This window comes from Mchenga conophoros, linkage group LG16 (assembly GCF_057382185.1).
Source record: "Mchenga conophoros isolate Kocher_MC1m ecotype Shallow Benthic linkage group LG16, M_conophoros_male_GT1.1, whole genome shotgun sequence".
NCBI lineage: Eukaryota > Metazoa > Chordata > Actinopteri > Cichliformes > Cichlidae > Mchenga > Mchenga conophoros.
The window spans coordinates 29,354,132-29,415,079 of record NC_140541.1 but is presented as its reverse complement, the minus strand read 5'-3'; the positions used below and the strand labels follow the sequence as shown (position 1 = coordinate 29,415,079).

At 40.0% G+C, this 60,948-nt stretch overlaps 4 protein-coding genes across 8 annotated transcripts; 3 read left to right on the top strand and 1 right to left on the bottom strand.

Annotated features, from left to right (window-relative positions):
- Positions 1-3,813: 3,813 nt before the first annotated feature.
- Positions 3,814-16,580, bottom strand: LOC146557045 (uncharacterized). The gene is made up of 2 exons (XM_085249878.1): positions 15,452-16,580; positions 3,814-4,070 (listed from the first exon to the last, which is right to left on the bottom strand). Exon 1 carries the CDS (start codon positions 16,171-16,173, stop codon positions 15,478-15,480), a length of 696 nt encoding a protein of 231 aa, XP_085106004.1. The 5' UTR covers positions 16,174-16,580; the 3' UTR covers positions 3,814-4,070; positions 15,452-15,477.
- Positions 16,369-29,916, top strand: LOC146557043 (serine/threonine-protein kinase pim-1-like). The gene is made up of 9 exons (XM_085249884.1): positions 16,369-16,498; positions 26,653-26,895; positions 27,030-27,182; positions 27,304-27,398; positions 27,524-27,571; positions 27,675-27,893; positions 28,947-29,127; positions 29,214-29,384; positions 29,474-29,916. Exons 1-9 carry the CDS (start codon positions 16,369-16,371, stop codon positions 29,563-29,565), a joined length of 1,332 nt encoding a protein of 443 aa, XP_085106010.1. The 3' UTR covers positions 29,566-29,916.
- On the top strand, positions 17,362-24,764 carry LOC146557044 (uncharacterized). Of its 5 annotated transcripts, XM_085249880.1 has the most exons (6): positions 17,380-17,474; positions 20,198-20,317; positions 20,421-20,807; positions 21,477-21,894; positions 22,313-22,472; positions 24,563-24,764. In XM_085249880.1, exons 3-6 carry the CDS (start codon positions 20,767-20,769, stop codon positions 24,577-24,579), a joined length of 636 nt encoding a protein of 211 aa, XP_085106006.1. In that variant the 5' UTR covers positions 17,380-17,474; positions 20,198-20,317; positions 20,421-20,766; the 3' UTR covers positions 24,580-24,764. The 5 variants fall into 5 exon arrangements, with proteins under 5 accessions (XP_085106009.1, XP_085106006.1, XP_085106008.1 ...); XM_085249882.1 differs by having other exon boundaries at positions 17,456-17,474; positions 20,252-20,807; XM_085249883.1 differs by lacking the exons at positions 20,198-20,317; positions 20,421-20,807 and having other exon boundaries at positions 17,362-17,474.
- A 146-nt stretch (positions 29,917-30,062) lies between the features above and the next one.
- On the top strand, positions 30,063-37,795 carry LOC146557042 (serine/threonine-protein kinase pim-1-like). Its single transcript, XM_085249885.1, has 12 exons — positions 30,063-31,020; positions 32,193-32,270; positions 32,474-32,547; positions 34,053-34,129; positions 34,532-34,774; positions 34,909-35,061; positions 35,183-35,277; positions 35,403-35,450; positions 35,554-35,772; positions 36,826-37,006; positions 37,093-37,263; positions 37,353-37,795. Exons 3-12 carry the CDS (start codon positions 32,540-32,542, stop codon positions 37,442-37,444), a joined length of 1,287 nt encoding a protein of 428 aa, XP_085106011.1. The 5' UTR covers positions 30,063-31,020; positions 32,193-32,270; positions 32,474-32,539; the 3' UTR covers positions 37,445-37,795.
- Positions 37,796-60,948: the final 23,153 nt, after the last annotated feature.

Below are 60,948 nucleotides of genomic sequence, written 5' to 3'. Positions count from 1 at the left end.
GGCATTTCAGACTTCTGCTACAATAGCATGATGAGTCACACAAAACTCAATTTACACTCTATTTAAGTTCACCTAAACTATTCAGCTGCATTGTAGCTGGTATTACATCTTTGAAACAGCTTCAGCGGAATAGAGGATACTGGGAAAAAAAAACTTGCACTTTAACAAGAACAGAGATTCACTTAGTACTTTGTTAAACACTGCAAGTCCTTGAAACATCGATTTTTGTGTGCTTGTGTGTGTGTGTGTTGAATTTGTTTGCAGCCCTATTATGAAGGCACTTTCTTATAAGCAGAGGAGGTGAAAGTATGGCACTCCAGAATCCTCTGGGAGCCATTACTGGCATCGCTGATGCAGGAAATAGATTCACTGTAGAAAATAATACCCTTGAATAATTAATTAGACGAGTTTTAAATCAACAGCAAACGCACTGACTGCACAAATAAGAGCAGGTAAAATTCCAAGAATGCTGTTAGTTGCTTTCGAAACTTAAAGATGATCAATAATAAGATGAGAGTGTGCAGTTAAACTTAATAATATGCTTTTTAAGTCCATAATTCATGTTTGTTTCACAGTAAAGGCCTTAGTCATATCAAAGAAGTGGAAATGTACTTAGATATTGGTCAGAACTCTGAGCTATAAAATTTTATTCAGTTAAAACTTTCTAAATAAGAAACAAAATCAATTGCGCATTTAAGTTTTTGACAACAGAAACAATTATGTCTTCCAGTGGATTGGATTCGGGTCATTGCTAAGGTTATTTTCTAGAGAACTGTGATCGTCTGTTGATGGACGTCGTTTAAGGATAGAATAGAAACGATTTTTTTTCTTTAAAGAATATTGGTGCATAATTATAGCTTCTGTTTAATTCCTTTTGATGAGGAATAGTCACCTTTAGTTTGACTGTTTTTGAGAAGTAAAGACATAAATACAGTTTAAATGAAGTGAATTGAATGACGGCATGATTACTGTATCATTAAAAAAGGAACATCTGATAAAGCAAGCTCAGGCAAATACATCAGTTCTGTGAAGAATCATGAAAAACACTCAGCACTGAGTAAACTAAATACATCGCTATATAGCTATACACAGCCATACATTTTGCAATGCCGAGAAACCGCTGCTGGCTTTCAAGGTCAATGAAGAAAATCACCACAGCCTTCTCTTACCACCACAGTTCTGATATTTGCATGATGTCTTTGTTGAATATTGAATAGTGAGTCAGTACTGGCACGTATATTAATGACTTTTGAGAACAGTCAGTTTGACGGTGTCCTGAGGGGCAAACGCATCTACTCAAAAGCTGACAATTAGCACTAAACAATGCTGGGGAAATTGAATACATCTGTCAGTCAGTACAAGTAAAATCTATCCACACAAGTTTGTTTCCAAATGAAAAAAAAATGTTCCCGCACAACAAAACCACGTTTTTTAATCATGTTTGAATGGAAATGTATTTCCTCTCGGGTTACGATCCTTTGTGACATTTCAGTTACATTTGTAATGAACATCTCTTTGCCATTTGTATTCCTGCCTCCTCCTTTTATGTTTTGCTCACTCTTATTCAGGTAAACAATCACAGCTCATTCAGGACCACTTTATTCAAAGAAATGATTATTTCCAGTTGCAAAAGCTTAATTATATTTGACAGCATGAGTCTGTTTTGAGAACTCCCAATCCTTCCACACGCGTGTGTGGAAAGCCTAAAGCAGAGAGATAAGTAGCATGAACCCATCACTAGGGATGGGTATCGTTTAGGTTTTATCCGATACCAGTACCAAACTGGTACTTTTGAAACGGTGCTTAAAGAATGGAGAACACAACCCACCCGCAGTAGATGTGCCCGGTGTGAGGTCTCGCAGCAAGCTATCAAATACGGCGCATTTCTCGACTTTTAACAAAATGCTGTACGTCGCCAGGTGTTTCATCAGATTCGAGGAGTTACCTCCTTTGCACAGTATCACCTTAAAGCACTTGTTGCAGGCTGCTGAGTTTGCATCTTTTGCTGTGAAGTACAGCCAGACTTTGACCGCTTTGCCTTGGGCATTTTCAATCTGTAGCTCTGCTCTAAAAGAACGTACGTACCTGGGCCCGCCTACTATCCTTGCAAAGGTAAAATGATTGGCTAGAATCCAAAGTGTATGACATTTCAGGAAAAAAAAAAGCACAGAAATGAGCGCTGCTTTTCGGTCTGGTTACTACTGTTTATGTCAGATACTGGTACCCATCCCTACCCATCACTAGGGAACAGAACAAACCAGACATCAATTACAACAAAAATGACACTGACCCAGCCAGCATAAGATAAGATAAGATAACCTTTATTAGTCCCACACGTGGGAAATTTGTTTTGTCACAGCAGGAAGTGGACAGTGCAAAAGTTATGACGCAAAAATTAGAATACAATAAGAATAAATACAGTACACAGCTGTACAGAATAGAATAAAATAATATACTATATACAGTAGAATAAAATAGAATAAAAATATACAATAAGATAAAAATAGAATACGAATGCTATATACAACTGAGTAAAAATACAACGATGCCAGAAAGGATTATTGCACTTAGTGTTATTGCACATGTGTGGATGTGTGTGTTTGTTCAGTTAAAGTCTTTGTTGTGGAGTCTGACAGCAGTGGGGAGGAAAGACCTGCGAAATCTCTCCGTCCCACACCGTGGGTGCCGCAGTCTCCCACTGAAGGAGCTGCTCAGTGCTGTCACAGTCTGCTGCATGGGGTGGGAGACGTTGTCCAACAGGGATGACAGCTTAGCCGCCATTCTCCTGTCACTCACCACCTCCACTGGGTCCAGAGGGCATCCTAGAACAGAGCTGGCCCTTCGGATCACCCTGTTCAGTCTCTTCCTGTCCCCAGCAGAGATGCTGCCGCCCCAGCAGACCACACCATAAAAGATAGCAGAAGCCACCACAGAGTCATAGAAGGTCTTCAGGAGTGGGCCCTCCACCCCAAACGACCTGAGTCTCCGCAGCAGGTACAGCCTGCTCTGCCCTTTCCTGTAGAGGGCGTCTGAGTTATGAGTCCAGTCCAGTCTGTTGTTCAGATGAACACCAAGGTACCTGTAGCTGTCCACAGCCTCAATGTCCATACCTTGGATGTTCAGTGGTTGCAGTGGCGAATGCTTGTGCCTGCGGAAGTCTACCACCAGCTCCTTGGTTTTACTGGCGTTGATCTGGAGGTAGTTCAGCTGGCACCAGTCCACAAAGTCTTGAGTCAGTCCTCTGTACTCCTTGTCGTCCCCATCAGTGATGAGGCCGACTATTGCAGAGTCATCAGAGAACTTCTGCAGGAAGCACTGGGTGGAATTGTGGGAGAAGTCTGCAGTGTAGATGGTGAAGAGGAACGGAGCCAGAACCGTTCCCTGTGGGGCCCCCGTACTGCAGACGACCCTGTCCGACACACAGCCCTGAGTCCTCACATACTGTGGTCGGTCGGTGAGGTAGTCCAAAATCCAGGTAGTGAGGTGATGGTCCACTCCAGAGTTCTCCAGCTTGTCCTTCAGAACCGAGGGAAGAATAGTGTTGAAGGCACTGGAGAAATCAAAGAACATGATTCTCACAGTGCTTCCAGCGGTCTCCAGGTGAGCGAGGGAACGATGTAGGAGGTGAATGACGGCATCATCCGCTCCAATGCCAGGCTGGTAGGCAAACTGAAGTGGGTCCAGTGATGAGCTTGTTAGGCGCCGAAGCTGAGCCAGGACCAACCGCTCCAGGGTCTTCATCAGGTGGGATGTCAGAGCCACCGGCCTGTAGCTGTTGAGGTCCTTGGGGCGTGAAGTCTTTGGCACTGGTACAACACAGGAGGTTTTCCAGAGCTGTGGGACTCTTCCCAACCTCAGGCTCAGGTTGAAGAGGTGCTCCATCACCCCACACAGTTGGTCCGCGCAGGACCTGACGACCCTCGAGCTGATGCCATCTGGGCCCGCTGCCTTCTTGCCATTAATCCTCCTCAGTTCCCTCCTAACCTGGGTGGTTGAGAGACAGGCTGGAGCCTTGCGTTGAGTGTGTATTGGATGCCGTTGTTGGGGGTGGGGAGGAGTGTCTTGTCTGCCTTAAGAAATGTTTAGGAATATTACAAATTGGGTGATATGCCTAATAGCTTCTCATGTGTTCAGCATTGTCAAAGGTTACATTTTAATTAAAACCACAATCTAGTAATGTTCTGTCTTTAACCTTCCTAATTTGTTTTTTGTCCTAACCTAACACTAAATTGCCAGTGAAAACAAAAATTACATAAATAAAGAAAAGTAAAGAAAATTACGGTCTCACGCAGGAGTCAAACCCTAGTTTCTAAATGATGTCAGTAATAGGAAATTCACCACTTTGTCAGCCTCGCTGGCGTCAAGAATCATTAGTATTACTCCTATGCTAAAGCTTTAGTAGAAGTTGCACATCAGTTGGTGTCCCCGCCCCTTATCCCCCTTAAAATCCTAACTTGAAGATGCAGAATTTGCTTCCTATTAATATGGATGTCATTCATGAAGGTAATACCCAAGCAAATAGCAATTTTATTATGATCTGTGCTGCAGTTGTAAGACCTGGCACTCGAATCCTTCCTAAAACCCTCTCCCCAGTCCCTACTGACATTGTCGTGATGTTACTGCTTTCTCACTGCAGTCATGCAATTTATTCTGTAAAAAGCTCTTAATGTTTTGCTTTTATTCCCCTTGTTTTTTAGTGTATTGCATTTATAAAATGAGGTTGCTGTTGTAAAATGTGTGACTTTGGGATATCCTTTAAGTGTGTGAGCTCTCATAAAAAGAAAAAAGAGATTTGTGGGATTAAAATATAATTGCATTTTATCATAAGAATCAAGAATCGCACTAACTGTACCATAACATAAAACATGTGGCATTTTACCCAGCTAACTATTTTAATTGGAATTATGTTTTGTAAAATATATTTTTTGTTTTTATTTTTTGTTTTTGAAGGCTCTGATAGGATGAATTTCTTAGACAACCAAGAAATTGAGGCACTAGTAGCTAACACTGTATTTTAAGCGAAAGCATAATTCTGGCAACCACTACCAATCAGCAATCAGAAAACAAAAATAAAAATAATGATGAGGAAAATGCAAATAGTTCATCCAATCTGGGAATCACATCAGCTTTAAGTAAATCATGCTAGCTCACTGCATGTGACAATCCCACCACCTCCTAACAACAGTATGTTGCTGTCATTAGAAGGACTACATTGTGTGATTATTTCAACAAGTGTCTGAATAAAATTTGACCAACTAATTTAGTTTGTGTGGCTATTTCTGTGTGTATAGATTAATAAAATGATTAGGTTCCATTCAGTAATCCAAATCAAGTGAGTAAACTTTGGAAATAAATCAAGAGAGGATACATACACATAATTCGGTAGTAGAACGACTTTTAGCAGCTATATCTTGAAGTAATCATTTTCTGTATGGCTTTATCATCTCACATAACTGTGGAGGACATTAGGCCCCTCTTTTAACAAAAGAAACTGTTTATTGGGCTTGATTGCTATTTAAAAGTCGGTGCTATTGTTCAGATATTTTTTCTTTTTTTTTTTTTACAGCCCATTTTTTGTGCTTGTTGCATTACAGTTTTACTAAAGTAAATGACTCATTGTCTTGATACATGCTCAATCATCCAGGTAAGTACATCTTTTTTCTGTTAATATTTTTTATATGGACCAGCCTGTATCCTTATGATGTTAAGACTGCTAGATGAGCTGTTAGTGACACTGAGTTAGTCATGACTATGCTTTCTGTGTTTTTTCTCTCCCCTTTTGGTATCCTGTTCCTGCTGGATGAACCACTTCATGATAATCCTCATCTGATGACTCCGCTGTGCTATCCTGCCTGGTAGATTCTCCTTGCTGCGGGTGTATGCTTCTGCCAGCTGGATGCTGTTACTGGATAGTACACCGTTCCAATGGCGCGGTAGGAACAAATTGAAACACACTAAAAGAAAAGGGTTATTGTTTAAAATTGTGTTTTAATAAATGTGTTAATGTTAATTAAGTGTTCATTGTGTGCTGGAGGTCCTACTGGTCCTATGGTGGAGCAGCTATTACCTCTCCTTTAAGAAACTTGCCTCTGATGGGATACAGATATTTGGGACACATTTCAATTCTTGTAAGGGTTTAAAAAATACACAAACTTGGAAGAGTTGGCTGGATTTGTACAAAATGAGATGGCTGGCAATGGAAAGATGCAATTCGATTGTTACATGTTTAACCCTTTAAAGCCGGTCGGAGCAGGCACGCTCTGTTTTGCGTAACTATTTTTAAATCCCTGTAGAACCGGGAACTGCGTAAGCTAGCGCAATAATTTTTTTTGCATATGAAACCAGAGTTGTATGTACATCTTATGCCATCAGCTTGTCCTAAGTCACGGTTTCCTTCCACATAAAGCTTTGCAAAAATTGCATGAAAAGAGCTTGCGGGAACAAAAACATAATATTCTAGAAACAGGCTTTGCCGATCTGATCAGCTGTTCGTAACACTTCCCACATTGAAACAGACGTCAGTGCGAACGATTGCATGTCCACCATTTCCTGCCCGAAACCGGAAGTGACGTCATTTTCGCGGAAAATGTAGTTTTTTACTTGTAGGCCTTAAGAGCCTATACTGGTGTTTTTATAAGTCATGTTTGACTTTATGCTTTTCTGAATAGTTGCTGGGATGCTTAGAACTCGAATTGCACTGCTTAAAATAGTTTATTTTGATGCACATGCTGTTTTCTTTGCAAATTTGCATCATAGGATTGTTTGTCATTTTTCCTACAGTATATAAAAATTGGTGTATCTCAAAAATAAAACTATGAAGACACTCAAAATAAATTTCCTGTTGTTGTAAACTATTTTTTGCAACTTTTTTGTATTTAAAGTTTTGAGGGATAAGCCTCTTAAATTTCTCCAAGTAGAAATATATTTAAAAAAAACCAAAAACGATTTTCAATTTTTTTTGTAGTTTGTTGCACTTTTTTGCAATTAATGTAGTTACTATGGACTTAATGCATACATATTATTAAAATATGGGCGTCCTGTTGTCGTGCTCGACACTCCTGGACACTCCTGGACTCTTTGACTCGACTTTTGCTGGATACTGATCTGAAACGCTTTTTTTGCTGCGTCACGACTGACTTTTTAGCTAACGTAGGCTAAAGTGGCAGTTTCTATTTTTGTTTTTGACGCTGTCGCCGGTACGAGATTCCGGAATGGCACCACTTACCTCAACATCCAGCTGTGAAAGCTGCATCAACCTGAGCCAAAAAGTGATCGAGCTGGAACAAAGGATATCCACGCTATACCAAATCCAGGGGGCTGAATGCGAACTTGACACGATCCTCCTTGGCAAAGCTCAAACCACCGCTACTAGCGCTGAGCTAGCCGACACAGTGCACCATCCAGCTGCTGTGTCCCAAGATCCCGCCAACAGTCAACACAGGCTCTCAACTTGCGTCGCTGGTGCTTCTGCCAAGGACGAGAACTCCTGGTTTCAGCTAGGGGCCAGACACAAGGCTCTGGTCAGCTCCACTCCACTCCAACCAGCGCCATGGACCGTGGCTGAGACGCGTGGTGGCTGCAGAGGGGGCAGGAGGATCCGTCTCTCGCACCCTCACCCCTCCGGCGCGGTAGTACTGGAGAATAAATTCAATGTCCTGGATCCTGTGGACTTTCCTCCTCTGACCGCTAGCCCTCGCCATCCCGCTGTGTCGCTGAGGTCTGCGCCATCTCCACCACTACGCCCCCGGAGTCGCGGCGGGCAACCCGACGCTGTGGTGCAAACTCACCGCGGAGAGCTGTGCTTTACCCCGGCTCCTCGGAGAAGAGGACCCACGGCGCGGCTACCTGGGAGTCACTCACGCAGTCCGGCTGGCGCATTTCCATCTGAACACCCCCGGTGTCGAGGCGCAGGCGTCTCAGATGGCCAACAGCCCCTGGTGGCACCTCCTCTCTCCACGCTGGTCCTCGGGGATTCCATCGTCAGGAACGTGCGGATGAGGGGGGCGCTCACGCTGTCGTTCCCGGGAGCCACTGTTGTTGACATAGTGGACAGAATTCCCAACATTCTGGCATCCCACCCACAGGTTAACCGGCTCATCATCCACATCGGCACCAATGACATCCCCAAACAGCAATCTGAGCTGCTGAAGTTGGACTTCCTCCAACTCTTCAGCCTCCTTGGTCAGTTGCAGGTGAGTGCTTTTATCTCCGGGCCCACCCCCACCTGTGGCAGAGGGATAGGCCGTTTCAGCCGGCTGCTTAGCCTTAACACCTGGCTTTCCTCCGCCTGTGTCTCCCACGGCGTGGGTTTTATTAACAACTTTGATGCCTTCTGGGAGAGGAGGCATCTTTTTGGGGCAGACGGGCTCCACCTCAACGCCTGGGGACGCCGTTTGCTGTCCGCCAATTTGGCATTTGGCGTACAGCACTCCCGCACATCGCCCTGTCACTACACGCTGATCCATCTGCCACTGACTGATGTCCCCTTGGTCCCAGCTCCTATATTTGTTCCACTTTTAACAGTAATACACAAAACTCTGGACTAGGACCTCTCTCTCCCACAGTCAACACAATACCCGTCATAATCACAAACAGAGAGCAACAGAATTATCATAAATCCAGTAACTCCAAAAACATTAATAACCTCCGGCCTCTTCAAAAATATCAACATCCATCCAACTCTATTGTCAAAAAATCCACCAGTCTCAATCAGCATGGCACTTTTAAATGTACGCTCTCTGTCGAACAAGTCTTTTATTATTAATGATTTAATTTTAGATAATAAACTTGACTGTTTATTTTTAACTGAAACATGGCTGGGCTCGGATGCACCAGTTGTTCTCACTGAGGCCTCCCCACCAAATTTTAATTTCTCTTTTTCTATTAGAAGTGGTAAGAGAGGTGGTGAGACTGCATCTTTAACCAACAACACACTCACCTCCAAACAAATTTTATTTGATCATTTTACCACTTTTGAATTCCATGCTATTGTTTTCAGCAGCCCTCCAGTTTTATCTGTCACAATTTATAGACCACCTAAAGACAGCGCTGCTTTTATCAAGGAATTCTCAGAATTTTTAACAAACATACATTCAAACTATAATATGATAATTTTAACCGGTGATTTTAACCTGCACATAGATAATCCTTCTGACCCTGCAGCAAAAGAATTCTTAAACATTCTTCACTGTTTGGATTTTACCCAGCACGTCACGCAGCCGACTCACAACAGAGGACACACTCTGGACCTGGTCATCACCCATGGGCTGTCCACCAGTGTGTCCTCTGTTGTTGACTTGGCTGTCTCTGACCACTACTGTGTGTTTTTTAACATCACCGGTTTTATTCAGCGGGAGACCTCGGTGCGAACTGTGAGGAGGCGCTATCTAACCTCTGAAGTGGCTGCAAATTTTACCAGGGTTTAGACGAATGCCCCCCTGTGATTTTACCTGCACCCTGCGATCTGATTTTTAATCATTTCAACAGCAAACTGAAGAAAAGCCTTGACTCCGTTGCTCCACTCACCACCAAAAAGATTAACGTAAAACACGTATCACCCTGGAGAAACGAAGAAGTCAAAAAACTCAAAAGAAATTGCAGGGCAGCAGAAAGGAGGTGGAGGAAAAATAAAAATACTATCAACCATCAAATATTTTGCGAGCAACTTAAAATGTACAATAATACACTAAGGAACTCAAGAAATTCATACTTTGCCAAAATAATCAGTAATAACAAAAATAATCCCAAGGTCCTCTTTTCCACCATAGATCATTTATTTAACCCTGATTTTAACAGCTCCTAAAGAACCCCCACAGACTCACTCTGCGAGCAGTTTGCAGACCACTTCAGGGGAAAAATCAGCGCCATCAGATCTGATATTTTATCTAATCGCGATATGTTTGTAAACACATCTGATGGCTCGATTGTACCTGAGGAGACACTGGACAGCTTTGTCCTGGTTAATGCTGAGAACCTTCAGAAAGTTTTCTCCACAGTGAGACCCACCACATGTCTTTTAAAGAGTGAAGAAGGGATTGGATCTAAAACACTTTATGGATTTTTTGAGGCTGAGCTTTTATACATGATGAATTGCTCTCTTCAGTTGGGTGTCTTCCCTGCTGCCTTTAAAACGGCGGTGGTGAGGCCCCTTCTGAAGAAGAGCAATTTGGATTGTAATGATTTTAATAACTACAGACCTGTATCCAACTTACCATTTTTAAGTAAAATCTTAGAAAAACTTTACTCAGATTACTGATTTTCTCAATGATAGACAGATCCTGGAGATATTCCAGTCTGGATTTAGGGTGAACCACAGCACAGAGACGGCTCTCCTAAAGGTTTTAAATGATCTTAGATGTAACTGGGACTCCCAAAAGCTCTCAGTCCTGGTGCTACTGGATCTAAGCGCAGCCTTTGATACAGTAGACCACGCTATTCTTTTAAACAGACTGAAACACATGGTGGGCCTCTCTGGTGCTGTACATAACTGGTTCACTTCCTATCTCTCTAACAGAACTTTTATGGTGAGTATGGATACATGCTCCTCTAAGATCCATAGAATGACATGTGGTGTGCCTCAAGGGTCGGTTTTAGGCCCTGTACTTTTTAATTTGTATATGCTCCCTCTCGGCAGTGTCATCAGGAGGCATGGAGTGAACTTCCACAGTTACGCTGATGACACGCAGCTGTACATCTCCGTGTCTCCTGATGACACCAGACCAATGGATGCCCTTTTTAAACTGTATCTTAGATATACGATCTTGGATGGCAGAAAACTTAACAGCTTAACCAGGACAAAACTGAAGTTTTAATCGTCGGTCCCGAGGCTCAGAGAGAGAAACTCTTGTCTAAATTACAGGCATTTTCACTATGTCCTTCGCTACAAGTGAAAAACCTGGGTGTTATTTTTGACTGAGCTTGGTTTTATCCCACATGTTAAACATGTAACCAAAATTGGATTTTATCATCTAAAAAAATATAGCCAGAGTCCGCCCTATTCTCTCTCGGGCCAACACTGAGATGCTGATGCATGCTTTTATTACCAGTCGCATTGATTACTGTAATGCCCTGCTCTCTGGTCTTCCTAAGAAGAATATTTCAACTTTACAACTTTTGCAAAACTCGGCAGCTCGTGTGCTGACGAAGACCAGAGGGCGGGCCCACATTACACCGGTTTTAGAATCGCTGCATTGGCTCCCCGTGTGTTTCAGGATCGATTTTAAAGTTCTTTTATTGGTTTTTAAATGTCTTAATGGTCTTGGGCCTTCTTATCTCTCAGATCTGCTTTTACCATACGAACCCTCGCGGACCCTGAGGTCCTCTGGTGCTGGCCTTTTGATTGTCCCTAAAGTCAGGACACATACTCACGGAGAGGCAGCTTTTCAGTGGTATGGTCCTCGTCTGTGGAACAGCCTGCCGGAGGAGCTCAGGGCCGCAGAGAACGTACATGTTTTTAAGAACAGGCTCAAGACCCACCTTTTTAATTTAGCTTTTACTTAGCGTTTATTTATTTTATGCTTATTTATTCTATCCTGTTATTCTATTATTAATTTAGACTTTACCTAATATTTATTGATTTTATTCTTATTCATTTTTTAACCTTCTTACTCTATTTATATTTATATTGTATCCTGTTCTTATTTTATCATTTTACCCTGTATATATCCTATTGTGTCATATCTCCAGTGTTTCCTCAGAGGGCGCTCTCTGCACCGGGGCTGTGATCGACTGTGGCTGCTGGGTCTCTGGGGGTCCTCTCAGCCTGGCTGGGGGGCTCCTTGGCCTCCCTCCTGCTGTGTGCCCAGCCTGGAGGTGTCACAGTCCGCTGTGACGGACCGAGTGGAGAATGCGTGTAATGGACCCAGGTGCGTACACAAGTGAACAGACGGGAGTGAGCTTTAACAGAAGGCGAGCCTTTAATATGGCTGAAAACAAGGTGTGCAAATACAGCAGGGATGGCGTGGCTAAACAAAAACCTAAACTGGGAACAAACTATGGTGAGGCTATTGATTGATTGATAGGTAATTTATTTCAACATGTGAACAATATACAAGTACATTTAGAAAAGAAATGAGAGAAAAAAAAATATACTATACAAATTACATACAAAAAAACATTCTGATTAATTTACATGTTGAAAGGGAGTGGGAAGAAGTATACACTTATTTAATCCCACCCCTGTCCCATAAATTATCAGTGAATATTTAGTCAGCTTCCTTACTGATATAATTTGTAATAAAAATAGTGAACAGATTTCTGATATACTATAATATCACATCATGAATTTTTTGTTTGTTTGTTTTTAAATAGAGACATTCACTTAATTTAAATATTTTCCTTTTCTTTATAGATCGAGAAGATCATATTTTTATAACTCTTTTTGAACAGTTTTATGTTTGGACATTGCTTTAATTCCATATTCAGTTTGTTCCATAGTTTCACTCCTTGAACAGAAACACAAAAGCCTTTTCTTGTAGTACGTACCTTCATTGTTTTGAAGTTACAAAAACCCCTTAAATTATAACTTCCTTCTTTCAAAAAAAAAAAAAAAAAAAAAAAAAAAAAAAAAAAAAAAAACACCCACCATACTCTGGATATTACCTGGCAGTTCTTTATTTTTTGCTTTGAATAGAATTTGTGCTGTTTGGAATTTCACTATATCGTCAATTTTCAATATTTCAGACTGCAAAAATAGTGAGTTTGTATGTTCCCTATAACCTGCATTGTGGATGATTTGAATTGCTTTCTTTTGAAGAGTAAAAAGTGAATGTAATGTGGTTTTATAGTTATTGCCCCAGACCTCTGCACAATAGCTTAAGTATGGTGAAACCAGTGAACAGTAGAGAATATGAAGTGATGTTCTGTCGAATACCTGTTTTGCCTTGTTTAGTACTGCAATGCTTCGTGATACTTTGGAATGAATATATCTTACGTGAGCTCTCCAGTTAAGTTTTTCATCTATTATTACCCCCAGAAATTAATTTTCACTGACTCTTTCAATATCAACACCATTTATTTGAATCTTTGCATTTGTATTTAAACTACTATTTCCAAATAACATAAGTTTAGATTTATTCAAATTTAATGATAATTTGTTTTTATCAAGCCAGAACTTCACTTTACTTATTTCATTAGTCATATCCTCCAATAAATTCTGCAGATCATCACCAGAGCAAAAAATGTTTGTATCGTCAGCAAAGAGAACCATTTTTAAATACTTTGGACACTTTACAGATGTCGTTAATGCACAAGTTGAAGAATTTTGGACCCAAAACTGACCCTTGGGGTACACCACAAGCAATGTCCATACATAAGGAGCAACCATTTATTTTCACAAACTGCTTTCTGTCACTTAAATAACTCCGGACCCAATCTAAAACTACCCCTCTGACACCATAACGTTCCAGTTTTCTTAGTAATATATCATGATCTATAGTGTCAAATGCCTTTGTCAAGTCTATGAATAACCCAGCCACATATTGCTTTTTGTCTATGGAATTTGTGATGTATTCTATTGAATCTAATAGTGCCGATGATGTTGATCTGCTTGATCTGAATCCGTACTGACTCTCAGTGAGTAGTTTATGTTTATCTATAAATTTTTCCAGTCTGTTTTTAAACAGTTTTTCAAGAACTTTTGAGAATTGAGGTAGTAAAGAGACAGGCCTGTAGTTTGTGAAATGGTGTTTGTTTCCAGATTTGTATAGAGGTATAACTTTTGCTATTTTCATTCTGTCTGGAAATCGACCAGTTTGAAATGATAAATTACAGATGTATGTAAATGGTTTTATAATAGCCTCAATGACTCTTTTAACCACTATCATATCAATATCATTACAATCCAAAGATTTCTGATTTTTACATTTTTTGACAATTTCAAAAACTTCATTTTCATCAACGGCTGTGAGAAACATAGAATATGGATTTCTGTCAATCAGTGTATCGGGTTTTTCCTGTGCTTTCCCAGGATGAGTGATTGTTCTTGCTAAATTTGGTCCAGCAGTTACAAAGAATTCATTGAGACTATTTGCCACAACATCCATATTGTATTCTTCATGGTCATTACAAATGAAATACTTGGGATAGTTCTTTTGTCCAGTCCCACATTTTATAACACTGTTCAGGATTTCCCATAATCTTTTATTATTATTTCTATTTATATCTAATTGCTTCTTATAGTATTCCTTTTTACTAAATCTAAGTATATTAGTTAACCTATTTTTATATCTTTTGTATCTGATTTCAGCATCTTTAGTTCTCGTTCTTAAGAACTCTCTGTATAGAGCATTTTTCTTTATACATGCATTTTGCAGACCTTTTGTTATCCATGACAGTCCATATATTTCTGTTTCCTACTATATTGCTTTATTGGACAGTTGGTATTGTACAGCAATGTAAATATTCTAAGGAATTTATTATAAGCACTATTAACGTCCTGTTCCTGATATACTTCACCCCAGTTTTCCTTCAATAAATCTTTTTTAAATGCATTCATTCTTTCTTCTGTTCTTACTCGTCTGTACTCTTTTTTACTGTCCATTTTATTGATCTTGTAATTCCTATCATAGATTGTAAAAATTGGAAGATGGTCACTTATGTCGTTAATCAGGAGTCGACTTAGTCTTATTTTCAATGTCATTTGCAAAAATGTTGTCTATGAGAGTTGCACAATGTGATGTAATCCTGGTAGGTCTAGTAATTTTAGGGAATAGATTCATACAGTGCATTGTGTTTATAAATTCCTCAGTGGTTTTATGTTTATTTGGGTTTAGCAAATCAATATTGAAGTCTCCACAAATGAAAACTTTTTTGCGAGCTATTTCAATAAATGTTTCTTCTATCCAGTCTTTGAATGTCTCAATACTACTACCTGGAGCTCTGTATATACAGCTAATGATTACATTTTTACTTTTTTCTTTACAAATTTCAACTGTAATACATTATCAACCACCATCGTCATCTTTTCCACCACATTAAATTTCAAGGATTTGTCCACATACAAGGCCACTCCTCCTCCTTTGTTTCGCCTAGTTATAAATGTGAATTCATAACCCTCCAGTTCAAAGTCTGTTCCTTTTTCCATATTGATCCAAGTTTCTGATAAGGCAATGACACTAAATGGATGTGAAAACTGGTTAAGATATTCTTTGATATGACTAAAATTAGCATAGAGACTTCTACAGTTAAAGTGGATAATTGATAATTTATTCTCAGTTTTAATCCTCTGATTGTAGTCTTTATTTGTATAGTAGCAGCAATTGTTAGATGAGAAAAAGTTGTTGTCTGGATCTATTTCATATTCCAAGTCGTGTGTATTGTGATCCATATAGTTAAATGTTTTCAGTTCCAATTGATCATATTCTGCAACTGTCTGACTGATGCAGCTGATTCTTCCAGATGTATCTGAGTTCTTCCTTCCAGTGTGTGTCATGAGTGTGTGGTTGTCTGTTACCTTGTTTGCCGTCCAGATCGTGTTGCTCACTGATATTTTTCGAGATCCGCCATATTTTTAATGGTCAGAACTTTGGCTTCCTCTGGTGATCCGTTTAGTTTAATGAATATTTTGCAGTTCGTCGTCCAAGTGCCTTGGATTTTTCCCAGCTTCTTAAGGTGTCGCGCTTTTTTGGCTATTTCAGCGTTGTGTTTGGTTAGATGTTCATTGATAAAGACATTAGATCCTTTTAATTTTCTTCCTTGTTTCAGCAGCGTAATCTTGTGCTTTCGATTTACAAACCTTAATATAATAGCCGGTATGTTGCCGTTCCTCCTGGGAAGAGGGTGGCATGCTTCGACAGAGTTACAGTCCAGGACAATCCCTTTGGACCGCAGGAAAGCAGCCACCTGTTGTTCCGTGGAGCTAATGTCAAGCTCTCCAGGTTCCTCGTTGCTGTCAGCGGTCACCGCCTGAGCGTATGACCGGGGTTTAATATGGAGCCCAGTGATGATGACGTCGTTTATCCTGGAGTATTGTTCCAGGTCAGCGACCTTACTTTCCAGGTATGCAATCTTTTTATCTTTTTCGGCATTTTGGATGCGGAGGAGCTTTACCTCCTCCACAATTTCAATGATATTTTTCTGCTGCAACCTGATAGTAGAAATTTCCTCCATTATGAAGTCAAGGGACTTTTTAATGTCCTCGACTTCCTCAGCTGTCGGTGTCCTCTTCGGCCCCATTTTATCTGGTTACCCTGGTAGCAGGTTCAGTCAGCTGATTCCTCAGTCAGCTGTTAGCCTGGTAACGCGTTGGCTAGCCTGCAATTACCTCGTTAACTCCGTTAGTCCAGTCCAATATCCTGTATCAAAGTCGTAATCCAGACAGGGTTGTACCAAAAGTTCCAACAATGTGAGTAGTCTTTGCTCCAGAAATTGATGGCCAAATTTCAAAAATCCACAGGACACGATCAAAACACAACTTCCAAACAAATGGCAATGGCTTGGAAGACAACAGACCAGGCATGGAAACACGGAGGGTGGGAACACAGACGACGCGACACAGACTGTAAGAAACACAGAGACTAAATACACATGAGGGATGATCAGGGGAAGTGGCCACACATGGGAACGCAGCTGACATACATGAACTTAACGACAGGACAGGAGGAGTGAGCTGAATACACAGACAGTGAATGCAGGCCTTCAAAGTAAAACAGGAAACATGAGACATGAACCGGGGAGACGTAGTACAGGGGGAGGTGACATAACTGACAGCATGAACTTGACAGTACAAGACACACAGACATAACCACACGAAGGGCAAGGGAGACGTAATGCAAGGGTAACATAATTACAAAAAGGACTGGACTACCTTAAAGAACCTAAGCAAACAATAAACATCAAAATAGGTTAAGCATAACACACTCCCAGTAAACACCAGTATGTGGGCCCCACATGGGCTATGGGGGTTCCAAGTGGGGATGGGCTTACAATGGGCATCCAATCTGGGACCCACCTGGGTTAGCCAAGTAGGACCCACTTGAGCCAGCCCAGATGGGCTATGTTCTATGGGCACCATATGGGTAACATATGGGAAGTTGCATGAACAGGCAACTGAGTTTAACGATCTTAGTTAAGTATAATTATTAGTCATGTGTAAGTATAAACATGAATTAAGATGAAATAACTGATAATAAATTATGCCAGAGGCAGCATATGTATATTTAATTAATAACAAAATATACATATAAAATATATTAATATAAGTGAAACACAAAGAACAGATGTGACTTAAAATTGTAAGACGCTTAATAAAATAAAACAAATGGTTTTACATTTGAGTGGGAAAAAAATTTCACTCCATGTAGGAGTGCTTTTCGAAATCTCGCGTTATTTCATGAAATATCACGAGGTTTTCTCAAACTCGTCCCCCCATTCTGGAACATTCTTCATTTCGCGCCCTTGGACAAAGCTGACAGTTAAGCTGGCAATTTTTGGATTAAGTTCATCTTTGAGCTACGGACTTATTTTCTGCACTAACGGTAAGAACTTTTTGACTTAATTTGAATCCCTAAGTATAAATGAAATGTTTACAAAGTTATGATGCTGCAAAGTAATGTATGGCACAAGTGCTGGCGAACTTTTTCCTAGCACTCAGGCAAGGCTAAGCTAGTTTAAATTTTTAGGTAATGTTGGATTTAGCCAATTTTCAGTTTGAAAGCATTTTCTGGTGTCCTGTATACTGCTTAACTAGCACCAAAATTAATTACTGCGTGTACTTAACATCAAGTTGTACTTAAACATTATCTTGGTTTTTCTCTATGATTAGTATTAATAAAGGACTGTATTAGACCAATTTAACAAAGTTCTAGTTTTTTAGGAGGAATATGGGAGGGTATTTTCACTATCAGAGCAACCAAAATTGCTTTGGTGTTGTCTTTATTAGCTTCATTCCTCACGGCTAAGTGAGGAGGGTAGGCCATGGTCATGAGCAACTAGTCCCCAGCTTTTGCCCCTGTGTCAGGAGCATGCACAGCAGTCAGAGAGGCAGATCAGTGAGCACTCTATTTCTGTAGAAGACATAATCATCATTTTTCTTGCCATTGTTCTCATTTTTCCAGAAAAAGCAAAAAAGAAAATATAGGTGTTCTTGATTTGTTTGGGGTTTTTTTTATACACACTTTAGTATGCAACTTTATATGTGTAGTTGTTTTAGTGAGAACTTCATCAGAAATACTGTACTGACTCAAGAATCTGCCTCTTACTGTTGTGCAAGCTCTGTACATGAGGGAAACTGATTATTTAAGCAGAACTGGTCGGTCTTGTTAGGGCCACAGTGCCAACTCCTTTTACTATGATTGCTGTGGCCCTCCTTTTTTCCTTTTTGTAATGTATATTTGGCTAGAATCTACACATTTATTTATTTATAAAAAAAAAAAAGCAATTGCTCTTTGGATGTGGTCCTAAAGATCTGTGATCTTTAAGTGTTTGTCTGATGCCTTATTTGTGCATGCGCGCTGTTATTTTAATTTGTTTCATTATGGCTTAAATTTGTTTGAATTTTGTGCATGCTCCTTTATCAGCCTTCCTGCATGGACAGCTTGTGTGGTTATTGGCCAGGAGGGTTAGCAATTATCTCAAAACTTGAGATGTTTGTTGTTTTGATTATGACTATGGCTACTTATAAATTGCATAGTCACACTATTACAATAATATGTTATTAATATCTGTATATTGGTTTGATTTTGCTGTTGGACAGTGGAGTGAATAGTAGCAAGGGTTATGTGTGATTTCTTTCTTTCTTTCTTTTTACAGACTTTGACATAAGAAGCAGTGTATATTTCAAAATTCATTTCTATTTAAAATTTGATGCATGCCAGAAATATACTAGTAGGAATCTTTTTTTGAGTTTGTAACAATTAGAATTGTTACTTTATAAAGTGATGTCAGGGTCTTTTATTGTAATACAACAGCTTTTAAGGCTGGTGTAAGCATCACAGCAGATGTCTTTATGCCAAAGTAACTGAGGATAAAACACAGAAAAAAGGAGATTTTCCTAGAGTGGCTTTTTAAATCAGATAGCCTTAGAAATATTCTGCAGTTGAACAAAAACTGAAGAAAACCATGAATCAATATATGAACATTACCTGATGCTGCTGAAGTAAAGCAGAGCAAAGTTACAGAAAATTTTTTTAGAGGTTTTATTAGTGAACAAGGTGAGTTTTTTGCAATTTGGCACAAAAAACAACTGACAACAGCGCTAAGCACAACTGTACACTGATGTATAATAAGCAAGGGAATAATGTGGAAAACATATTTCAGATGGGGAAACTTTTCTTGAAGTATACTACGAGAGAGATGTGCAAGAAGTATGATGTTTTTTGTTTTTTTTTTTGTTTGTTTTTTTCAATCGTGGTGGAAACAAGACAGGAAGAGGGAATTAATGACAGTATTTATCAAATGTGAAGCGTAGTTTGGATCTTCTTTTGCTGCTGGTTCAGTTAATTTTGAATTTTGATTGGAGAGTGATGAAACCTGGAGCTTCAGAATCTGTGAGCTGTCTTTCAGAAAGCAATGGAGCAATCTCAGAGGACAAAGAGCTCAGAAAGTTGTTGAACATTTTAGTTTCGTTTCACAGTAAAATGAGTCAGAGCATCATCAGGACTTAATATTGTACTCTGATTCTTTTGAGAATAAAACACTTGAGGAAGAGCACTACGATTGCGATGAACATGCTAAAGATTATGTTATCATGAAATTTCTGTTGACTAAAGGACTGATGAAACTTTGTGCTATGGCCAACAAAGAGCACCAGGTTGGGGTGTCACTTTGAACGAGCTGGGTGTGGGATATGGGGGTAATGCGCAAGCTTATTTATCTTTGGTTAAAAAGTCCCCGAAAATGCAGACAGTCTACGCAAATTCTAACTGATTTCAGCATTCATGGTTTCTGTCAGGCAATATCTTCCTTAAAGTTTTGCAAGGAAACCAAGGTCTCTCATTGAAATTAGCACGTAGAAAGCAACTGAATTGAGACAAGTTTTGCTTTACACAAGCCCAGTTCTACTGAATAATATACCAAGCCAAATGTATAGATACTTTATACTGTTATCTGTATCTACAAGAATTCATCTAAGTCCTGATTTGTATATTGATAACTGACTGTGATTATGCAGAGGATGTTTTGAAGCAGTTTGTGAAAGATTTTGCTTTGATTTATGGTCTTGACTTTGTTGGTTATAATATACATTCTTTAATACACCTAGCTCAAGATGTACGGAAGTTTGGCCCTTTAGACAGCATTTCCTGCTTCCCATTAGAAACCTTCCTTGGTGGAATTTATTTGGATTCTGGAAGCAGATTGGGAAAGGGAAGCGGAAAAGGAGGTAATTGTGTTGAAAACACCTTAAAAGCAAAAAATTATTGAGATTATAAGAAAAAAAAAACCTGACAGTTTCTTTAGCAGACACTTGCCTTGCTGCTCATCAGGTTCAGATATGATTTCAAAATCGCTCGGGCCCCTTTGGAGGTGGGGTGCCCCCGGCCTCTCGGCCTGGGGCTCGGTCACTCAGGCACAGCTGGGGGCCGGCGGAGCTCACGGGCGCGTCACTGCAACTCCCCCTGACTTCTGCTCCGCGGCTGCTGGGCGAGCCCTCATCTGGGACTCTCCTCAGCTCTTACTGGAACAGTGGCGCGGCTGCCCCTCTGTTGGTCTTCCATGGTCTCTTGTGTTCTGGGGGCCTCTGGATGTCTGGAGTTTTGATCTCCTCCATACCCGCTTCACACCCTGGAGGACGGGGCTGTGGCCCCCCCACACTCCCTAGCAGATCATTACATGGAGAAACCTTTGGAATGCAAGCATGCTGATCCACACAGGTATGCACACATGGGTATTCACAGACGCGGACTAAAGCTTTCTTGGCTGCTGCCTCAAAGCACACTGTGCGCTGTCTATCTTGCGTGCTGCACAATATCGTTTATTATTTAGTAAATATTGATATCTATGACTAGCTAGTTTATTGTGATGGTGCTTTGTTTTCTCTATTATTATGTTGCTCTTTGTTGTTTGCTGTCTCCTCTGTTTGTTTTTTTTGTTTGTTTGTTTTTTTTCTCCATACAGGTGACCCAGGAGTTCTTTTTTTTTTTTCTCTCTCTTCCCCCCCCCTTCTCACCGTCTCTTCTCCCCTTTGGTTTTCTTTCTTTCTCTCCCCCTCTTTCTCTCATTCATTCCCCCTGTCCTATTTATTTAAAAAAAAAAAAAAAAAAAAGACAAAGGATGAACTGAAGCTCTGCCATCACGTAATGTCGCATACTGCTGTTTCTGATGTCATTTAGAAAAAAAAGAAAAAAAAAAGATACGATTTCAAAATAGCGCTTTATAATTTGTTGACTTTTAAAAATCTGTTTTAGACTTTTTTTTGATGCCATTATATACATTAATGTTTTTAGTTTGTAGGACTAACCAGTACCCTAAATTATGTGTTTGGATTATTATTTATTTGTGTGTGTATGTTTGTTGTATTTTGTTTGTTTGTTTGTTTTAAGGCCAGTGATCCCGTCGACCTCTGATGAGGATTGGGACAACACTGCGGAACAGCCAGAGACCTCACCACCATCAGCAATGGAGAATAGACATTCAAGTGAAACTCACTTCCTGAACATCACTCATCCATTTGTTCAGCCGCTACAACCCTCAACTCCTTCACCTGTGGTTTCACAACCAGTTCCAAGACAACTTCTACAAGCCACCAATACGAGCATGTTTGTACGTGTTCTAACCCTCCTGGAAGACATTAAGGACACTCAGAGGGTCCACAGTCGAATGCTACAGTCTCTCCTTACACAACGTGATGGACCAGTTGCTGCAGTATTACCCGAGGGTGCTGTATTTCCCATCCGGACAGTAGCAGATGTGGCAGCACTGGAGCAAAAACTGGCAGACCCTGTCTTCCTAAAAGAAGTGGTAAATAATAATGATGTAATAACAATATTCAATGATTAATGCCTCAATCAGTCTGTGTTTCATGCTAGCAGTTATGATCAAGGAAAGTTGCTGTTTGTTCGAACATGGTCAGTGCAATGAAGGAGTGGGAGGAGAGCTGAACAAAAGTTGCTATTTTTGTTAATAAAATAACTTCTCCAAACATTACCTAGTTATAAGTTGTGCCATGCCAAACCCAAAACTTAAGAAATTACTTTTGGTGAATCATTTAGCTCTTTGCATTCACATCAGACAGTGTTTGACTTTGACACCTAACTCTTTCTCAGTCAATTAGCATCAATATTATAGAGCCTAATTACTGTGTAGCTGTGCTTGCTTTCTTTTAGGTGTGACTGATGGTACTACTGTCAGTAAAATTATTGTCCTTGCGTGTCCTAAGGTTGCTGTTGTGGCAGAGATCAGAGGGAGCACTGTTGATGAAGCCACAAGAAGAATGATGGCCTTCATTATGGACAATGCTCTTTCCAGGCAATATAACTTCGTTGGGTGCCATGGAAAGCGGGAATTTCGAGGGCTTAAAGTTTTTGAAGTGCTATATGGTAAGTTCATTAGTTGTAAGATATTTTGTTGATGTTTGAATAACGGATGCTCACTACAGCTGCAGTCATTCAGAAACAACTTTTCTCTCCACCATTGTGAGCGGCTAGCTTCGCAATAACAGAAGTTTGACTTGATTGACGCGGGAATGTTCCCAGTTAGCCTAGCGGTCAGCAAGGAGGCTTCAGCGGTGCATTATGGGATCTGTAGTTTGTATATTATTAGCGCCTCATATCGCCGGGCCATGCATAACAATAATAGTACATCTATATAAAATGATCTTGCGGGCCGGATATAAATGTATGCCGGGCCGGATGTGGCCCGCAGGCCTTGACTTTGACACGTGGTTTAGATAGACTGTACAAATTGTGGAGATGAAACCATCAGCTCATGTTGTTCTGGAGGTTGGTGGCTGCTGGCAGGAATGACCACGTTTCTTTCTGGCTTGTAGCATACTTGAAGAAGTCTCTCACTAAACAGTTTTTTGGTTGCTCACAGAATGTGAATAAGCTCCAGGAACTCCAGAGCCAGCCTCTATTTTTTCCAGTGTAATTAGTAACACACTGATTTATCTGATGGCCCTATTTTTGATTTACATGAAAATAGGGCTGCCACAAACGATTATTTTGATAGTCGACTAGTCACCGATTATTTTTGCGATTAGTCGACTAATCAGATCATCATCCATTGGACGTAAAACTACAGCTTATTGCACCAGCAGCATCTGCTCTTATATAACTATCATTAGCTTACAGCTTTAAGTGTTTATGGTCTGTGCTAACTAAAAATAAAGACAAGATGATAGTTTATTCAATTTTAATTAAATTTGCAGATTGTTTCGGTGAAGTTTAATAAACTCCTTGCTATCTAAAATATAACAGGACACCGGAGTATATTCTGGAGCATCTCACACTTCTGATAATCAGTTGTCTGCTTGACGTTTATTCAGCTGTGTAAAAGCTATAACTTTAATCTCAGACAAACTGATTTACTCAGGAACAAATAAAATACTAAAAAAAAAAAAGCCAAACAATAACATTTTAAGTTATCTAAGTGACTCATATATATTTAACCTGAGTAGCGAAAGACGGCGGTGGGTTTGAAAACGATTTGCGGGGAGTCCGGTGTTCTCACGGCGCTAGTGAGCCTAGCCCCCGGCTCGCTAACGAGCTAGTGGGTAACAGATGTCTCCGAAAACGTCGGAGCGCTTTCGAAAATATGTGGTGTCCTGATAAACTGAGCAGATATTTGAGGTTTACACAGCTACATTCTCGCCTGAAAATATGTTAAACGTTTATTTTGTGACCCAGAAAGAATAATAAGAGTAACATTAAAACTAACTAGCTGCCGCCATTGTTGGAAACTGCGCTGGGCCGCGCTATGAATTCTGGGACACAGCTGCTTCTTCTTCTTCGGGGTTTAACGGTAGCTGGCATCCTTGTACATGCAATGCTGCCATCTTCTGTTTCAGTCCGTTATTACACTCTTAAATCCTGCCACTTATTCCTGCGTCTTTTGTGATCTTACAAAGCTTCAAACGACGCGTCGACTATTAAATCAGTCGTCGACGATTTTGATAGTCGACGTAATCGTGACTAGTCGACAAATCGTGGCAGCCCTACATGAAAATTATTGGCGCCTGCCTGGCACACACCTCAAGAAGTGGAATCTGTTTTCTCCTTGGTAGATGTAGCCCTTGTTACATTTTACTATTTTGTTTTGTGTTCATTATGAGGTGCTGTACCATGCAAAAAACTGGTTAACCACTTGCCTGTTCTAAGCTCTGTGCCAATCACTGAGACAGCCCACAACACCAGTTATCATTGTAACTATGTAGACATCTTTTAAACATTTGTCTTAAATGTTTTAAGGTAAAATGTTTCACATTAATTTAATTTTTGAGTGCCTACTTGGTAAATCATTTTGTAAATAGCTTTTCTGTTTCCATGAATACTCATGGTCTTCAAAGAGTTCAATGTAGGAGGTCAAACAACTTGAACAGCACAACCTCCAAAACAACTTCAGTACTATCGCAAATCTGATTTTGTTTGTGAAAATGCACTAATTTTTTATTTTATTTTATTTCTTTCAGGACCAATGGATTGGTGAATGAGTGAGAAGCTGTGGTTTGCTGCATTTGTTTTTCCTTTAAACGGTATAACATTTATTTGTTATTGTTTTGTGTATACTGTGGACATTTTTGTCAACATGTTCTCCAAACAAAAAATGTATTATATAAAAAAGCATACTGTTTTAAAATTTCATAGTAATCAGTATTAATAAAAAAGATAAACTGGCTTTGTTGTACAGGTGATTTAAATTATAGCTTACTTACATTATCCAAAATTCCATCTGGGCAAACACACTTGGGGCCACCATGGAAACTGAGGACAAAAATAGCTGGGTCTCAGGTTGGTAACCCAAGTGGGCCCCAAGTATCAGACCTGCTTCTATCCATCTGGGCCCCATACTCATTTATTGTCTGGGGCTGATTTGGGACCCATCATTAACCCATCTGGGAAAACACATTTGGGGCCATCATGGAAACTGAGGACAAAAGTAGCTGGGTGCCAGGTGGGTAACCCAAGTGGGCCCCAACCATCAGACCTGCTTCTACCCATCTGGGCCCCATACTCATTTGTTGGCTGGGCCTGATTTGGGGCCCATCCGGGTCCCATCAATAATCCATCTGGGCAAACACATTTGGGGCCACCATGGAAACTGAGGACAAAATTAGCTGGGTCCTAGGTGGGTAACCCAAGTGGGCCCCAAATATCAGATCTGCTTCTACCCATCTGGGCCCCACATATTTTTTTTGACTGGGCCTGATTTGGGGCTTATCTGGGACCCAGCATAAACCCATCTAGGAAAACATATTTGGGGCCACCATGGAAACTGAGGACAAAATTAGCTGGACCCCAGTTGGGTTTCCCAAGTGGGCCCCAAATATTAGCCCTGCTGCTCCCTATTTGGGCCCCACATATGTGTGTTGACTGGGCTGGGTCACACGACCCAGGACCATGACAGGAGGCTGCGGTCTGACGGCTCCCTGTTATAATGTTTCCTCACTTGGCTCATGCGAGCCCAGCCCAATTGTGCGCGTGTGTGTGTGTGTGTGTGTGGGGGGGGGGAGATATGTGTGTATTCACATCATATATGTTAATGAGAGTGCGGGGAGTGAGTTAGAGGGTGGGGTGGGCTGCTTTTAACTATGTAAAGCACTTTGTGCTACATTTTTTTTTTGTATGAAAAGTGCTTTATAAATAAAGATTGATTGATTGATTGATTGATAACAGTTGTATTGATGTATAGCAACTTGAAATGCTCCCAAAAATGGCACTACAGCATGTAAAAATATAAAGTAAGCTCTGGCGAACTTGGTTCTATGGTAGGTCTTAAAGGGTTAAACAAATAATGAAAGGATAATGAAAGAAAGTTTAATGTGAAATTACTGAATTATATGAAATATTATGGCTTTGTCTGCCAGAGTGTTTTTCTTTAAACTACTTGGGACACTGCCTTTTAGTGATGTCACTAAAAGGCAAGGTTCTAATGTTGTGTTGCCATAGTCTCCGGAGTTTACTTTTAAAGCTCACTTACAGAACTGACTTATACAGCTTAGTTAGAAAAGTCAAGCATCCAGACATTTGAAGGACTATTCACTCATTAAGGTGACATTTTCTATTTTAAAAGTTCTCAAAAAATTCAGATGAAAAAGGAAACAAGAAAAGTTACGACTGAGGCAGATAAGAAAGATCCAGGAGATCAAAGTAAGTAAAAAAAAAAAAAATCCCCCAAATAACAGAATCGACATTTCTAACAATGTTGAGGCTCTGTGTATAAAACGATTCATTTTTAGAGGATTTAAATCCTGGTTTTGATTGAAACTAACCTAAGTGCAACATGTCTAATCAAAGAAAGGTTACTGGGGCACTTTGTCTTTTGGTAAAATAATGTGACAAGTTTATTCTTGGACTGAGCAGTGAAAACAGAGCAACAAGTGTCATCAGTATCTAGACTTAGTAGACCTAGTATTGACTCGTGTTGGTGTGTTTTTTTATCAAAAGGATAAACTTGTTATTATATTGTAAGCAATACTAATTAAAAATTCAGTGACATCAAAATCCTTCTAGTCCTGATGTCGAGCGCTCTTTTTCACTAATGTGTTGTTGTTGTTTATAGATTGTAAGAGCAGGATGGCTAAAAGAAAGGCCAGTCCTGAAAAAACGACCCCCATAAAAAGAAGGAGGGTCACTGAGCAGGCTGGTCCTTCCACCAGCTCAGATGCTCATGTGGTCAGGGGAGTCAAGCGAAAGGTCCAACAAGATGAAGCGGGGACAGCCAACACAGCAAAGAAGCGTAAACTTCTTGACCATGTGAGCGGTGACAAGGGGCAGGCATCTTCCTGGTTGGACACTGGTAAAGGTAGGCTAATTAGTTGAGTGAGGGGTAGATTAAGTGTACATCTGGTTGCTAGTTTGAAGATATTAGTGTTTGGGAGATATTTGTGTCTATTATCTAATAAGCTGACGTGCTTTTGGTGTTTTCCACATCTGCAGACTGCAGCATAGAGATTTCAGAGAGCTGCAGTAAAAACAAAAAGGCTGGCAAAAGGAAAGCTGCGGGAGACACCAGGGACCCACCTAAGAAAAAGAAAGTGGACCAGGACAAAACCAAAACTGTTGCCAAAAAGTCAGTGGCTGAACAGAAACGTAAGTAGCAAGCAGCTTGGCTTTTATATTCAGGTGAAGAGCAAAATGAACATTTAGGGTACAGCAGAGAGTAATTTGTGTGACAGCTGTAGTAAAACCCAATTTGTGTTTGTCTGTTTAGGTGACTTCCAAGCGAGATACGTGGAGGAGCACCGGCTTGGAGAAGGAGGGTGTGGAGCAGTGTTTGCTGGCTACCGCATAAAGGATCATTTACCAGTAAGTGTTCAGATGGTGGTAGTAAGACAGGCAGTAACGCAGATAAGGGATAATATCGTAAGCTGTTTTACACCTTTAATTATGTCATACTGAGGAAATGCTCATCAATGCCCTGTGTCTTTTAGGTGGCCATCAAACACATCCCAAAGGGGAACGTGTACTGCAAAGTGAAGGTAAATATGCAAGACTTGAATTGCTTTTACATTAGTGGATTGCATGCAGCGTTCACCTGTGGAACGTCTGTGCCTCATCATCCACTTTGTTGAAATATTTCAGGATGATAACGGGAAGAATGTGTCAGTGGAAGTTGCCATCATGCTGAAGCTTGCAGCTGAAGCAGATGGATCAGTGGAAACATCAGCCCCAGTGTCTCTGTTGGAGTGGTTTGACTTTGGCAGAGAGCTGATCCTGGTGATGGAGAGACCTGTCCCCGCTGTGGACCTGGATAAATATATAGAAGAAAATGGAGGATTTTTGCCAGAGGACAAGGCCAAGGCAAGTTGACTTGCTTTAGAAGAGTCTTAGACTGTACATCATTCAATCAAAGCACAGAGTGTTAGAGAAACATTAACCCATTGATTGATTATTGTCTTTTTCATCGTTTCCAGGTAGGGCTGGGCTATATCATACCATTCACGGTAATACCGGGGTAATTTTGGGCAACGATAGGAAAATGAAATATCGCGATAGAATATGGGTAAAACGCGCATGCGCAGTGCCTTTGTTTACATACGCACATGGCGGTGACGCCGCATGAATTCTGGTTGTGTTTACTGACCTCAAAACGATGACGCACAATGAGAAGAGCGAAAGTGGATCGTTGAATGAAACGGATGAACCAGAACTGGTTTGTAAAAATGCTGCAACTTTAGTGGTGTGGAACTGGTTTAGCTTTCGTCCGTCAGATACACAACAAAGCACAATTTTTGGGAGCGAATGCTAGCGGGGCGTCGTTATTACCGTGTTGTTTGGAAAATACGGCACACTTAAAATCAATCCTTTGATTTTTCTGAAACTCGACAGTGCCCCTTATAATCCCGTGTGACTTATGTATGAATTCTGGTTGTGTTTACTGACCTCAAAACGATTTTATGTACACGGCGACTTTGCTAAGCTACAAAGCAGCACCGCTCGATGGATTGTCGGAGCATTACGGCTATCGTAGGCAGGCGCCTCGCGGAGTGATACGTACTGCACCTCAACATTATATTACCGTATTGTGTGTGTATAACCTCTTTTTAAGTTTTGTGGATATTATACATGGTTATGCTGAGGATATGTCGGCCAATTTCCACTGGAAATGCCTTTTGGTTAAACTGTCAGCAAGGAATTTGCACTGTTACATTTTTATATAACTTTAATGGACATAAAAAAACAGCTGCTTGTTTAAGTGAAAATACATTGATGGGGTTTTTTGCACTAATAGTTGTGGAGTTGTAAAGTATTTTGTCTAGTGTCAATTATATCGTCAGTTATATCGTTATCGCAACTTTTCAAATGTATATCTTGATAAATATTTTTGGTCATATCGCCCTGCTCTATTTCCAGGTCATTCTGAAGCAGCTGGTTGATGCTGCGAAGCACCTGGAGGATAAACACATCTTTCACCGGGACATCAAGAGTGAGAACATTCTAATTGAGACCGGCTCAGATGTACCGCGTGTTCGTATCATCGACTTTGGACTGAGCTGCTTTGTTAAGGAGCAGTCGCAGTACCGCGTCTTCTATGGTAACATATTCTGCTCTTGCTCTTCACAGATGTCACAATTTTCGCCTTTTGTTTTAGAAGAAATTGCAATTGTGTCTGTTTATTAGGTACAGAAATTTACTCCCCTCCCGAGTGGTACGGGCGCAGTTGCTACAGGTGTGGACCCACCACGGTATGGCAAATGGGAGTGGTTCTGTACGAAGCGCTTCATGCGGGAGACTTTAACACCACGAGCTTCCTCAAAAAGCGCCTGAAATTCAAAAGACATCTGTCCAAAAGTAAGAAAACGTCACACTTCAAGACTGACTGATGGCTTGGACCACTGGAACTATCATCTTCATGTTTTTTCTCTTTCCTTTCTTTCCAGACTGCCGGGATTTCTTGGACGCGTGTTTAACCAAAGTCCCGGAGACGCGGCCGACGCTGGAGGAGCTACAGCATCACACGTGGCTGAGATAAGCATATCACACACACACACAAACACACACAATTCAGACGTTATCATTTATGTGTGATGTATGAATTACCTTGCTTTTTTTCAGGAAATAATTTTTTTAATTGGCCCACTTTAAATTTCAGTGTTTTGGAATTCCTGTAACCCCCCCAGCCATCCCAGGAAAGGGGATCTCTCTTTGAATGGGCTTTCCCGAGGTTTCTTCCCGTCAATCTGGCCCCCCCAGGGGAGTTTTTCCTCGTCTTCATAGAGAGCTTGGGCTGGGTCAGGAGCTCCATCAAAACTGTCTTTATTTAATTACTCTAATGTAATCATATACTTTAAAGTAATCAAATAAAAGACAGTAAAAATCTGAAGACTTGAAGTAAACTTCCATTAAAATAAAACTTGTTTAATTCATCTTTGCTGAGGATACTGTGTTATTACTATTTCAAGGGTCAGAACCGGTGCGATACTGGTACCCATCCCTACCCATCACTAGGGAACAGAACAAACCAGACATCAATTACAACAAAAATGACACTAAACAGTTGTGTTTTGTTTTAACTTTAACATATCATAATTTGATTGGTAGCAACTTTTACAACTACAGTGAGCCAATCACTCATAATTCCTAAACATGTCAATCAGGTAGGAATGAAGTAAGACATTAATAGAAATAAAGAGTTGTATGCTGACATGTAGCCCTTTCCTTGCTTAAATCATTAATATTTTTGAAAAATGAATCTGTGAGAAGACATAGCTTATCAAGATAGAACCATCTAACTAAAGATGAACCAAACTGTTCACAGTTTTATCTAACTCTGTTTTTATAAAGGCTGGTGACCCCTGTTATAGAGTCTGACAGCTGCAGGGATTATATACAAATACTCAACTATACCAGAATTAAACCAGGTCTAAATAAAAAGGAGTGAGTATCACTACAAAGATTAACCTACATTGGTCCTAATACCAGTTTGATATCAGCAAACACCGAGAGCATACATATGGCACCACAGCCATGCTATCGTTGCAAACACTGATAACAGCATAAATTGAATTAAATCAGGACTTGATGAGACATTTCGAGTATCACTAGAAATATTATAAACAGTCGTCTCCGTACCACAGTTTGCTATCAGTAAACACCAACGGCATTCATTGATGGCATAGCACATCCATGTTAGCAGTCTATAAACGATAGTTTAGCATATTAGCACAGGTATCAATAAAGGACTACCGTATTAAACACTTTTACTAACCTCAGGCAGACGGACAGGCGCTCTGCAGGTGGGATTGAGCGCCTGTAGTCGGTGTCTAGGCGGGCGATTCTTGGACCAACGCGGGACAGCAGGTCCTCAAACTGGGCGAGGGGAAGACGGCGATATCGCTGAAATCGGCCGTCATCCAGGCGCAGCTCCTGGAGCAAGTGTTGAAACTCACCAAACTGCTCACGCGTCTGGAGGACCTGATGGACCCAGGTACGGCGAGGACGTCCTTAACGCCGCTGCTCTGCTCTGCACAGTAAATAGAGAAGGGAGACTCTCTCTTCAAACGCTAGCTCGACAGCTGACAAAGATACCGGTCTGGCACAACTTCCTCCCACATTTCCGGTTCACGCACGTCAAAATATGCAATTTTGAGGCGCGATGGATTTTTCTTGGTCACGCGTTGAGGTGCGAATGTGCACGCGTCAAATTAGGGGCGTTTGGGGCGTTTTCGTTCGCGTCTATCGCGTTCAGTGTGAACACACCGTTAATGTTTTGCTTTTATTCCCCTTGTTTTTTAGTGTATTGCATTTATAAAATGAGGTTGCTGTTGTAAAATGTGTGACTTTGGCATATCCTTTAAGTGTGTGAGCTCTCATAAAAAGAAAAAAGAGATTTGTGGGATTAAAATATAATTACATTTTATCATAAGAATCAAGAATCGCACTAACTGTACCATGACATAAAACATGTGGCATTTTACCCAGCTAACTATTTTAATTGGAATTATGTTTTGTAAAGTATATTTTTTGTTTTTATTTTTTGTTTTTGAAGGCTCTGATAGGATGAATTTCTTAGACAACCAAGAAATTGAGGCACTAGTAGCTAACACTGTATTTTAAGCGAAAGCATAATTCTGGCAACCACTACCAATCAGCAATCAGAAAACAAAAATAAAAATAATGATGAGGAAAATGCAAATAGTTCATCCAATCTGGGAATCACATCAGCTTTAAGTAAATCATGCTAGCTCACTGCATGTGACAATCCCACCACCTCCTAACAACAGTATGTTGCTGTCATTAGAAGGACTACATTGTGTGATTATTTCAACAAGTGTCTGAATAAAATTTGACCAACTAATTTAGTTTGTGTGGCTATTTCTGTGTGTATAGATTAATAAAATGATTAGGTTCCATTCAGTAATCCAAATCAAGTGAGTAAACTTTGGAAATAAATCAAGAGAGGATACATACACATAATTCGGTAGTAGAACGACTTTTAGCAGCTATATCTTGAAGTAATCATTTTCTGTATGGCTTTATCATCTCACATAACTGTGGAGGACATTAGGCCCCTCTTTTAACAAAAGAAACTGTTTATTGGGCTTGATTGCTATTTAAAAGTCGGTGCTATTGTTCAGATATTTTTTCTTTTTTTTACAGCCCATTTTTTGTGCTTGTTGCATTACAGTTTTACTAAAGTAAATGACTCATTGTCTTGATACATGCTCAATCATCCAGGTAAGTACATCTTTTTTCTGTTAATATTTTTTATATGGACCAGCCTGTATCCTTATGATGTTAAGACTGCTAGATGAGCTGTTAGTGACACTGAGTTAGTCATGACTATGCTTTCTGTGTTTTTTCTCTCCCCTTTTGGTATCCTGTTCCTGCTGGATGAACCACTTCATCTGATGACTCCGCTGCGCTATCCTGCCTGGTAGATTCTCCTTGCTGCAGGTGTATGCTTCTGCCAGCTGGATGCTGTTACTGGATAGTACACCGTTCCAATGGCGCGGTAGGAACAAATTGAAACACACTAAAAGAAAAGGGTTATTGCTTAAAATTGTGTTTTAATAAATGTGTTAATGTTAATTAAGTGTTCATTGTGTGCTGGAGGTCCTACTGGTCCTATGGTGGAGCAGCTACTACCTCTCCTTTAGGAAACTTGCCTCTGATGGGATACAGATATTTGGGACACATTTCAATTCTTGTAAGGGTTTAAAAAATACACAAACTTGGAAGAGTTGGCTGGATTTGTACAAAATGAGATGGCTGGCAATGGAAAGATGCAATTCGATTGTTACATGTTTAACCCTTTAAAGCCGGTCGGAGCAGGCACGCTCTGTTTTGCGTAACTATTTTTAAATCCCTGTAGAACCGGGAACCGCGTAAGCTAGCGCAATAATTTTTTTTGCATATGAAACCAGAGTTGTACTTAAATCTTATGCCATCGGCTTGTCCTAGGTCATGGTTTCCTTACACATATAGCTTTGCAAAAATTGCATAAAAGCGCTTGCGGGAACAAAAACATAATATTCCAGAAACACGCTTTGCCGATCCGATCAGCTGTTCGTAACACTTCCCACATTGAAACAGACGTCAGCGCGAACGATCGCATGTCCACCATTTCCTGCCCGAAACCGGAAGTGACGTCATTTTCGCGGAAAATGTAGTTTTTTACTTGTAGGCCTTAAGAGCCTATACTGGTGTTTTTATAAGTCATGTTTGACTTTATGCTTTTCTGAATAGTTGCTGGGATGCTTAGAACTCGAATTGCACTGCTTAAAATAGTTTATTTTGATGCACATGCTGTTTTCTTTGCAAATTTGCATCATAGGATTGTTTTTCGTTATTCCTGCAGTATGTAAAAATTGGTGTATCTCAAAAATAAAACTATGAAGACACTCAAAATAAATTTCCTGTTGTTGTAAACTATTTTTTGCAACTTTTTTGTATTTAAAGTTTTGAGGGATAAGCCTCTTAAATTTCTCCAAGTAGAAATATATTTAAAAAAAACCAAAAACGATTTTCAATTTTTTTTGTAGTTTGTTGCACTTTTTTGCAATTAATGTAGTTACTATGGACTTAATGCATACATATTATTAAAATATGGGCTATAACAGTTGTATTGATGTATAGCAACTTGAAATGCTCCCAAAAATGGCACTACAGCATGTAAAAATATAAAGTAAGCTCTGGCGAACTTGGTTCTATGGTAGGTCTTAAAGGGTTAAACAAATAATGAAAGGATAATGAAAGAAAGTTTAATGTGAAATTACTGAATTATATGAAATATTATGGCTTTGTCTGCCAGAGTGTTTTTCTTTAAACTACTTGGGACACTGCCTTTTAGTGATGTCACTAAAAGGCAAGGTTCTAATGTTGTGTTGCCATAGTCTCCGGAGTTTACTTTTAAAGCTCACTTACAGAACTGACTTATACAGCTTAGTTAGAAAAGTCAAGCATCCAGACATTTGAAGGACTATTCACTCATTAAGGTGACATTTTCTATTTTAAAAGTTCTCAAAAAATTCAGATGAAAAAGGAAACAAGAAAAGTTACGACTGAGGCAGATAAGAAAGATCCAGGAGATCAAAGTAAGTAAAAAAAAAAAATCCCCCAAATAACAGAATCGACATTTCTAACAATGTTGAGGCTCTGTGTATAAAACGATTCATTTTTAGAGGATTTAAATCCTGGTTTTGATTGAAACTAACCTAAGTGCAACATGTCTAATCAAAGAAAGGTTACTGGGGCACTTTGTCTTTTGGTAAAATAATGTGACAAGTTTATTCTTGGACTGAGCAGTGAAAACAGAGCAACAAGTGTCATCAGTATCTAGACTTAGTAGATGGACTCGTGTTGGTGTGTTTTTTATCAAAAGGATAAACTTGTTATTATATTGTAAGCAATACTAATTAAAAATTCAGTGACATCAAAATCCTTCTAGTCCTGATGTCGAGCGCTCTTTTTCACTAATGTGTTGTTGTTGTTTATAGATTGTAAGAGCAGGATGGCTAAAAGAAAGGCCAGTCCTGAAAAAACGACCCCCATAAAAAGAAGGAGGGTCACTGAGCAGGCTGGTCCTTCCACCAGCTCAGATGCTCATGTGGTCAGGGGAGTCAAGCGAAAGGTCCAACAAGATGAAGCGGGGACAGCCAACACAGCAAAGAAGCGTAAACTTCTTGACCATGTGAGCGGTGACAAGGGGCAGGCATCTTCCTGGTTGGACACTGGTAAAGGTAGGCTAATTAGTTGAGTGAGGGGTAGATTAAGTGTACATCTGGTTGCTAGTTTGAAGATATTAGTGTTTGGGAGATATTTGTGTCTATTATCTAATAAGCTGACGTGCTTTTGGTGTTTTCCACATCTGCAGACTGCAGCATAGAGATTTCAGAGAGCTGCAGTAAAAACAAAAAGGCTGGCAAAAGGAAAGCTGCGGGAGACACCAGGGACCCACCTAAGAAAAAGAAAGTGGACCAGGACAAAACCAAAACTGTTGCCAAAAAGTCAGTGGCTGAACAGAAACGTAAGTAGCAAGCAGCTTGGCTTTTATATTCAGGTGAAGAGCAAAATGAACATTTAGGGTACAGCAGAGAGTAATTTGTGTGACAGCTGTAGTAAAACCCAATTTGTGTTTGTCTGTTTAGGTGACTTCCAAGCGAGATACGTGGAGGAGCACCGGCTTGGAGAAGGAGGGTGTGGAGCAGTGTTTGCTGGCTACCGCATAAAGGATCATTTACCAGTAAGTGTTCAGATGGTGGTAGTAAGACAGGCAGTAACGCAGATAAGGGATAATATCGTAAGCTGTTTTACACCTTTAATTATGTCATACTGAGGAAATGCTCATCAATGCCCTGTGTCTTTTAGGTGGCCATCAAACACATCCCAAAGGGGAACGTGTACTGCAAAGTGAAGGTAAATATGCAAGACTTGAATTGCTTTTACATTAGTGGATTGCATGCAGCGTTCACCTGTGGAACGTCTGTGCCTCATCATCCACTTTGTTGAAATATTTCAGGATGATAACGGGAAGAATGTGTCAGTGGAAGTTGCCATCATGCTGAAGCTTGCAGCTGAAGCAGATGGATCAGTGGAAACATCAGCCCCAGTGTCTCTGTTGGAGTGGTTTGACTTTGGCAGAGAGCTGATCCTGGTGATGGAGAGACCTGTCCCCGCTGTGGACCTGGATAAATATATAGAAGAAAATGGAGGATTTTTGCCAGAGGACAAGGCCAAGGCAAGTTGACTTGCTTTAGAAGAGTCTTAGACTGTACATCATTCAATCAAAGCACAGAGTGTTAGAGAAACATTAACCCATTGATTGATTATTGTCTTTTTCATCGTTTCCAGGTAGGGCTGGGCTATATCATACCATTCACGGTAATACCGGGGTAATTTTGGGCAACGATAGGAAAATGAAATATCGCGATAGAATATGGGTAAAACGCGCATGCGCAGTGCCTTTGTTTACATACGCACATGGCGGTGACGCCGCATGAATTCTGGTTGTGTTTACTGACCTCAAAACGATGACGCACAATGAGAAGAGCGAAAGTGGATCGTTGAATGAAACGGATGAACCAGAACTGGTTTGTAAAAATGCTGCAACTTTAGTGGTGTGGAACTGGTTTAGCTTTCGTCCGTCAGATACACAACAAAGCACAATTTTTGGGAGCGAATGCTAGCGGGGCGTCGTTATTACCGTGTTGTTTGGAAAATACGGCACACTTAAAATCAATCCTTTGATTTTTCTGAAACTCGACAGTGCCCCTTATAATCCCGTGTGACTTATGTATGAATTCTGGTTGTGTTTACTGACCTCAAAACGATTTTATGTACACGGCGACTTTGCTAAGCTACAAAGCAGCACCGCTCGATGGATTGTCGGAGCATTACGGCTATCGTAGGCAGGCGCCTCGCGGAGTGATACGTACTGCACCTCAACATTATATTACCGTATTGTGTGTGTATAACCTCTTTTTAAGTTTTGTGGATATTATACATGGTTATGCTGAGGATATGTCGGCCAATTTCCACTGGAAATGCCTTTTGGTTAAACTGTCAGCAAGGAATTTGCACTGTTACATTTTTATATAACTTTAATGGACATAAAAAAACAGCTGCTTGTTTAAGTGAAAATACATTGATGGGGTTTTTTGCACTAATAGTTGTGGAGTTGTAAAGTATTTTGTCTAGTGTCAATTATATCGTCAGTTATATCGTTATCGCAACTTTTCAAATGTATATCTTGATAAATATTTTTGGTCATATCGCCCTGCTCTATTTCCAGGTCATTCTGAAGCAGCTGGTTGATGCTGCGAAGCACCTGGAGGATAAACACATCTTTCACCGGGACATCAAGAGTGAGAACATTCTAATTGAGACCGGCTCAGATGTACCGCGTGTTCGTATCATCGACTTTGGACTGAGCTGCTTTGTTAAGGAGCAGTCGCAGTACCGCGTCTTCTATGGTAACATATTCTGCTCTTGCTCTTCACAGATGTCACAATTTTCGCCTTTTGTTTTAGAAGAAATTGCAATTGTGTCTGTTTATTAGGTACAGAAATTTACTCCCCTCCCGAGTGGTACGGGCGCAGTTGCTACAGGTGTGGACCCACCACGGTATGGCAAATGGGAGTGGTTCTGTACGAAGCGCTTCATGCGGGAGACTTTAACACCACGAGCTTCCTCAAAAAGCGCCTGAAATTCAAAAGACATCTGTCCAAAAGTAAGAAAACGTCACACTTCAAGACTGACTGATGGCTTGGACCACTGGAACTATCATCTTCATGTTTTTTCTCTTTCCTTTCTTTCCAGACTGCCGGGATTTCTTGGACGCGTGTTTAACCAAAGTCCCGGAGACGCGGCCGACGCTGGAGGAGCTACAGCATCACACGTGGCTGAGATAAGCATATCACACACACACACAAACACACACAATTCAGACGTTATCATTTATGTGTGATGTATGAATTACCTTGCTTTTTTTCAGGAAATAATTTTTTTAATTGGCCCACTTTAAATTTCAGTGTTTTGGAATTCCTGTAACCCCCCCAGCCATCCCAGGAAAGGGGATCTCTCTTTGAATGGGCTTTCCCGAGGTTTCTTCCCGTCAATCTGGCCCCCCCAGGGGAGTTTTTCCTCGTCTTCATAGAGAGCTTGGGCTGGGTCAGGAGCTCCATCAAAACTGTCTTTATTTAATTACTCTAATGTAATCATATACTTTAAAGTAATCAAATAAAAGACAGTAAAAATCTGAAGACTTGAAGTAAACTTCCATTAAAATAAAACTTGTTTAATTCATCTTTGCTGAGGATACTGTGTTATTACTATTTCAAGGGTCAGAACCGGTGCGATACTGGTACCCATCCCTACCCATCACTAGGGAACAGAACAAACCAGACATCAATTACAACAAAAATGACACTAAACAGTTGTGTTTTGTTTTAACTTTAACATATCATAATTTGATTGGTAGCAACTTTTACAACTACAGTGAGCCAATCACTCATAATTCCTAAACATGTCAATCAGGTAGGAATGAAGTAAGACATTAATAGAAATAAAGAGTTGTATGCTGACATGTAGCCCTTTCCTTGCTTAAATCATTAATATTTTTGAAAAATGAATCTGTGAGAAGACATAGCTTATCAAGATAGAACCATCTAACTAAAGATGAACCAAACTGTTCACAGTTTTATCTAACTCTGTTTTTATAAAGGCTGGTGACCCCTGTTATAGAGTCTGACAGCTGCAGGGATTATATACAAATACTCAACTATACCAGAATTAAACCAGGTCTAAATAAAAAGGAGTGAGTATCACTACAAAGATTAACCTACATTGGTCCTAATACCAGTTTGATATCAGCAAACACCGAGAGCATACATATGGCACCACAGCCATGCTATCGTTGCAAACACTGATAACAGCATAAATTGAATTAAATCAGGACTTGATGAGACATTTCGAGTATCACTAGAAATATTATAAACAGTCGTCTCCGTACCACAGTTTGCTATCAGTAAACACCAACGGCATTCATTGATGGCATAGCACATCCATGTTAGCAGTCTATAAACGATAGTTTAGCATATTAGCACAGGTATCAATAAAGGACTACCGTATTAAACACTTTTACTAACCTCAGGCAGACGGACAGGCGCTCTGCAGGTGGGATTGAGCGCCTGTAGTCGGTTGCAGCAGTTTTTCCTTCCCACTGTTGCTGATTGTTTGCTCATAGTGGGCTGTCTGATTGGTGGGATTCTTTCTCTAATATGGTGGGTTCTCTACCTTACGATGTAAAGTGACGGATGTGATTTGATGCTATAGTTACGATTGAATTTATTTGTTAATGTCCGTTCAAGAAAGTTTGATATTTCTTAATATCCGTCTATGCTCAGTGTGAACTGTGAGCTGTTTGACTGATCACCTAATGTGTGACAAAAGAATGCGCTGTGATGCTAATGACAGTCTGCGCTCTCTTACCTGTCTGCAAAGGTTGGCCATAAAATTACTGCTGCAATTTATCGGAGATGTGCAGAAGCAGAGGGAATTTACCGGATTTAAAAATGATGTAATTCATGCAATATTGGTTAAGCTACTGTTAAGACATAACGTAATAATTTAACAAACTGTGTTTATTTATTTATTTCTATAAATATTTCTATATATATATGTGAATTCCACATTTGTTTATTGTACTTTCATTAATGCATGTCCGTTCACTGAATTAGTCAAGTCAGGTGTGACTTTTTAAAAACAGAACCACTGTTGTTAAGCTTTATGCAACAGTTGCCCTAGATTAACAGTATTGGTGATTTCAAAATATGTTTTTATGTTTCTGTAATAGTTAGATCAAAAGTATAATGCTTAAAATTAAGGAGCTTGGAAAGAAAAGCGTCTGGACTTCCTTAAGTTGCTTGAAGATGTTTCACCTCTCATCCGAGACGCTTCTTCAGTCAAATGGCGGAGAGTCCCATATTTAAACCCAGTGGGAGTATCCCCCCAAAGAGGGACAAAGGACCCCCTGATGATCCTCTACCTAATCACATAAGCCAAGGTGTGAAAACAGGTGTGGGTCACATCAGCCAGGGTTTCAGGTGAGCTCATTGTGAAACCTGGCCCCACCCTATCATGTGGTATCAGAGAAACTCAGAAGAGTTTTCTCCAAGCACGACATCCCAGTACATTTCAGACTCAGCAACACACTCAGACAAAAACTGGTTCACCCGAAAGACAAAACTCCAAAACACAAACTTAACAATGTGGTGTATGCTGTACAGTGCAGCGAGGAATGCCCAGACCTCTACATTGGAGAGACCAAACAGCCACTTCACAAGCGCATGGCACAACATAGCAGAGCCACCTCCACAGGACAAGACTCAGCAGTCCATCTGCATCTAAAGGACAAAGGTCACCCACAGGACAGATGGTTTGAAAGAGGAGTGAAAGAAGCCATCTATGTCCACTGTGAGTGACCATCTTTAAACAGAGGCGGGGGTTTACGACACCAACTGTCTGCCATCTATAATCCAGTTTTGAGATCCCTTCCCAGACGTCTTAACACCCACTCACACCCTGGGCTGTTTGACCTCAGGAAATCATATGATAGGGTGATTTCCTGATCACCCTATCATGTGATAGGGTGATCAGCTCACCCGAAACCCTGGCTGATTGTGACCCACACCTGTTTTCACACCTAGGCTCATGTGATTAGGTAGAGGATCATCAGGGGTCCTTTGTTCCTCTTTGGGGGGATACTCCCACTGGGTTTAAATCTGGGTCTCTCCACCATTTGACTCTTAGAACTGAAGAAGCTTCTCGGATGAGAGGTGAAACATCTTCAAGCAACTTAAAGAAGTCCAGACGCTTTTCTTCCCAAGCTCCTTAGACTACAATGACCTGGATGACTGAGAACCTTCACAGACAATGCTTAAAATTAACATTTTACGAAACAAACAGAAAACATTTTAAAGCACAGCATTATTTTTTATGAAGATGCCACATTACATTCAATTACTTTCATTCCTGAACAAAAATAAATATAAAGGTTAAGTGGTTAAATTAGTCTCTGACTTCTCAGAAAAGTCCAATTTCAGCTATAAAAAACATAAATATTTGTTTTTATGACAAATTATCTTCTAAATTTGTTAGGCACTGTATGTGAACCATTTTCCTAATTAATAGAAGATAAAGTTGATAATGATGAAAACCTTTACCATTCACTAATACACTGAAATTCTACATTAGACTTAGTCATTTCATGTAACACACAAACAAGGCTTGACCCGTCACTGTGCAAACTGGAGAAAGGACGTGCTTGGACTTGAACCTCACATTTCCACTGTTTGCTGTAATTTTTATGTTTTGGTGGTGTCTTTCCTGGGAGGCTACATGGAAATCATTTTCGAATCTATATTTTTGAATAGTATTCTCATCCCTGAATGCTCTTAAAACATGAATTTATTAGACCACAACCCAATGTAATCCCATCTAATCCATCATTTTATTACTGATGACACACACGAAAATATTAATTAGCTGGGTGTTATAATTTTGTGAAAGTAATTATATAAAAAAGAACATGTTTTTCACTCTATTTGGAAAGATAAGAGGTACAAAACCCCGCAGCTAGTTCAGGGTAATTTCAGTGCATTATGGACAAACTGAGCTATATTAAAAAAAGGGAAAAAAATCATTATCGCTGTTTAATGAACATCCATTGTCATCCTGTGAGTTTAATATTTATACAATGTAGCAGTGATAAACAAACACTAAGAAGATTACAGATGATTATTTTTCTCTACTTTGTTTCCTTGTTTAAAAGACTATGCTTCCACAGTGTATGCTCATGACTGCACTGAATAAATTAAACAATAAAATGTAAAAATAAAGCTGTTTTTGCATGAACGTGAGTGACTCATTTTAGATAACAAACAATATTCATGTTGATCAGTGAGCTGATGTCATTAATGACATGGGAAGCATAAAGCAGTCAATCTACAAAAAAATATAAAGAAGTAATGGTAATTAAACATATGAGATGAGATTATGTATTAGGGAAATTTTTTAATATGTTAAACACTCACTGCATTTGTCTAAGAGAGAGTCTATCCTTGAAAGAGAATTGACATGCCATCGATGTTAGTGGACTCTTCGTGTTTTTGGCAAGAGAGTTAAATCCCTAATCAGTGATGACACTGAGAGATAGCCTGAGGCTTTATCGGGAACAATTAGAAGGAGACTGAATTTTTAAACTCAATTAACAACACCGAAATGAGTGTGGCAGAAAGTGCCACATTGGAAGATAACTTTCTCTTACTGCATGTGAATTATTCAAGGAGGATTTTTTTTCTTATAATATCGATTATTTTTGATGGAAACTGTAAAAGGTTATTATGGAGGTCTTTGGGGAGTTTCAGAATAAATGAAAAATGTGCCGTGGACATTGAATTAATCTTGATTATAACGTTGCTACAATGACCTGTGAATGGGGCGGTCAGTATTTTTTTTTTTTTTACTACATTCACTTCATTCCCTGTTGAATGGACTTGAATTTAATCGTGATTACATTTACAGTCAGACAGTTAGAAACTGTTCTGTATGAGAGATGTCAAAGTGTAAAAAATGCTGCTTCGTGATCTACTATTAGGCTCTTTTTATGACAAATCTTAAGCAGCATTAACTTATGCACCCACTACAAAGATAACATATTTCTGAGCGACTGAGACCTAGAAATTTATCAGACAAGCGTTAAACTTTTAAGCTTTAATTAAAGACACCATCAACAAATGCAAAAGGAAAATTGACCCACGTAAAAGTTGATGAGAAGCAACAGAGAGAACATCATTGTGTTATAGGCCCTTATGTACTTTATTAGATTATTTTAAAAAAAAAATCAACATGCTGTAGTAATCTTCGTGTTATTGTTATACTGAGAGCGTGTATCCTGTAAAGAAGGCAGGATTGTGGTTTCCTGCAGTGCGTTTTTTGCCCTGCTGTTCTGTGTCTGGTAGAATTATAATTTAGACAGATTTACACACAGTGTGACACACATACAGATGAGTGCAGTTTAGTGATTTCTAAGATATTAGTGAGTCTGCATGTGCCCTCCAGCTAGCTGAGCTGACAGTATTGTATGGTATTCATTTGAAGTTCAAAGGGTCACAGGATGTATATAAAAACAAACAAACAAACAAGTGTGGATCACCCAACTAAAGCAAAAAAGTCTAACAATCTAAGAACTCATCAATCATTGTGTTTTTTCCTTGTGTGCAGTTTGCCATGTCAACTAATTCACAAGCTAATGTGTCTGGACTCTGTTTACAAAGTCCAGACACTGACATGCTGCATCATTGGTAGTTTAGCTCTTCTGAACTTCACAGGAAACTCAGTGTGCTTTTAGAAACCAAGTGTTTATACATGAGTTATTCATGTTTTGCCACCGATGGTGTCTGATGCATGAGTGTTGTCACTGTGACTGCTCATTTTTCGGTTAAAGCTTAAGCGCTTAATGTGGCCTTGCTGGAACGATACTTGGAGAAATCAACACTTTTACCACCACTGCTTTCATATGAATGAATGATAAAATATTATTGATATCAGGGGTGTTATTGTTTCTGCTTTAGTCACCTTCTTAGTCATCCTAACCCTCTGTTACTGATCAGATTTCTGTGTGAGACAAAAAAAACGTATACAAGCAATGTTTGTATTAGAGATGGCACGATACCACTTTTTTATGTCCGATACCGATACCGATATCATAAATTTGGATATCTGCCGATACCGATATGAATCCGATATAGTGTTTTTTAATCAACAAAACTGTTTTTTAAAATATCTTGCTGCATTTTGCAAGTCTGCAAGTTCATACTCAAGTTTAAAACAACAACTACACTAAAGCTATTCTGTTATACCTGTATACAAAAAAAATATTTCATAGTTCAGCAATACTGATCAATCTAATAAACTTAGACCTACACCATCCTCCCTATTCTGGTATTTTAAAGAGTACTTAGCGTAAATATTAAGCAACCTAACTAATAGGGTTCCAACTCCCAGCAACAACAAAATTAAATAAATAAAAAATGGGGAACCACCCCTCACGCGCCACCTCATGATGCTTAATCGACGTAATCAACCTTAATTTGATGCAGTGTGAAAAAAAATGCACAGAAATCAATTATTTTTCAAGAAATATTAAATAGATTCAACATCTTTCTTCAACAAAATTGCAGACTGCACAGATGGTACCTTCCCAAAGTAAAAAGTACTATAGCTTACTAGGGTATATATATTAGACTTAATAGTCACTATATACAGTAATTGACTTCTATTCATTTTACATCAAATTAAAACTTTGGGTGTCAGATAATTATTTATTAAAAGCTAGACATTTTAAATGAGAATAAGAAAGAAAAGTATGTCTTTGTGCCCCCTTTTCCCAGTTAATGCCCTATCGGCCCCCCTGGCTAAACTTTGCTAGATCTGCCCCTGCACAGTTACCAGCCGTCAGCTACGTAGAAAAAGATCCTGGTGTAGAAATTAATATTAAATAAATTCTAACAACAGCTTATCAAGCTTAAACGTGCTGCTGTTGTTCAGCCGCTGGTTTGCTCTTTCTGGCGCAAAGTGGACCAAAAACAAACGAGAGACGGACTCGCGACAGAAAAGCCGATCAGCTGATTTAAGCAGTTTCACGATTGAAGTAGCAGCCGGAGAGCGAGAGGCAGTCGCTTGTTAAGCTTAACGTGGGAATGCTTTACAAACATTCAGAGATGGACTTACACACTTGCTTTACTTCTCTCGGGGATAACTTTGTCGGAGATGAAATGCCAGGTTGCTAGCGAAGCTCCACATGCTATCCAGACCACCGACAGGTCCTGCATGCCACAGCTGCTCTATCACGTGATGCATATGTTCTGAGGTGAGTTACGGCGTGTTGCAAGTTTTGTGAGGTGCTTTCGTGATATTTAATGGATCGGATTACATTTTTTATTTTTCTCCGATATCCGATCCAGTAATTTAGGTCAGTATCGGACCGATACGTAATATCGGATCGGTCCATCTCTAGTTTGTATTATCTTTCATTCTGAATACTGTTTGGAAACAGCAGAAAAAAAGGCCCCAGTTCTACAGTCCAGAGTTTGATTTCATCATCACTGTTGTGCAATTCCCTGTTGTCAGTAAAACATGCCAGAATTGATAAGAATTAATAAGCTTGGAGACGTACAGTTCAGATGGGTTAGAAAATTTGGCATCAAGTTGAGATTTGACATTCTGCATTGTGACACTTATTTGTCACTGCAGCTCTAAAGCATCTAAAACATTAGCTTTTTCTTTCAGAGTTGAGTTTTCTGATATACTGTAACTCCTAATTAAGACATGCAGTATTAACCATAAAGAGCTATAAGCAGGGGTTAAAGTGGGCCTGAATGATCCGGAACGGCATGCCGCCACCTTCATTTAATGAGTAATTAAATCTGATAGGCAGGTTAATGCACATTACTATTGAACGACTTAATTTTTCATGTGCTGCAGCCTGGCATTGCTTTCAGTGATGGCATGGAGATACTTGCTCAGTAATAAGAAAATAATGACATCCCATGGCCTGCTTATAGCTTCCACACATCCTTCACATCCCTGCGATGCGTTCATGGTGCATATGTAAAGTTGCATTCGCAATGCTTAAGCATCTGGCTAGCAATACAGAATATGAACAAGCATAAACAGAGTAACCAGAGTAAAACATGTCAGTGAAACATAGTGTTTCTGCACAGTTTGTCACAAAATGTGTCTATGAGCTCAACGTACAGTTGTTTCCCCAAAAATGTTAATGCTAATACAGGACTGACAGATGAAGAAAAATATAAAAACAGAACAGAGAAAAGGATGATAGATTATTTTCAGAGCCAAGCACAGCTCAACAAGTGACATGAGACTGGAAATGTAAAGCTCACTTGTAGTGTCTTCATTCATTTTGAAATCAGATATTAGATCTATAGATGATGTGACCCTAATGGTTTTGTAAAAATTATGCAAAACATATTTGAACACCCTGATTTCTGCTAATTGGAGGTTGCATGAAAACACCAGGCAAATAGTGGAGGAGTATACTAGTTTAATGCATTAATGTGATTAATTTTAAAGTGATGTACTATTTTAGTGCCTAGAGGTTGGAAATCAGGCATTTAGCTTACATAACATCTTCTTGTATCTTGTTAAATTCAGATGGCTAAATCCACAAAGATCAGTGGATACAGGAATATAGAATTTACTGGAGTTCAAGAATCAAGAATTATTTTTATTTTTTATTACTTTGTTGGTAAATCTTAAAGTTATTTCTTACATGTAAATTAGGCTAAATCACAGTCAGATGCTCTATTTTAGTCTTTTTTAGTACTTTATGAATGTTTACAGGTCTGAGAAAACTTTCAAGACTTCATACAAACAAATAACACTTTTTAGATTTTAGGTTAAATTATAATTCCAGATTTTGATGTTCAACACATCCACTAAGTATTTTGTATCAGCATTATTAGCTACACACTGTTTGTAAAAATTAGATGTATCCACTGTGCAGCACTGTGCTATCAGCTCAAAATACCACATTCTAAACTTTATTCACTGAAGTTTTCAATCTCTGTTTTTAATGGAAATGGCATTAAAGCACAGTAATTGCAAAGCTGATACCTACCTGATATCTAATATCTAGCATATTTCAAAAGCAGGTACTTTCTTATTTTCATGGATTGTTATTAGAGACCCTTCTCAAATGTGTTTACCATTTGCAATAAGCCACTTTCTTGTCACTGCATGTTCTGTGCCAGTAAATCTCTAAGCTTCTGCTATGTACTACATATTTGACACTTCATAGACAGAACCCAGCTACTTGTTATGTACAAGGATGGGGTGCTCATTGTCCTTTTCATTTTTAAAAAGGTTAGTGAGTGTCATTTACTAGAAAGTTGATTATGGTTTACAAGTTACTTAGATATGTTCAGAGATATATTTAGTTGACTACTGTTGTAAATAAAAAACAAGACATTACTTTAACTCAGATCAGCCTTAGATATGTGCATGAGATTTGAGTTAAAGCAGTGTTTTAACTCAAATCTCATGCACATATCTAAGTGTAATGGCTGTGGTGTAGTTCATGGTTTAGTCCCTGCCTACAATATTTTTTCATGCCGGTGCTACACATTTAAAAAAGGCTCATTTGTTTGATGTCTTTTAGAATCTAGTGGACTTACATGGAATGAACATTTTTACTTATTCAGGTGTCACAGTGGCAAACCAGAGCTGTAAATAATACCAATAGTGATGTCTGAATTCCAGTTATCTCCTTCAGTTGTGAATCCTGGCTTACTTAGTTATTTTTTATATTGAAATTTTTACTTGATAAAGTTTTCATACTGTGAAAACAGTTTAATGACACAGCAGCAAGAATGCTTAATGTGCTATTAAATGCATTTATTAATTTATTCAATTCAGTTTTATTTATAGAGCACCAAATCACAACAACAGTGGCCTCAATGCGCTTTATATTGTAAGGAAGACCCTACAATAATACATACAGGGAAAAACCTAATAATCATGTGACCCCTTATGAGCAAGCACTTTGGTGACAGTGGGAAGGAAAACTCCCTTTTAACAGGAAGAAACCTCCAGCAGAACCTACACCTATTGTCGCATAACTAAGGCAGGATTCAGGGTCACCTGATCCAGCCCTTACTATATGCTTTAGCAAAAAGGAACATTTTAAGCCTAATCTTAAAAGTAGAGATGGTGTCCATCTCCCGAATCCAAACTGGAAGCTGATTCCATAGAAGAAAGGTCTGAAAACTGAAGGCTCTGCCTCCATTCTACTTTTAAATTTATAATGTGTAGCTATGAATGTTGATATTTCTTATTATCGAGACAGATGAGTATTTTGTACTAGATGTACTGGGCTGAGTATTTCAGATTATGCTGGGATTTTGGTGAGATTGGGATTTTTCCAAACAACTATTTCCAGGATATTGAAGAAGATAGGATAGAGCGGCAGAAGAACACAATGGCTGCCACCACTGGGGGCTAAGGAAACTGAGGTTACAACTCACTCATTAAATTTGGACAGCAGGAGACTGGGAAAACATTTCTTGGTCTGAATTTCAATTTCCTCTGTGAGATTTGGATAGCAGTGTCAGATTGGGGGGTAAACAATATGAAAACTTGGATCCATTCTGCATTGTATGAGCAGTTTAGGCAGCTGGTGGTGATGTAGTGGTGTAAGACAGCGGTCCCCAACCTTTTTTGCGCCACGGACCGGTTTATGCCTGACAATATTTTCACGGACCGGCCTTTAAGGTGTCGCGGATAAATACAACAAAATAAAACTAGTACCGGTACCGAAAAAAAGATTTATTCATAACACACGTGAAAAGACCCAGGAAAACCGAGTAAACGATAAAAACGATAACAAAATAATGCTGAAAACCGATAAAAACCCTGAAAACCATACATTTCACACCTGAGCCTCAACTCTCGCAGCCCGGTACCAAACGACTCACGGACCGGTACCGGTCCGAGGCCCGGGGGTTGGGGACCGCTGGTGTAAGAGATATCTTCTTGGCACCCCTGAGTATCAACCCATTTTCATTTTAACACCACACCCTGTAAAAGCACTTTATTTTTTCTGACAGTCTCATCATGTTGTGACCACATTGTACCCGTCATGTGATGGGGGCTTTCAGCAGGATAACACACCATGTCACCAAGCTCAGATCATCTCAACCTGGTTTCTTTAATATCACAATGGGTTCACTGTATTGAAATTGACTCCACAGTGACCAGTTTTCAATCCAACAGATCACCCTCGAGATGTGGCGGAATGGGAGATTGGCATCATGATGTGCAGCTTAAATATGGTAGAAATTATACTGACATATGTTGGGCAGTGGGACAGAGAGGATACGAACTATAAATCACATGTGTACAAGCATCTACTGATAGAGTCATGTTAATGCATGTTAGTTCTCTAAACCATTAAGACAGAGTTATACTGCCATTGTTTCCAGAGAAAACAATTAGGGCATAATTTTGTTTTGCTACAGTGCTTTCAGACTAAAACAACATTTTGAATCCTCAAATTTATTTCCGCTCTGGCAGAAAAATTATACTTAATTGTCTATCGAGTGAACCTTTATCTTTCCTTTTTATCAACACCAGTGAGAGCAAGTTGCATTAGAAATTCCTCTCTCATTCAGACAAAAAAAAGGCTTTTAATGTGAGTGTTCATTAACTTCCATTTTGCATAAACTTTGCTTTTATTTGTTTTATAATGGGCCATGTGGACGTGAACTTGGCTTCCTGTTTGTGTGAGATGGATAGTTGATGAAAAAGGTTTTGTTATGGATAGAGATAATGTATTTGAATGGAAATGCCTTCCTTCTTTGTTTTGTGCAGCACCCGCTTTTTCCTATAAAAGCACTAGATTCCACTTCAGGCTTGTTAGATGATTATGAGCTGCACAATAACACATTCAGCATTGAGGGCCTGGGGTGAAACGTACCCAGTGTCAACTCCCTGCCCCAAACATGTTGACATCAGTTCAGAGGAAAGGGAGTTTGCAGCAATTTGCCAGCGAGACCTCTCTACATGGTGTGGGGAATGTTGTCGACAAAGGATCCTCTAGGGTCCACCATTACCTCTGGACATTTTCTTTCATTGGGTGTCTTTTACTCTTTGTCTGCTACAGCATTAGTGGGATTGTCTACCTACTTTGAGTTCCATCATATCACCAAACTTGAAGAAATCATAGTTTCTGGGAAAACCTTCCCTGCTATTACATCCTGTAATATAAATCCTCTTAGAAAGTCTAAATTCACTGCCTGCGACACAGAACGTCTGAGAGAGATGTGGGGTATACCTGCAAAGCTTACAGGGAACATCACAAGTTCTGTGTATGAGATGAATAGGGAAACTTTGAAATAGCTCAATGGGACCAAAGCAGTGCTTCCATGCTGTGGCCAGTTTGACTGGGAAAAGCTGTACGACCGTTCAGCTCACTGCCTGTGGGACATGGTGAAGTCTTGTCGCTTTGGAAAGACCAGCTGCACAGCTGAAGACTTTGAGTCTGTGAGTAATTTTCTCGCTTGCCTTTGAACTTAATCCTTTCAGTAGAGGTTTTGGCCTTAAGGCTCTCACAGTTGTATGGGAGATATGAATAAACCAAGAAATATGCATATAAACCACAGTGTATTGAAGAATCAAAGACTTTCACCCCTAATTTTTTACCTGGTTTCAGAGTGTGATTGGTTTCATAAGAGATGGACAGTAGAGTTATATACACACCTTTTCTTCCAGTATAGCAAGGACATGCATATTGCCTCAATTTCGTCAAGCTCGCGGAGACTTTTTTATCTGCGAAGACAGTAACTAGACATCAAAGCGGATTTTTTTTTTCTGTTTAATATCTGCATCGTACTGTAGAATTTCCCCATTTCTCCATTGTATTTGTAGTTAGTTGTATCAGACCTGTGCTGGGTGCATTTTGTATATTCTGGAGCATCAGAATTTCTTGTGTTGAAGCTACTTTCAAAGTCAAAATGTCATATCTTTGTATATTTATAAGGCCATATTGCTCCCATTCTGTGCAGAGAAGTATTTTATCTATCAGCTGCACCAGTCTGCTAGTACAGTTTACCTCTCACCATTGCCACATCCTTCGTGTGTCCAATTACTGAAATTCACCTAGTGGAATAAACTGGAGTATCTTTTATTTAACCTTTTTTGATCTTCCTGATCACTCCAAGTTCTTTAAATTACAAGCCACATTTAACCATAAAGTTCTTTGTTTTACCTTAGTTCTTGCTGGATACATTTTTCATTTGATAATCACTACTTATGTGGAGGAATTGTAATACAGTAAGTTCTGATGATTCTTTTAAGTCTGTAGCTTTTATGAAAATCTGTTTTGCATGGAAAACTTCCACATCTAATTTTTTTTTTTTTTGCAGATTAAAATATTTGTATATCAAAAGGAGAACATTAGAGAGGAGAAACATATCAACTTCTGGAAATAGTATTAAAGCATAGTGCACCAAAGTATGCACGGGGGTGGTGCTAAATTAGTTTAAAATGGGAAATCTAATTGACGAGAGCTATTGCTTGAGAAGCAGTAAAAAAAAAAAAGGTTACTCAGCTACTATGGGATTTGTTTCCCCAATACTTATTCTGTCCCTGCAGTCCTATCCACTAAACTAATTGTATGGTTGGTACCTCATTGTATTACTCAGTCTACTCAACTCATACCTACAATAACATAACAAATAAGTGGTGAGATAAACAAAAAAAATAAATGCAAATGCACCATATGAGATTTGCTTTTTCTAAATTATTAATGGGTTTTTAGCAGCACTTAGTAACCAAAGTAATAGTCCCAAATGAGTATTTACTACATATGCTCTAAGCCCAATTTGTTCGGATGAACTCTGTGTGTAAACTCTGAAAGTCATCTGACTCTTCACCACAAAGGTTGGGTGGATTATTCTGTGGTATTTACAATCTCTTCCCATTTGATTAGAGATCTAAGAGCATCAAGGAAGATTAACTGAGCCCCTATGGTGTAAATAGTCCCACGAACCTCCTCACATCCACGGCAGCAACTCACAGGGCATTAAGTTGTGAAAACTTTATCGATAGGTTCTGTCTTCGTGGGTTTAATTAAAACCCTTCTCACTTATAAGGCAGTGTCACTGCTCTGAGATATCTTAGTCTGAAAGGGATTCGGTTTATCATCATATTTGTCACAACCCCATGTTAATATCTGCTAAAATCTTACTGACAATGACAGTTTTGCAAATCATGTGGATGACAGCCATATCTTAAAAATATAACACTGAGGAAAGTGTTATATTTTGCCACACTCTGAAACCAGGTAAAAAGTCTTATAAAAATCTGTGCTTTTTTGCTTACTTAATTTAATTTAAAGATGTTAAAAAGTTTGCAAAACACAGCAGCAGATATTTCAGAGAAAGAATTACAGTGATGCATGGAGGTGTCACCCTTTAGGGCCAAGTATAAAGTGGAAAAATTGTAAGTTTAAATTATTACTTTGGAGAAGTCGCATCTTATACTCCCCCCGAGCCAGGGAGAGTATGTTGCTCGACACTTCCCATGTTTAAATATACTACATGGGTATTTGCTTCTCTGACCTTGTGGTCTGTGGGTTGTAATTTACCTTTTGGTTCTTAATGTGAAGTTACCAAACCTTCAATTACTCAGATGAAAATTGTGTGCCAGCTTTTTTTATTCTTCTTACTTTCTCTGCAATATGCATGTATAAAACCGTATTATATAATGAAAGATGGTGACTCTGATAGAACAGTTCGAACATCATTAACTAATGTACACCATTCAACAGATTAGTATCTGTGATGTGAAAAATGCTTTTTCCACATTGCATAAGCTGCAATAAAACCAAGCTTGAATGTTTGAATATTTCACATTTTCTTTATTCTACCCTCTTAATTACCCTTTAAATTACCCACTGATTATTGATCAATAATGTAATTATAACTTACTGAGACGATATGATCTAATTTGAAGTCAGCTTGAAAGGTAGGCAAGCGCACTTAACAATCTGGCAATGAGCGAAACTGGACAGGCTACTGGGCAAGAGAGATGAAGGATCATTTTCCTGTAGGCTTCGATACAACTGGACTTCCTTTTCGAAAGTAGAGGAGTTGCCTCCTTGTGGCCAATAGAAAGAATTCAGGTTCCTGGCAATTTTGCATAGAGTCCACTTTTCACATTCAGATTCTACATCTGTCTTTTAGACAGTGTGTGAACACACCCTCTTGGAGAGTCAAACTTTTTTGTAGTTGACTCGGGGTGAACCACTAAATTCAATTTCAAATACTGATTTGATCACTGATTCGGTGAACATGGGGACACTGATGAGTTACTGATTATCTGTGAAACAATTTCAGAATGTGTGAAGAGGAAAGATGTAAGGTTTTTCATCCCTGAGCAATATGTGACACTAGGAAATTTGATTTACTGTGTATTAAATCACTTGAGACAGGTTTGTTAGTGCAAGAAAATCTAGTCATTTTAGAAATGAAGTTAGAAGTGTGAGCGTGCTGAGGGAAGAATAAACATGGCATTGGCTATGAGGTGCTACATGTGGCACTACATTAATAATTACTTAATTGACCAATTTTAATGTTCAGCTTGAATTTGCTTTGGTTTCGAAAACAAACAAATGACTTCAGTGTAGGTTGGTGTTTTTACAAGACACGCTGGTCCTAGTTAACTAATGAAGTGTTCTTTGAGCATCCCGTCACAGCTGTGTGCAAGATATAGTTATGAAACTTTGAAAGTGAGAGATTAAATTAAAGCTCAGGTCAGATTTATTAGTTTTTCATTTGCATTAGACGTTTTTTTCCTTTTATTTCATTCGAGCTTAATGGTTTTAATTCAGTTTAGTTTCAGTTACTGTCCAGACTTTATTTTCCTATTTTAGCATTTTTTGTTATTATTGGGAAAAAAAATAGTTTCTGTTTATTTATTGTATGGAGGACGTATGTCAGAGGCAAGATTTTGGAAACTCATTAGAATTATTATAATAAAACATAGTTTTTTGAAAACAGTTGTCTTGACACCCAAAGTTTAAAAAAATATGTCCATCAATGGTTCATCAGATAATTTGTGATAACAATTTTGTTTTGCCAGACTTACAGATGATAAAACTATTAGCTCTATATTTTAACTCTATATGAAAAAAAAATCATTTTTTTTAACGTTATTATTTTAGTTAACTATAATGCTTTTTTAAATATGTGGTTTTAGTTTTTAGTGTAGTTTTAGTTGCCTGTAATATCCATGGGTCAGACCTGCGAAGTCTGACTAACACAAGGTTGAAGTAGGGTGGCAATAGCGGATCAATAAAATAAATAATAATTATGATAATAAAAAAGGGGTGAAACCAGTCCAAAATATTTGGCCAGCCATATCGGGGCAGGATTTGTAATTCGCAATTCCTATATATTATCATATAGGAATTGCTTTTTATCATCATAAAAATATAATGATTTGGGTGCTTGAGTTAAGCCTCTAATTCTTTATATACAGACAAACATTATGTCTGTTAATGTCATGTGCTCTCCCAAAATGAAAGCACATAGTTTACCACATATACAACAAAATCCTGCTGCTGAATATTCAGAAGAAATCCATGTGTCCAGCTTCACTGGCAGGTACACACAGATGTAATGAATACATTTAAAATGTTGTCATGCTGGGTAAGCATCACTCTTTCCTGCTCAGCAAGTATCCATAGCAACTCTAATTTTGCAGGTGGAGCCAGATCACTGGTGGTAATTGCTTCAAACCGATGCATACTTTTACAAAATTGACCTTTATAAAAACCTTGAGACATATTAATCATCTGTTTAGCCCCCACTTAGGCTATATTCTGTCTTTGTTGAGCCGTATTGATTTATACAGCCGTCTGCAGGGAGGCACCAGACAAAAACTTTTCAAATAAAGTTGAATGACACCATTTGGTCCTGTTCGTCAGAGTGAATAAATAAATAGATAAACTGGTGAGATCATAATAGACTTTACTTTAAAGGCTTTGCTGTATTATATATGATTTTTGCACTTCAAATTTCAAGTGAAAACACTTGGCTTCTCTTTGAACGCTTGTCAGAGTCATCAGGGATTTTTCAAGAAGATTTAAATCATGTGCCTATCCAACTATTTTACAGACATTACCACTTGTACAGGCTTTACTGAATAAAAATCCTTGATCTTTTGAATTGCATAAAATGACAGAATGATAGTGTAACCCAGATCATTGGTTGAGTATGGGATTTCTGATTATTTGTGGTCGCTGAACGCACCACTGTGCCGTGCGCATAGCCACTCTCTAGTCCAGCTACAGAGTTTTTCCTTCCGTTCGTCCGATGAGGCGCATGCTGCTCTCGTGCCCTCTACGAGCTGGAAATTCGGGAAAAAGTCTTGTAGCGGTTACAAACGTGAAGCGGAGCTGAGTCCGACAGCATTCGCCATTACACGAACTCCTCTGGCTGGTTTGTTTGCCCTTTTGGTGCCCTGGATCCTACTGGATGAACTGCCTTGTGGAAGTCCTCATCTGATGACTCTGCCGAACCGTCCTGGCAAATAGATGGTCGTTGCTGCTTGCTGGATGCTATTATTGGATGCTACACCGTTCCAACAGAGCGGTAGGAACAATTCAAAGGGCCCCAACGATGCGCTTTATTTTTCCCTGAGCTCAGGTGATTTTCTTTTGGCCAAAGGACCTTAAAGGATACATATTTGTTTTTATTTATTTATTTTATTTTTCTTATGACACTGAGTGGAAAGACACTACAAAAAAAGGGGTTTATTATTTAAAATTGTGTCTAATAAATGTGTTTATGTTAAGTAAGTGTGGTGTCCATTGTGTGCTGGAAGCCTTATTGTTCCTGTGGTGGAGCAGCTACTACCAATCTCCTTTACGAAACTAGCTTCTGACAGGATACAGGTATTTGGGATACATTTGATTTCTTGTAACCTATTTTTAGAGAAACTGTGATTCTGGGTTAAACATCGGGGTGAAATTGATGACACTGACACCTAGTGAACTGCCCAAGGTCAACAGTCCTGATTTCCACGCATTAAAGGTTTGGCGTAAGTACAGATTGCGTTACAAGTGGCGAGCCAGCCAGGAGATTGGTGAAAAGTAGCACCTTGACTTTCCAGCTCACAACACCTACCTCTTTTCCTTGACCCTATTGTGTTGGACATGGATCTTTGCAGACGTTTTGATGTAGATGGCCAGTGCTCACTTTTTGTGACTGGCGTTGAAGGGATTTACACAGATGATGACATTGCTAGTGTTTTTTCAGTAAATGGTAAAGTTTCTCGGATAGTTCGAATTCCAGATGAATCAAACCAGCCAGAGGGTAGAGTCCTGATACAATATTTGTCCGATCAAGCCATTTCCAAGATCAACCCCCAGATCTTAGGCGACTTGCCGAGCCCCAAGGATCCTGCTATCGGTTGGTCTGTCAAAACCATTCGAGATGTTGCTCAGGAAGAGGTAGGCAAGGAGTTAGCTCGTAGATATTTAGAAGAACTGAAGGCTGTTGGAGATAGTGGTAAAGCAGGTTTCTTGAGTGTTATTCAGAGTGAGGTCAAAGAAGTTCGACATAACTCTGAGATTCCTGACACACGGCCACACACAGCTCAGGATGGTGACACATCCCTCCATGACATTGTAGCTAGTGATCATGATGAACCTAATCACTACACACAGACCCACAATGCACCTGATAGTGCTGTGGTGAACCCTGTTAATATCGACCGCAGTCTCCTTAACCCACCTCAGATTCAAAAAGTTGTCGTTGAGCACGTTATCAGAAATGACTCAACAGCCCCGTGGTCTACACAAACCAGACTGCGCACCTTTTCTGGCCGTGCTCCTAGGCCCAATGGTGAGGTAGACTATGAAACATGGCGCACACAAGTGGACCTTCTTGTCAGTGATTGCTCTCTTAGTGATGTGCAAAAGGTTAGGAAAATACTTGAAAGTTTGCTAAGTCCAGCAGCCGATGTTGTTAAGTTGCTTGGTGTGAGCTCACCACCCAGGGCTTATGTTAGGCAGCTCGATTCCGCTTTCAGTGTTGTAGAGGACAGAGAAGAGTTATTTGCAACCTTTCTCAGCTCCAACCAGAATAGCGGAGAAAAGCCCTCAGCATATTTGAACAGACTCCATAGCCTCCTTACTCGAGCTATTTCTAGAGGGGGAGTCTCTGTCGAAAGTTTGAGCGAACACCTACTCAGACAGTTTATTAGAGGCTGCTGGGACCAGAGTCTCATTATAGCTCTCCAACTAGAAAACAAAAAGAACAGTCCACCAACATTCCCAGATCTACTCCTTATGTTGAGGACCGAGGAAGGTCGTAGATCTGCAAAGCTAGACCGGATGAAAAAACATCTGGGTGCTACAAAAGCAGCTGTACATGCCCACTCCATTTTTGATGTACCCTCCTATGATGATGAGCCCGTTCCAACACAGACTGCAAAGCAGAGCGAAGCATCTAAGCTTGAGAGGAGAATGGATGAGCTTTCAAAGCAGGTAGAGAAACTGAGTCAAAGGTCCAAGAATTCTCCTTTTGACAGTGAGCTTAGTGCAGCGTTAAAACAGAGACAAGAAGAAACTGTTAAACTTGAAAGCAAAATAGATGAGTTGTCTAAACAACTCAGAGAGCTCACTCAGAACCAAAAATGTCCTAAAGAGAATAATAGTGGCAAAGACTTCCTTGCGGCAAGAAATAGCAGTGCCAGGAGACCAGTTAAGGTTCCCTCTATGCCAAAAGCATGGTTCTGCTTTAGATGTGGTGAAGATAACCACATTGCCACTCGATGCCCAAATGAACCCAACCAGGCACTAGTCCGCCAGAAGAATGCTGAGTTAAAGGAAAAGCAAGGAAGGTTCCAAGCCCAACAGGTTACTGAGCCTTTTGCTTTAAACTTGTAGCGGCTCCTGCTGTGGGACGTCCAGGAGCTGAGACCAGCATTAGTCCCGCCTCAAGTGACCAAAGAATTGGTGTTCAGAGCAAAATAAAGACCCAGACAACGGTTCAAGATTTCAGTTCCCAATCCCGCTTGCCACCCGGTCTGATAGGTCCTCGTTGTTCAGCTTCTGTTTTGGTTGAGGGTGTGCAATGCAACTCTATCATGGATAGTGGTTCACAAGTCACTACAATCTCCGAATCATTTCACAAGGATAAGCTGGCACATCTCCCCATTCAGCCCATTCAAGCATTGCTTGAGATTGAGGGTGCAGGTGGACAGCACGTTCCCTACCTTGGTTATGTTGAGACCCACATCACTTTTCCTCACAACATTACAGGCAAAGAGGAAGAGTTGGTTGTTTTGGCTCTTGTTGTGCCTGAGTGCCATTTTAACAGCAGAATACCAGTTTTGATTGGTACCAATGCACTGTTAAGACTCCATGATAAGTTATCTGAACGTGACGGTCCAGATTTCCTTCACAGACTGTGTTCCAGAGATGTAGCACTGGTTCTCCAGCACTTGGCTAAACAAATGGATGATTGCCATATACACCCAGTGAGGTTGCACGGGAAAGTACCAGTCACCATCCCTGCCAACCACAAGTGCTGTTTAATGGGCGATGTTAGGCTGAGAAAGAACACTCCTAACGTAAGTTTCGTCCTTGAACCAAATGAACACGACAAGTTACCTGGTGGTTTATTTCTTGAAACTGCTTTGATAGACATCCCTTACAAAGCTAAGAGTAAGGTTCCAGTCGTCTTGCAGAACTTGAGTGGGCATAGTATTGTATTGCAACCAGGAAGTACAGTTGCCCAGGTATGTGTAGCCCAGCACATTTCACCCCTGGTGCCTGTTTCAAATGCTTCTTCTCATGACAAGTTTGATGGAGAGAAGCTTAAGTTTAATCTTGATGAGTCACCCATCTCTGAAGAATGGAAAGAGCGCATCACCACCAAGCTCAAGTCTATTTCAGAAGTGTTTGCGGTTGATGATCTGTCTTATGGTCACACCACTGTGGTAAAACACCACATTCGGCTGAACGATGACACGCCGTTTAAGGAACGGTCGAGGCCCATCCATCCAAGTGACAGAGAAGCTGTCAAGCAACACCTCAAAGAACTGCTTAATGCAGGGGTTATTAGGGAGTCAGAGAGCCCCTACGCATCTCCAATAGTAGTTGTGCGTAAAAAGGATGGTTCAATCAGGTTGTGCGTTGATTACCGCAAGTTGAACGCACGGACCATTAGGGATGCTTATGCCCTCCCAAACATTGAGGAGACCTTCACGGCCCTTAGTGGTGCCAAGTGGTTCTCGGTCATGGACCTCAAATCAGGCTATTATCAGGTTGAGATGGCCGAGGAAGATAAAGCTAAAACTGCTTTTGTCTGTCCTCTTGGGTTTTATGAGTTTAATCGCCTGCCTCAGGGCGTTACAAATGCCCCAAGTACGTTTCAACGACTGATGGAGAAGTGTGTTGGGGATTTGAACTTGAGTGAGGTACTTGTGTTTTTGGATGATCTGATTGTGTTTTCAGACACCCTGGAGGAACATGAGGTGAGACTCATGAGGGTGCTGAACCGGTTGAGGGACTTTGGGTTGAAGCTGTCCCCAGAAAAATGTCATTTCTTTAGGCCCTCGGTGAAGTACCTTGGCCATGTGGTTGATGCCCAAGGAGTTCACACAGATCCTGATAAGATCTCAGCTTTGAAAACATGGCCTCGTCCTACAAACAAGAGAGAGTTAAAATGTTTCCTAGGCTTTGCCGGTTATTACCGGAGATTCATTGATGGATACTCAAAGATCGCAAAGCCTTTAAATAGTCTCACGGCTGGTTACTACTCACCCAAAAAGAGGGGTAAAGTGTATCTTGGAGAACATTTCAAACAACCATCAAACATTAACTTACCTTTTGGAGAGGAGTGGACACCTGAATGTGAAAATGCGTTTAAGACTTTGATTGAGAGACTGACATCGGCACCTGTCCTTGCTTTTGCCAACCCACAGCTACCATATGTCCTGCACACTGATGCCAGTCGTGAAGGCTTGGGTGCAGCGCTCTACCAAGAGCAGGACGGGAAGCTGAGAGCTGTGGCTTATGCAAGCAGAGGACTTTCCAAAAGTGAGAGAAACTATCCCACTCACAAGCTTGAATTTCTAGCTTTGAAGTGGGCAGTTTGTGAGAAGTTTAACAGCTACCTTTATGGCGCTAACTTCACCATTGTGACGGATAACAATCCTCTCACGTATGTACTGACATCTGCAAAGTTAGATGCTGCTGGTCATCGCTGGTTAGCTGCGCTGTCTACTTATCAGTTCACCGTTAAGTACAGGGCCGGTCATGCCAATCGCGATGCAGATGGGCTGTCCCGACGACCACAAGCTCCTCCTTTTGAAGATGAGGATTTCATCAAAGAAAGGGAGAGAGTTGATGACATGAAAAACCGTCTTCTAGAGGTGAGCAACGAGATGAGTCACGAGGTGGTATCTGCCTTATGTCAACGCCATCTTGTGGTGTCAAAGATCGAGCACTGTTCAAATCTAGAACAACCTTTGGCTGTAGAGTCTCTTGCTGTTGATCCCTCAACAGTTGCGGATGTATTTGGAGAAGACACATTACCATCTATGACAAGCTCTGACTGGTATAAAGCTCAGAGGGATGACCCAGTTGTCTCACGTGTCATTACCTTCGTTGAAAGAGCTCAAAAGCCCAGCTTCAGAGAAACAAACCTTGAAGTTCCTGATGTTAGGCTCCTTCTCAAGGAGTGGAGAAGACTCGAAATGAGAGATGGAGTATTGTACAGGAAATGGACAAATAGAGACAACACTGTATGGCAGTTAGTCCTACCTGAACAGTTCAGAGGGAAAGCGTTGCGTGGAGTGCATGATGAAGTTGGTCATCTTGGTTTTCAACGAGCACTGCATCTTGCCCGTTCCAGATTCTATTGGCCAATGATGACAAAGTCTGTAGAAGAGAAGTGCAGACAGTGTCCACGCTGTGTCAGGAGGAAAGCAGTGCCTCAGAAGGCAGCGCCTCTTGAAAATATTATAGCAACTTACCCGCTTGAACTCGTCTGTATGGACTATTTGTCAGTTGAGCCAGACAACAGAGACACCCGGAACATATTAGTTATCACTGACCATTTTACGAAGTTTGCTGTGGCAGTGCCAACTAAAGATCAGAAGTCCAGGACCATTGCAAAAGCTCTGTGGGAGAACTTCATAGTTCATTATGGGTTTCCCAGTCGTCTACTCAGTGATCAGGGTAGAGACTTTGAATCTCACACAATCAAAGAGCTATGTGCGTTGATAGGAGCAGACAAAATCCGCACTACACCTTATCATCCTCGCGGAAACCCGGTGGAAAGGTTTAACCGGATGCTTCTTGATATGTTGGGTACGTTGGAAGAGGAAGACAAATCTCACTGGAGGGACTTTGTTAAACCCTTAGTTCATGCGTATAACTGCACGAGGAACGACACAACTGGTTTCTCTCCTTATGAACTGATGTTTGGCAGACAACCCCGACTACCCATTGATTTAGTCTTAGGTATCCAACCTGAAAATGCCAACCATAAGTCTCATTCAGAGTATGTGAACAACCTTCGTCAACGTCTGGAGGAGAGCTACACCCTAGCTGCAAAAAACTCCCAGAAGATCGGAGAAAGGAATAAAGTTAGGTTTGACAAGAGGATTAGAGTGGCCGAGCTCTGTGCAGGTGACAGGGTTTTGGTTAGAAACATGAGTGTCAGAGGTAAACACAAAATCTCAGACAGGTGGGAACAGAAAGTACATGTTGTGGTTAAACGAATCAATGATGGCCCTGTCTATGTTGTGGAACCCG

Excerpts from the sequence above, each read along its gene's own strand:
- LOC146557043 (XM_085249884.1), top strand. The coding sequence starts at position 16,369 with ATGGCCAAATTTCAAAAATCCACAGGACACGATCAAAACACAACTTCC. Across the intron at positions 27,572-27,674 it reads ACGTGTACTGCAAAGTGAAG|GATGATAACGGGAAGAATGT; the intron begins GTAAATATGCAA and ends GAAATATTTCAG. Across the intron at positions 29,385-29,473 it reads CAAAAGACATCTGTCCAAAA|ACTGCCGGGATTTCTTGGAC; the intron begins GTAAGAAAACGT and ends CTTTCTTTCCAG.
- LOC146557045 (XM_085249878.1), bottom strand. The coding sequence starts at position 16,173 with ATGGGGCCGAAGAGGACACCGACAGCTGAGGAAGTCGAGGACATTAAA.
- LOC146557044 (XM_085249879.1), top strand. The coding sequence starts at position 21,409 with ATGTGTTTGGATTATTATTTATTTGTGTGTGTATGTTTGTTGTATTTT. Across the intron at positions 21,895-22,312 it reads CTGTCTTCCTAAAAGAAGTG|GTTGCTGTTGTGGCAGAGAT; the intron begins GTAAATAATAAT and ends GCGTGTCCTAAG.
- LOC146557042 (XM_085249885.1), top strand. Across the intron at positions 35,451-35,553 it reads ACGTGTACTGCAAAGTGAAG|GATGATAACGGGAAGAATGT; the intron begins GTAAATATGCAA and ends GAAATATTTCAG. Across the intron at positions 37,264-37,352 it reads CAAAAGACATCTGTCCAAAA|ACTGCCGGGATTTCTTGGAC; the intron begins GTAAGAAAACGT and ends CTTTCTTTCCAG.